Source organism: Nelumbo lutea, chromosome 4 (assembly GCF_056320005.1).
Source record: "Nelumbo lutea isolate HS-2025 chromosome 4, American lotus-T2T, whole genome shotgun sequence".
Taxonomy (NCBI): Eukaryota; Viridiplantae; Streptophyta; class Magnoliopsida; order Proteales; family Nelumbonaceae; genus Nelumbo; species Nelumbo lutea.
In genome coordinates this window covers 31,485,605-31,554,909 of record NC_142687.1, presented here as the reverse complement: position 1 = coordinate 31,554,909, position 69,305 = coordinate 31,485,605, and the positions used below count along the sequence as shown (strand labels likewise).

Genomic DNA, 69,305 nt, shown 5'->3' with positions numbered 1-69,305 from the left:
TCCTGAAGTATATGGTATCTCCTACCATGTAGGAGGAAGCAATTAAGAAAAAGTATGGAGGAATTGTGCCCAAGAAGCCACCACTTATTTCTAAGGTAGCTAATCTTATTTTGGAAGTGCTTGACACTATGCATTTTACTATGACAGGTTGAGATGTTTGCTAATTTTTGTTTAATTCTCTGTATTTTTAATTCAGGACCATGAACGTGCTTATTTTGACTCAGCTGATTGGGCACTTGGAAAGGTGCTCTTGGCTTTGTTGGTCTTTATCTCTTCATGGCTAGTGCATTTATTTCAAGAGTGAAGCATTCATATCTAAATGTAATATCCTGTATTTGAGTAAAACCTAATATCCTTCAGAACTTTTGAACTGTAACAGCAAGGAGCTCCTGTAGAGAAGCCCAAAGGACCAGTTGAGGCACTTAGGCCTAAATTGCAGGTATTGGTCTCAGGTGGTATTTTATAACTACTGAAATAGGTGCTGAAAGCTGAATAAAAATGGGCAGCCCAGTGCATGAGGTTCCTGCCAATGCGGGTCTGGGGAGGGACAGATGTATGCAACCTTACCCCTGCACGTACAGAGAGGCTGTTTCCAAGATTTGAATCCTGGTCACCAGGTGCTGAAAGCTGAATGCAGAAAAGATTTCCAAATTTAGATATGTCCAATTCAGCATTTCAGTAACTCAAAACCTACTTAATTGCTGAATGATGAAGCATCAGCTTTGGGGTGATTACTTTACCCCTAAGAGTCTTATCATATTCCAATAATACCCCTGGATTTAAATCATTCTTAAATTTGAAATCTTTTCCACATTATTCTTTCAGCACCTATATCAGCAGTTATTAAACAGCCCCTACATTTTTCTCTTAAAGATGAGATGTTTTAGTTGCTTTTGGTTGTATTTTCTCACCCTCTTTCTCATTTCCATCTTCATTTTCTTTTATTTGTTTTATGTTGTCTTCTTTTTTATTTATGAATTCATTTCATTTTGATACCATGTAACTGTGTTAAAATTGTGTTTTAGATTCATTTCATTATTCTAATATTTAACACTTGAATTTTAAATACTAAATGGTTGAACAAAAACTATTGGTTTGGGGCTTCTTTTTGAACCGTTAGAATTATGAAACTTGCTCTTTTAAGACCTTGGATAAAATAAGTTGGCTTGTTATTCCCAAAGGTCCAAAGGTTGCAACAAGGAGCTTTTAACCAAAGCTGTAAGGAAAAATATTTGGAAATTTGTTCTAATTGCTTAAGCTGTTGTAAATTAAAAATTTGATTTGGATTTAATATGGATTATGCCTCTGTTGACTAAACTTGTTTGAATTGCCAATGAAATCAGTCATTTGATTGAAATATAATTTATAAATCTTGAAGAAGAAATTCTCTCAGTGTTAGACAACTTGCTACATATTAGGCCAAGATGGTAAATGGTGATAGCAACCAATGATCAAAATTTTGCAACATATTGGCCCATATCAGCCAATACATATCGTATTGGTGACCCGCCGATACGCTACTATAAGTAGGGGTCTCAATGGACCGGTTTTGGATTGGAAAACCAAATCAATTTGGACGGATTGGATGGACCTACAAGACATATTGAATTGGACCAGTTCAGACTTAATGGTCCAAAGTATTTATTGGATTGGATTGGACCTGGTCCATCTGTAATGAATTTATATTGGTTTGGGGTGGGTTGAGCCAATATCTGGTCCATTGATAGAAGATAAGAATATATGTGTCAATGGACCAGGTTTGTTTTAGAACTAATCTAAATTAAAACAAATTTGAACAGATTGGACCAGTCCAAAATGGTCCAAAATATCCATTGGATTGGATTGGACCTGGTCCATTTGTAATGGACTCACATTGGACTGGATCAGTTTGGACCAAATCCAGTCCAATTGACACCCCTGACTATAAGCACTGTTTCAGGGTTTGATCTGTTTCAGTGGGTAGACAGGCCTTATATTGACCCCCCTGAACAGGGTTTGAAAGAAATAAAGTTTTCAACAATACAGACTGATATGCCCCATCCGGTGCATTGATGGCAACATCACTGATAATAGGGCCTCTTATTGCTCTACAGTGAACAAGGAATATTGTTGTACAAGAAGATTAAAAATAGAAATGAAAATAGATACAAGATTAGAAAAATGTAAAACTGAATGCCTAAAATGTAATATGGCCTACTAGCTCAATTTGTTAAAGAATCATCCTTATGGAAGTTTCAAGTTTGGATCTGTGGAAGATCAGTTTTTTGGTGAACTCTCCAGCCTCTTCTCCAGTCAAGAGGGTTGATTGACGAGTGCACAGACTAGGGTTGGGTTTGGTCAGGGCTTTGTTAAATTTTCAATGGGCCTGAACCCTAACCTGAGCCCAATTAAGTTCTTCAAATTGAGTAACCTGACTTGCAGCCCCACTTTTGAGAGAGAACCAGAAATACATCACAATTACAATAATACAAATTCAAAAGTGGCAAGATAATATAAAAATAATATAAATATATACACATGCATAGAACATAATACAAAACAACCATTGTAATAATATAACCACAATATAATGACTTCCTTTGATATATGTTGGATTCTATGGCAGGAAAGGTATAGATACTGATCTTGCCATCATTAGGAAGGGCTTCCATTTTGACAGAGTTCAGTGGTTGAATTTCTCTCTTATTTTCACAACTCACTTGAAATTATATTTTCCATTTTATATTATGATTTATGTACTTCTTGTAGGTGAGACATAGCAACCATTTCTTGAAACTTTTGTAGATGAGGTGCTGCACATTCTTTTTGATTGTGATATAATTTATACATATTTATATTATAGAAAAAAGTTTCTAATTGTGAAATAGAGAACTTCCCCACACAACCTAACCTATATTTGCCACATGGAGAGATGAGTGGCAAATCTGAACCATTCATCGTGTAGGGGGCCCTCTATCTTGCTTAGGTGTCCTATTTTCCAATCCATACCATATGCCAAACCTTGTATTTATGGTTTCCTCAACAAATATCAACTGTTTGAGTTATAAATTTATAATTTTTTTTTTTATGTAAGACTCTCAAAAAGAGTGGCTAGTTATTGACATGTAGCTAGTGCCAAGTTGGAGATTGTTGAGTTGTTTAGAGAAGCTTAGGAACTTCCAACTGTTTGAGTTATAAATTTATAATTATTTTTTTTTTATGTAAGACTTGCTCAAAAAGAATGGCTAGTTATTGACATGTAGCTAGTGCCAAATTGGAGATTGTTGAGTTGTTTAGAGAAGCTTAGGAACTTCCATATAGCAAATTGATTTGGGATTCAAAACAGCTCACTTTCTCCTGCTATCCTCTATTAATGGGGAAAACTTGAGCCCTAAATCCCTTGCTACATAGACCGAGTAAACATCTCTTTAGGGAAAGTTTAACATTACAATATGGAACTTTCAGTGTCTAACACTCCTTGAAGAACCATTAATAAAAGGGCGGGTTTTATGGCTGATGTTGACTGGATGATTGCATAGGTGGCAATGTAGAGGGTTCCCTACTTTCTCAAGAAACCATTCAACCTAAAAGCTCTAGCTATTAGGTGAGGTCCCTGAATAGGTTTTTATTCTCCAACACACCCTCTCATGCAAAAGCCCATTGGCCTTGAAGATTTCTATATTCTCTTACAAACCTCCTCACATGAAAGTCCATCGGACTTGAAGTGTGGACATGCACAGGCCCACCCATACCTTATGCTTAAATTTAATTAATTATAATGGGGGCGATGAGGATCGAAGACTAGACCACTTGGTCAAACAGGCTCTTATACCATATCAAGAAACCGTTCGACCTAAAAGCTTAAGCTGTTAGTTGAGGTCCCTGAATAGGTTTTTTATTCTCCAACACACCCCTCGCATGAAAGCCCATTGGGCTTGAAGAGATTTTTATTCTCTAACAGTGGACAGCTAGGATTGGCTTCATCATAGACTAGCTTCTATATTTCCTTTAGAAAAAAGGAAATTAAAAAGAAAGATCGAAAAATACATAGTGACAGAACCCTCTCAAGGATACAGGTCCTCACCAGCTTAGGCCCATGCTTCACAAGTAGGGTTGAGTAAGCTTTCCTTGAAACTGATTAGGTCTATTTACCACGTGATGTATTGTAATTTAGATCGACAGAGTTTGAAGTGCTTGCCCTTCTCAAAAACAAGATGTCATCCCTTTCTTTTATTTCATTTTTTTAGTTATATTTTAATGTGCGCTTTAAATATGTTTGTCTTTTTGCACAAAGAGAACAAAGAAAAAGCTGAAATGTTAATTACATTGAATTTTTGTGCCGGTTCTAATGTCCCTTGCTGCTTGCTGCTTTCCTTTTGGTGTAGCCCACACAACAACAAACACGGTACCGGAAATCTCCATATGCTCCTGCAGATGGTGAAGGTGTGTTTAATGACTTAAATTGCTACTCAAGGCCTTGCCTTTTCCTTTTTCACGTCACTTTCTTTATGCATTTCATATTTAGAATAATCCCACTTTGTTGTTTCATTATAGATGGAAGTAACGCTTCTGAAGATGCAAGTGCCAATGACTGAGAGACACTGCTGGTAGTCTTTTCATCTCAAGATATCAACTCTTATCCTTCTAATATCTAAAAAGGTGGCTAGTGTCAGCCCATTGCTCCCATAAATAAAAGCAAAGAAAAGCTGTTGATGTACTTGCCAAAGTAAAGAACCATAACAATGTTTCCTATGACTAGACTCTTACTGCTGGAATTTCCAGCAAGCCAATGTCTTTTCTTAGAAATGGAATATATTTTTTTCTTTATTTAGCAAAACTCTCGCATAGAACTTTTTAACATGTTAGTTGTACTGAAGCTTAAATTATTCCATGGTTGTTTTTGGAGTAAAGATATACAAAACTCTTCCAAAATTTGTTTCAGTTCTAATTGATAGATGGTTGGGACCATGAAAAGATAACCACCAGATAAAGAGTTGCTTCATTTGAACAGTTAAAAGTTTCAAGGTAGACGTCAATAGTCAATAGATTGAAGTAAAGAAACCCATAACAAGTTCATAACATCTAAAATGTAGATAGACATCAACCACACCGGTAAGGATGTTACATAATCGATAATCCACCCAAGACCCAAGTTACAAAACCATCCAAACTCTGACCTAAGAGACCTCCACCAACTAAATCTAGACCTAGTATTTATTGGGTTTTCTGTTTAGAACAAACAAAGCAAACCAACTTCCCGAAACACCTTCAAAACCCGAAGCTGATAAACTAACAGAACATCACCAGAATACATAAATATAACCTTCATTCTTCTTCATGAGCTGTTTCAGTAATGGATGCTCTTGAACTTCTCCTCCTTGGTGTATTTACCAGAGTAGCCCTTAGAGTCGTTACCAAACTTGCAGGTGCTGCTCACCTTCACCTCTTCCTTGTAGCCAACTTGCCCAGTAGACCTGTCCACGTATTCTCCCCTCGAGACGGTTTCCTTAGTTGTATCATGGCGGTAGTATCCGGTTTGCTTGTTCTCATAGCTAGACTTATGGGTCCTCTCCGCCGATTGCTCTGCCGGGGTTTTTACCATGATCACTCCGCAATATGCTGGTTCATCCATTTGTAAGCTAAGGAGATGAGAAGCAAACGACTTTAACCTACACACAGAGACTCTTTAGAGAAAGGAAAGAGGAGGGTGGAGACCGGAGAGTTTGAACGAAGGGGTGGAACCAAACACTGAAATGTAGCGAAGACCAAAGGTGGGTCATCTCCATTTTATAGGCCAGTGAAAGAGAAGTTTTTTCACGGATCAAGATTATTTACCCACCCACGTAGTACTCAGTTTGCCAAATATGGACTATTGGCAGTTGAGTAGTGAACTAGTGATGATCTACTATTAGAACTTAGAAGTACTTCGTCCGGGCTTAAGAGGATAAAGATTGCTTAACAAATTTTTTTTCTTCTGCACTAAGCCACTGGTTTCGTGTTTCAGTAACAGGCATTATACCAGCTAGAATCATAGAGCCATGCCTCAGAGACAGGCATGATGATGAGGTGAGCAGTGACTACCAAGGCTGCAGTGGTAACTCGTAAGGGGTTCGTCACGAACTAGATTAAAGATCTTTCTTATGCCGTTGATCAGGAGTTTTGCGTAGCACCCACCTATATTCATGGATTGAAATAAACCAATAGAAATAATACTAATACATTACTCGGGAATGTACGAGAAAACAAATTTATGGGCTTGATATTGCTAGTGCCTAGGGGAAGTTCCATCTAGTTATTGACTATTTTAGGATTTTTTTTTGTCGCTGATCGTTGATCAGTTGATCTTGTTTTGAATGAATGAATTTTGCCTTGGATTAAAAAAAAAAAATCCTCAATTTCTATCATCTTTCAAACTTACTTTGGCTGAATAATCACTTATTGGACTTCTCTGGTTTTCTCAAGAGATGATGGTTGCTCAAAGCTTCGTTCAGCTTCTACGTAGCCCAACAAATTGGCCGAAGCTCGTGATTCCCTGTGAGCTTCTTGTAATCATGCTCCTACGCTCCAAACTCAGATCATTTCTGGTACCCAGAACTGATGAGTGATGACCACCCAGGGACCTAAACCCAAATAAACACGGCCAATTTGAATGGTATTACTGAAACAGAGCGTGAAGTAAACCCGTGATTCTTAATTCTAATGGAAATGGATGTCCATTTTGGTTAACCTGTGGAAGTTCACTGTCACTGACTCACTCTTCAGTTGTCTATTATCTTAAACTAGAACTATAGAAGATGTCTTTTTCTATTTACCCTTGCATTCCTCTGGATCCGAGAGTGTAACAAGGGAACTGGGGAAGCCATTGCCCGTTTGTGTTGAATTTTTAGTCCCCATTCAAAGCAAAAACCACTATACTGGTAACCCACTACCCCTTCACAGCATGAAAAACAAAAAACAACCCAAAAAAGAAGGTCAACAGGCATCACAGAGAGAGAGAGATGGATTGATTGATTGATCCTTCACGGGAGTAGTTTACGTGTATATGAATGAAAGAGACAAGCGATTATTGATCCCTTCTTTTGCCATGAATAGAATGGGTGGGGGTCCCCTCTCTGAATCTTCTTCCAATACTTGCTCATGGATCAATTTTGCAGGGAATCCCGTCGCTATTATACCAGAGACGGGTGAATTTGCGACTCGATAGATTATTGATAGGGAATCATGTCACATGGCTAGTAGCAGAAGTCACGTACTATTATCTGTCATGCCTCCTCATCCCAGGGATCTGAAATGATGAACATTAGTTCGGCGACTGATACCCATCTCCATGGCAAAATGTAGTTTGCACACTGCACCGGGGAGATTTTCCCAATGTACAACTGCGATGGCTGGTTGAAATGCTGAGTTGGTAGCTGATCAGAAACTCCATCTGAACTCGCATGTTGAAATTTGGACAGGGCCGAAGAGGAGGCAAGGTTCAAAGTGTGTATCGGTCTTTCCATTTTTTAAGAAATAGGGTGAGAACTAACGAGAGGACTTCAATTGGCGTTCCCGCAATTCTAACTAAACTGGAAAAAAAAAAATATATCTGTTCTATAAGGTTTTTAAAAATGGACCGGACAGGAAATCGTTCTGGGACCAGTTCCAGGGTTGAATGGTCTGACTGTTTGGTCTAAATAAATTGCCCCATTCTGACAAAAAATAAAAAATAAAAAAAGGTCAAAAAACTGTTTGTCTAGATCAACGGTTTAACAGTTTGACCATCTGGGTCAACAATTCACTGACCAAGCCATTTTGGGGTGAACTGATTGACAGATTCCCTTTTGTCCAATTTTGAAAACACTACTTTTCACCTGCTTTCACTCTGACCATGATGTCTTGGATCTTCATTCTATTTTATAAAAGCTAGTCTCTATCTTATGATTTGCTCCAATTTTGCCAACCAAATATGATGTTTTCTTAACATAATCCTTACCCTCCAAATAGTAGCTAGTGGACTACCAACTGATGGAAGCTTAGTTAACAAGTTCTCAAGTTCGTTGTAATGAAGACTTGGGATCTAATCCCATTGTAATTAGGGTTGAGAATTTATAGGCACATTGGATCTGATGCAAACACAAGTGTACAATCCTGGCTATGTGACCAATCAAGGTTCCTTGTATGGGGTGAAAACGCCACTGTTCCTTGTATGGGGGATGGGCTATTCCCCTCTCCTCACCCCATGAAACAATCAAAGTTCAAAATATCAATACGCTGGTATAGGCATATCAGGAATCGATACAGCTTTTGGTACTTTTTTTATTTTTTATTTTCTGCAACTGATTCAAGGGAACCAATTTAGGCCTCCTCCACACCCTGAACTGGTCAGACCTTGATACACCCAATGTAAGAGCGTATCAAGAGGGGTCGTACGGGCCAATACATGTTAATACTTTAAACCTTGGAAAGAATAAATAGCAGACTAGTAGCTATGGAATTTAGAAGACTTGGGATCAAATCCATTGCAATTAAGGTTGAGAAAGTACAGGCGCATGGGATGATTGGATCTGATGTAAACAATACAAACCTGACTACGAGTGAAAACGGCAGTGTTTTATGCATGGCAGACCAGATCTGCTCCTCACACTTGGCTCCTCACATGCACATCCTATCGTCAATCAGGAACATCTCCCATAGAGAACAGTGCATGGTGGATATGCCTGTGAGGCGCCCATTTGTGAGGAGCAGATCCTGTCACCATGCATGGGGGGATAGGCTATCCCCCATCCCCACCCCACGAAGCAAAAAGTAGTAGACTAGTAGCTAAGGGGTTTAAAACACCAATAGAGAATGTGCACAATTTCTTCTTTGTGAACAGAAGCTAATACTTGTATGCTTATCTTTTAATTAGTAGTTACTGGTCAGTTCAACAAGACAAGCCACAGCCCGCTGAACACCTAAAGTGTTGAGCTAATCAGAATTCTCCAGTCAGTACTCATCAAAATTCAAACATTAGCAGACGCTCCACATCAGTCCCTCTCTTCAAATTAAGTTCCAATCCCTTCCACACCCCACTACAAGAAATTAAATTCGGGTACAAATCAGTGATCATTCTGGTTCCTAGTTTTGTGGGTGATCTTAGAACAATTTTGCCACTACGCAAGTGATACCGTGATGCTAAGGGATGAAATGAACCACCTCAATGCCTAATTGAACCGGTGGTGATCAATTTGCATAATTTTATCCGGATCTAGAATCAAGCGCCTCTCTTCCATAGAAATCATTTTAGCATTGCCATCAGATACTGAAAGCTCATAAGAAAAACAAACTTTTCCCAAAGGTCAGCAATTTTGGCATTTTCCTCTTACTGGAACAAGTTGGGTCATCAACCAAAGTATGATTAGTTAACATGTAATGCTTGAAACAACAAAACTGCCCCCATGAACACCTAAATCCCACAATCACATGACAGATAAAACATTTAATTAATACCAACCTGAACCTTCAAAACTAGTTCAGCTACGGAGAAATGCAACAGTGGAAACACGTGATCCTTCCGATCCTCCAAACATGAATGTGGGGTATGACTGAACATGACTGAGGTAGCGGAATGCAGGGGGCTCTCTGATTGCTTCTTTTTGGTCCTTTGGGGTTTCAGGGTTCTGGGAAACACCAATCCGTCTTTGGTTGAAGTTGTCCACCTCTTGCACCAATTCATCTTTTGTACTGTTACATGATGTGATCACCTGCAACCGATACCAGAATGAGGGTGATGAAAATAAAAGAAAAGAACAGTTAGCTTAGATGGGTGAATAAAGTCTGGGGGAATCAGAAACCAGACCTATGATCAAATCCTACAATCAATTTAACTAGCCAATTGTCATTCAAATACAAAACCAAGAAAAAAAGGATATTTAGGTGATCTTTTTATATTGTTTAAAGCGTCTGAAATTTATTTAGCTGAAAAAATGGTCTCTGAAATCAGTTCAAACACCACGATAATGTGATAAATCAGAATCTGCATTTAAAAGCAATTTTAAACAAGTGCTAACCAATATTCCACCAGGAGCAACCAACCGTGAGACTGAATCCCAATACATGATCCTGAAAATAAGAAAAAAAAGTAATGATAATCCCAAATTTCCTTTAGCAATTGAAATCATGGAATTAGCATTTTTTTTTCTGTTTCAGCAGGGAACAATCAATTACTTCTAAGAAAGCCTCTAAACATGTTGTTGATCAACAATCACAAATTTAACAAATAAATGATTCATCAAGTAATGCACTTCTTTACATGAAACTACCCAATTTCTGCCATGCTGATCAATGATGCAACTGATCCAAACCATCCACTAAATAGGTGACCAACCGGACTGGCTGCATTCAATTCCCCAATCCATATTAGCCCTTAACCCTATACTCTCTCTATTTTTCTTGATAGTTTACTTGGAATTTTATTGATCAATGATTCATCAAGAATTTTTAACAAATAAATGTGTCAAGCACCACTGCTGAAGTGTTTGGCAGTACAATGGTTGAGAATGGTGGAACCCTCAATTACAAAGATATGTTGGTCCACATAGAAGCTTCCTAAAACCCAAGTACCCAACCAGGAAAATCGTTTTGCATTTTTGTGTACAAGCAATTCAGCTGCCTCTATAATGCACAACAGGCACAATGAGGCCCATGATAAGACACATTCATTTGATCCACAGTGCCTGTAGCAGGGTTGAAAAGGCAGTTGAGCTAGTAATGACATCTCAGCATGCATAGGAAAGTACATGGCAAGCCAATTAAATAAATTCTCATGGGTTACTATTACCTTTTCAAAGGGCCATCAGGATGCAATCCAATGGCATCTAAAGCACCTTTATCCATAACAAGTTGGAACTGCCTCTCCAATTTTGTCTCAAGAACATCATCAACCTACAAGAATTGCATCAAATGAGATATCAAATTAGGAAGAAACCAAGAAAAGCATATACAATCAGAAACAGAGCTACAACATCAACTGTCAGTCATACTTTCTCTCAGTGACTAAATTAGCTACAGGTAAACAACTAAAAAGGATTCAAAAAATAACATAGATTTAGAACTAGCCAGAAACGTTAAGGAAAAAATATGGAGTCAGGAGCTTGAAAATGCATTGATTAGTGATCTATTGAATATAGCCAATTGATATAAAATGCCAAATATCATTGAATGATAGATTGGTGATCTACTGATTTTCGAATTTCCAAAAAATACATTGATGACAAAGGAAATAATCATGAAGACTGTTCATTATGAATGATATAAAAATTGTCCAATGACCACCTTTAGTAGAACAGCTGAAAATGTGAAGGAAAAAACATGAAGTCAAAAGCCTGAAGATACATTGACCAGTGATCTATTGAACATAACAAATTGATATCAAATGCCAAATATCTATTTAGTGATTGATTGGTGATCTTCGAATGCCAGAAAATACATTGACAATGAAGGAAATAATCATGTAGACTGCCCATTTATAATGATGGCATAAAAAATTGGTCCAATGACCACCCTTATTATTCTATATGCCTATGAGCTTGGAAAATATGTCCAAATATCTAGCAGAGAACCTGGCCATCCACTGCTTAAAGAAAAAGTCAAAAGTGCAAAATTAGACTGAGCATAAGGCGCACCAGGTGCATGCCTTTTGAAAGAGGCTGTGCCTGGGCCTAGGCAAGGTGCATGCCTTGAAATGCACCTCACCTGTGCGCCTAGGCATGCCTTCAGAATGAAATCACATCAGCATCTTCTATGTCAAAATTGAGATTTTGTTTACCTTGAAGCATGATTCGAAGTGCAAATCATTACTATTAAAAGAAGGAATGAATCTTTATAATTTGTGAATTTGCTCTGGAAAATAAATTGGCCAGATCAGACTTGAGATTATTATTTTTTCATTACACCAAGTCTTTTCTGAGACATTATAAACCACAAAAAGAATAGCTTCCATAGCTGATCTGCACCTTGATTCTGTTAGCATAAAGAAAAGAGTTTCAGGAGATACACACACATCAGTGAGTTTGTTAAGTAAAATAAATTATTCAAGTTACCAATCTAAAAATAATTTACATGAGTTTGTTGGACGATCCTATTACAAGGTAAAACACCTATTAGAGTTAGAAGTAGAGTAAAATATTGCGAAGGCATAGATTCTCCAATAGCATCTGTGCCTCCACATATCTTTGATTATGCAAACTAGATCTGGAAAACTAACTGTAACCTCATTAACGTTGTTTCATTGTCCATAACCATGCATGTATCTTTGAAATACTGCACTCCTCCTATATTGCTCCCCACCTCAGCCCATCTCCTATTCCCAGACCGGATTCAGATTTTACTTTATTGTTTGATGGAAGCTGCAGATCAGTCACCAATCACCAAACAATGACTGGCATTGGGGGTTTATTTTAGATAGGTAAGGTATAGTCTTTTGGGCCTTCAGTGGACCGGCTGCTGTTGTGGATGCTTCAGAAGCTGAAGTTAGGGTGCTCGGGTGCTCCTGGCTGGTCTGAGGATAGCCAAATTGATAAAAGTCACTTCCCTAGTTGTTGAGGAGGATTCAAGGAATGCTATTGGCTAGACAGTGCATAAAGAGAAGGGCCCTTGGAGGCTGGCTCATCTCCTGAGAGTTGCCTTCCTCTTTTTCTTGCTCTTTTAGATGGATTCCAAGGGAGCTGAATTCTAAGGCCAATCATTTAGCTAAATCAGGGGTGGTAGGGCATCTTTATATAGTGCAAATACTATGCCTTTGTAACTATTGGGTGGATTTTGGATTTTTTTTTGGGTGTGCTTCATTGTACCCCCCCCCCACACACCCCCCACCCCCCCCACCCCTTCTGCCCTGTTTTGAATGAACTAACTTACATTTTTAAATGGTTATTTAGATCCTACTCTGGATTCACATTGCTCAACAGTGAAGACCAACCCCTAAAAGTCATTTGTCTCAATGATAGAGTTGCATGTTTTAAAACTTAAAAAGGTATCAAATATATTGAATTTAATTCTTTATGCACTTAGTATACTGGATACTGGGCCCAAGAAAAAAGATGCTTAAAGCTTTACCTTTATTTCCTTCATAGTGCAACATAATATGAACAATAGAGCAGTCCTAGCCAGTACCCTCTTTAAAACAAAACATCCAACCATGAACATGTGCATATGTTCAGAATTTGTTTCTAACCTTTGATCTAAGTGTTACTTCGGTGAAAGCATATTAATCACTTATGTCTAACCTCTAATGTATAAAATGGTGCACACCAATCTCAAACTCGCAATAATTCCTCCTCATTTCTACAGCTATCTCTTTTCTTTTCTTTTCCATTTTATATTATAATTCACGTTCATTGATCAAACAAATGCACCTACCTTTGCTGATCCCAAAAAACAGCACATGCCTTCATTGTCTACTGCATCACTCATAAGATTTAGTCTCAATTTTCACAATTTGTTTTATGTCAAAGTCCTGGCTATAATAACTGCAAAAGGGAACAATACTTGTACAAGAAAAGAACACAAACAGACCAATTAGTAAGATGTTTCAACAGAAAACTTTACAACTATACTCCAGAATCCAGATTAAGGTTGCCCTATGAACAACTTAACCTATTTAAATCTTTAATAATGTATTTTATTTATTGTTAACTTGTTTCAGGATATAGATGTATTTACAACTATACTCCAGAACCCAGATTGATGTATTTACATCTATACTTGAGAATCTAGATGTACTTACCAATATGGCATCAAAACTTTTAAAATATGTAAAGTGGTATGCTTTAACAAATTGCACTATAGAAAAATCTATACATGTTAGAAATTTAATTAAATTTAGCAAGACATAAGTTTTGAGAAGTGAAATTTGGCTTCATAAAAGACAACCATTGGAGAAGAAAGAACTAATTTATAGTCTTAAAAGCGTATTCCATAGCCAATAGTGTATAAACCTGTAGAGAACAGTGATGTGGGCCCCACAGCTGTGGTTCCACTCTGTCCGTAGGGTAGTCACAGCTGTGGTTGTTATTTTTTTTAGTTCTGTTATTTGTAGTTTCAGTTTCAGTTTTATATTGTTTGTTATTTGTTAGTAGGTATGATGTAAACACCAAGGGCAGATATGTCCTTTCATGTAACTCGAGATAACCTATATATACTATCTTAAAGTGGCGGCGGCAGAATGATTGAGATTCTGTTCTTCTCCTAAAATTCTGTGTTCTATTGCTCTTCTCCCACTCTTCCCTTTACATCTTCTTCATATTCTCTTCTCATCGAACCTGAAATCTCTTAGTGATCAAGACTGAATAGCAGTCTTGATTATCTACAAAACCAAAAACCCTTTCACATCTATTTGTCAACTATAGCATGGCATAAGCATCAAACCCTGAGCTGTGAAAAAAAAAATAAAAGCTCAAAAACAGCATTGCTGGTTCTTGGACATTCAGACATACGATGAAGCCAATAAAACTGGCTAGGGGATCCAGTATAACATATTTATGGACTCAGAGATCGGCCAATATCTTAGCTGATGCATTGGATAGGAAGGGGTTAACAGAAGCCAATTGTATTGGGAGTCATCTCCCAAAGAGGTTGAATGTAACAAATAAGCAAAGCTTGAAATCAAGGGATTAGATGGCTTGGGCTAGCCTAATATTGCAAAAGGGTGTTTGGCATAATTTTAATTGTACTCCATAGCCCATTCTTCTTCTTACAAAAAATGATTCTGGTAACTAATCAAAAAGGGGAAGAAAATAAAAACATGAACTAAGAACTATGAGTCTATGACATACCAGAAAGTTGATATTACTGAATCCATCACGATCAGCAAGTCTTCGGGCAAGATCAATTGCCCCTTCACTATAGTCAGTTCCAGTCAGGTTGGAGAACCTGGATGCAGAGTACATCACAATTTGAAGGAAAATTGGAAAAAAAATGGGGAAAGTTTTTACATTTTATGAAAATAGAAAAAAAAAATCCATTGGAAAGAAAAGAATGATGAAAGTATACAAGGAGTATACAACCTTAAAGAGTCAGACTAGTTTAAACAATCTCATTAAAAAGGTTTTTGAATCTGGAGAACTTTAAGATGCAATGATGTCATTTTTCTTTCATTCTACTAATCAAAGGCCAAAGCTTCACTTCCCTGCGACTGCGATGCTTTGGTGTCATAAGATAGGTAATTAAGGATGCAACTTGGGTAGGATTGGGTCAGGAAGGGTCAACCTAGGTCTAACCTAAGACCTGGATCATCAGGCCCAGCACAATCCAAGGTCAAAGCAAAGAGTTTACCAGCCCAACCCAGTCTGAGGTAAGCCCAACATAATCTGGGCTTTATGCTCAAACTTGAGGGCCCAACCCAACGTCAAGCCTGAAGTTGCCAGCCCAGGCCCATCCTGAGGTAAACCTTAACATACTTAAGCTGGTTCTAGGGTTGGGTCAGCTAGTTGGGTTGTTTACTTGTTTTTCACGTATCATTTACTTGTAACATTTTACAACTAATAAGTCATATCCACAATCACACCATCCAAATGGTATACATTATGCAATATATGTAATATAATGACATTGTATATAACGCATGTATAAGGCTGAACTCGGTTTAACCTCAACCCAAGCCCAACATGAGGAACACAAAAGCCTGATCTCTTAGGCCCAAGGCCCAAAAAAACCCAACCCAACCCATGCAAAAGCTCAGCTTAGGTTGGGCCTGCCCAAGTTGCACTCCCAAAGATGAATGATCTTTCCAATAGAATTAAATACAGTCGCAGATAGCTTAGATAAATCGGGTGTGGGGAGGCCAGTTTTTTTTTTTTTGATAAAACAAATTTTAGAAAATTATTCAAGTTCTGAACAGTTTAAAATGCAAACCAAACCAAGTCTAAAGTGGACTTGCCCGCCCACAAAAACGCCTATAATGAAAACAGTGTCTCCACTCATTCACTAAGTCTGCAGTGCAAAACCGTTGATAAATCTTTGAACTTTCAGCTTTCCATAGAACTTCGGCTTCTCGTTTGTAGTTTGGAAGTGACCATATCCAAACATTGAAGAGGTATCAATAAATTTGAGTTTGATCTCCTCAAGGGCCAGACAAGATATCTGATTCAATAGGGATTGGCAGAGTGTAACAACCCTCTTTTTAGGGCCAACACATCATCCTTTAACCAGGATGTAGTCATCCTTCGCTACACCATAGTGAGGGAATCCACCCATAGGAGTGATGTCCCTGTCAGTCCTATCATATTCAGTCATGGCTGAGTGAGACTCCTCTCCAGTCTTGCCAATCTTGTAAATCTTCTTGTTCATTTCAGTACAGTGGTGGTATCCGTTCTGACCAGCTCGGGCAACTGTGGGGAGGCCACTTTTGTATAGTGGCAGTGGTAAAACTATGCTCATGTAATTTGTGGTTGGGATACATGTTCTTTTGGGGGCATTTGTTTTTTTGGATTTTGAGAGGGGGGAAAGTTGGTCAATCCCATTGACCAATTAAAGCCATGTTCTTTTTTCAGATTTATGTGGGGACCAGGCAAAGTTTATTTTCCATCTCCCGGGTGGGTAAATAACTTCCCCACCTGAGGGAAAGTTGCCAACACTTGGATGGGACAAAAATGCCCCTTTTAATAATGGATTTTTACGGCTAAAATGGTAATTGATTTATTTACCTGGGAAATAAAAGAACATGGGTAAATCCACTTCCCCGGGTTACCTGGTTAAGGAACTTACCAAAAAGCAGATGGAGCCTTTTTCTTTTTGGCATATCTATTCATGTACAGACCTCCTTTTGTTTAATGAAAGTTACTATAATATTGAGGGTAGTTTGGTCATTTTGTGGAATCAAGTCAGGTATTCAAAAGCAAAGGCAGCCAGATGCCATTTCTACACAATCAGGCACATGCACACAAACCCACAAAGAAATGACACATGCCTTTTCTAATATTCAAGGAAAAGAAAAAGATGAACAATATTGATTTGGCATGCAATATTATTTAGGATTATGGGAAGGTAAAAGGAGTAGGTAAATTGCAAAAAATACCCTTGCTTTGCAAGCTCTTGAAGAAGCAGACCATTGCCAGTTCCAATATCAAGTACACTCCAGCTAGACAAATATTTGCCAACCTGTTCAACTGACTCATGCTTCGCACCATCATCAGGACCCCACAACCGACCTTCAGAAATGTCAATACACAGCTTTTTGGTCCAAGATGCAACAATATCCATGACTTCAGTTCCAAACCTAAAAGGCAAAGAACAGTCAGATAAATCAACTCCCAGGAGAATATCAGTCTTACAAAATGCCAAAACAAAATTGCTCCAAACTCCAAAGAATATAACCTCAAAAGTCAAGCTGCAGACAAAGTCACAACAGCACTCAGATGGAATATAATCTCAATCAGTAAACAACTAAGGCAGATTTCTGTATGGTACAACCGTACAATATGAGCTATAGTTGGGTAATGATCTACTGAGTTTTCATACCTGACTAGTGTTTTCACCTTGTATGAGTTCCCAAATAAATATTCTTACAGAATACAGACTATCAGCCATGTCATGTTCATAGACTCACAAAGATGCCTTGGCTTGTATGGTACAGAATCTTATCAAACCAGTTGGTCAACCACAGTGGCAGGGACAGGAATTTTATTTATTTATTTATTTATTTATTATTATTATTATTATTTTTTTTTTTTTGGGGGGGGGGGGGAGGAGGGAAAGTAAACAAGAAAATGAAATAGGGAGTAGAAGAGGTAGGGCTTTGAAAGATATGGGGCGGAAAAGTTTGGGTCTATTACAGATTTTTTTAAAGAAAAAATAAACTTTTTTTTTTATTTTGGTAATTGGAGGAGCGTTAGAGAGTGATTTTAACATTTCAGTTTAAGTTTTGGGGGGCCAAGGACCCACTTTATTACCTTTTCTAACCATGCCTCCACTTGACCCCCCCCCCCAATATGCTTGGCTCCATGCTTCCACCCTCTCCTATTTATAGACAAACGAACTGCCCCATCAGCTAGTAAGCAAAACAATGTTGATGCTAAGGATTCCTTAGTTTTATGAGATCATAGAAAAAATCTGGTGGCTATGTGCTTTGGTGGCAGATTGAGCCCTCCTTCCAGATTTCAAAGATTTTAATGGAGAGGATTTTGGAGATATTTTTTTATCTTCTTTGGAAGCTACCAGTGGGGAATTAGAATCATAATTCATATGATTTTTTTTTTTTTTGGCTTGGACGTACTGATTAGGTGAAAACTCTTCACCAGCAGGCTGTAATCCTTAATCTTTTATTTTCGAAGAAACTCCTTTTGCATTTACTATTAAAAAAAAAACCTGCAACTCAACTACTAGCATCCTTCATAAAGACAATGAAAATTACTGAACTAGCCTCATTCCCAACATTATGACATGTCAAGGACTAAAAAAATGCATCATAAGAAAGAATCAGAAATATCATAGCAAATAATGGACATAAAATTAAATATGAAATCAAAACTGGTACTAGATGGTCAGAGTTTTCAAACTAATCATACTTGACAAACTACTGGCTTATTTGGGCACTAGAAATTACGACTGGATTGATGAGGTACCAAAAGAAATTACGACATAAAATTAAATATGAAATCAAAACTGGTACTAGATGGTCAGAGTTTTCAAACTAATCATACTTGACAAACTACTGGCTTATTTGGGCACTAGAAATTACGACTGGATTGATGAGGTACCAAAAGAACCTAAGATAACTACCATTAAAAAAAAGAAGCTAATGAGACAGAGCATCTTCATCGTATATGAAAAGGCAAATGTAATGCAAAAAAAAAAAAAGATGATAACATCATCTATAGTTGTTCTCTTTCTGATAAGCATATGTAATGCTTCAAAAATACAATAAGTAGATCTATCAAAAAATGTAATAAGTAGAAAGAAGAGAAGGGGGAAACCCACAAATAATGAGAAGAAAAATATGTATATTAGAAAGTGAGAGAAAAATTTCAGACATGAATAAGATACAATAAAATATAAAAATCTGTGACTATGAAAAGGAAGGGAAAACACTACAAATTGAAGATTCCCATAATGGGGCTAGGAGCAGCACTTACCAAATTTCACCGGAATGGCCATGCTCATGAAAATTTGCCAATTCATCTGCATATGTGGCATCCCAATAACTCTGCAAACCCAACATCGAAGGCTCTACTTCAGCATCTGGGTCTTCCTTGTCAGAACTGCTTCCAAGTATATTTTTTTCAAGATATTACAAATCGATTTGCATTTAGAATGTGGATATATGTAAAATTGTTCTCTTTATGCATTAAACAGCTAAAATCCATAGTATAATCAAGTTACTCTACTTCTCACTTCTCGGAGTTTTAACAATTTGCAACTCCTTTTCTCTATATTTCTCCTAATTGGTGTATCCTCTGTAGAGCTCACGGTGAGGATTGTTACCATCTATTTGTATCTTGTCCCTTTTCTGCAGACCTTTGGGCTTGGCTACTTTCGTTGTTTGGGGGTAGTTGGAGTCTATCAGCAGAAGTTCACATGCTCTTCAACCATTCTACCTTTTATTGGCCTACAAAAATAGGGAGAATTATGTGGAGATGTGCTCGTGCTGCTTTGACTTGGACTCTTTGGGAAGAAAGGAATCTCAGAATTTTTCAAGATAAGGAAATGAACAGCCAAGACTTGAAAGACTGTGTTAAACAGGGCAATACAATGGCTGAAGACCTTGGAAATCTTTCATCAATTCTCATTTAATGACATTTGGAGAAATTGGTCAGCAGTAGCAAGGTGTTCATCTTTAAAGGCCAAATCAATTACAAGCTGGTCTCCTCCACCCGAAAGCTCAATTAAGTTGAACTTTGATGGAAGCAGCATGGGTAATCCAGGATTATCCGGAGTGGGGGGTGCTTTGAGAAATGAGAAGGAAGAGATTTTGTTGCTCTACTCGGATCCTTTGGCAATTGGGAATTCCATCAGGGCAGAACTTTTAGCTGTTGTACAAGGGGTCCAATTTGCAAACCAGCTGGGGGTACAACAACTAATAATCGAGGGGGATTCCAAAGTGGTGGTGGGTTGGTTGAAAAATTATGAAGAGGCTATGTGGCGATACAAGAATGAAATGAAGAAATTTAGTTGGTTGACAAGGAATATGTTGGTCACTCTACAGTGGGTGGGGAGATCAGCAAATACCTTGTCAGATGTATTAGCTAAGCAAGGGGTAAATAGGAAAGAATTATTTTGGACTCAGTTGTGATTCTTATTTTTCTTTCCTAGTTTATTTGTAAGTTTCAAGGAGGGGCTGCAGCTCGCCCCTCTCACTGGGATGATGTATGAACTCGCTTTAATTTGCTTCTGAATCAATAAACTTATTATTATTCATCAAAACTCCTTTTGAATCAGATCCTACTTCATATACTCCATATAATCTTTTATCTTTACAACCTTCCCCAACAAAATCATCAATTATTTAAATCACAGGATGGCATTGGAATACATAATTCATCTGCAGACAGAACCTCAAATGAAAAACCTTGGCAATCTGATTTGTGCTAGCATATTTATCTTTCTTTAAATTCCAGTAAAACCTTAGAGCGAACAAAGATAAAGAATCAACAGAGAGAAGCAATAAATAGATAAATATAAGTAACTAAGAACTACTGACCTGTAATCAGATGCAGCTCGGAAGGTGCCGGTGGAGAGCGCATCAGAGGCGTCGGCGTGTCGCTGCTCGTCGTCCAGAGTGCTTCCGTACTCGCTCTTTATAGACCAAGAATCCGCAGCGATAGAGCGATCGTCGTCGGAAATGAGGTCGGATGTGCTTGGAGCTCTCGTCTGAGAAAGCTCCGAATCTTCTGGTGGCCATCGAATTCCGGCCATGGTCGAGAACCGAAAGTGAGAAGACGCAGAAACAGAGAAACCCTAGGAGATTAAAACAGAGAACCAGAAAAAAACCCTAGAAGAAGAAGAAGCAACAGAGAGTATTTGAGGAAGGAATGTCAGCTAAGCAGGGGACAATGGTGGAAAGGTCAAAAACATGCGCGGTTGTAGGATTGGGGTTGGTCATGGACTTGTCGTCTCGTCGTCTGGTTTTCTCGTTTCTTCTGAAGGGAGTTTTTTAGGGAACGGGCGCGTGTTCTCAACGCACACAAAGCATCACTGTGATGACATCTTCGTGACTTCGTCAGTTCGTTATGGGGTGCCGCTACGCTCGATTACAAAATCACGGTTAATTATGTGCGTTATGGCCACGTCAAGTAGCATTGGCGTTTCCTTTCTCTCAAAATTTGACTGTTTTGAGTGGACTGGACATATCCTATATGAACGTTAGAACTTCCATAGTGAATAACATTAATTTCATTTTAATAAAAATTATATACACACATTATATATTATATAACTACTAAGTGTGCATATGACAACTTTTTATGATTATGATAATGATGACATTAAATAATATATTTTGAAAATTTTTGTAGTTTTTTATATTTATATATCTACAAAAATTATTTTTATTTGTCACATACTTATTTTTGTTTACTATTATGAATATATGATATTAGGGATGTGCCTAAGGCTGCATTTGAAAACAATGCAAATGGAGTGTAAATCCCAATTCAGGGTAAATTTTCACTATGGTTCACTTTTGCCTGTGTTTGGCAACATTACATTTATGCATTGACAAATGACAGACCAATGCATATTTACATTGATAAGAAGATGTAAAAGTGCATTAATAAAAAAGAAGTAAATTTATATTCAAATAGGCTTGTGATAAAAAAAAAAAAGCATATGCTTTATTGGAATTCATGTTTACATCCATTACAACTAAAAGTCTATTTGGTAAAAAGTTAAATTTGTTAGTGCAAAGCCAACCCAATTTTACAATTTATATAAACCGTTTTACACTCTACATATTTGCACTCAGACCTATTTGCATCGTTTCCAAATGCAGCCTAAATGATTTCTACGATTTGTTTTTGTACTTTGTAGGTTTTCATCTTTTCTCTTTCATTTTTTTATTATTTAATTTATCTACGGTTGGCACGTTTTTCCCTAAGTCTACATTTGGTTATAGTGCAATTTTATTTGCAATAATACAAATGCATGAGAGTGCAAATGGAAAAAAATGCACATTCTACTTCGTATCTGAATTTACTTCATTTATGCTACAATCAACAAAATAAGCTAAAATTTGAAACAAAAAATAGATCAGAATTTACACTCAAATCATTTGTGCTGCCATGGTTTTGCATCAGTGCAAATTTATTGGCATTGCAACCAAACACAGCCAAAAGGTTAAATTATTGTTGTCTCGTCACCAAATAGGAAAACAACTATATTTTTTTGTTGGTTTTAAATTTGTATTTTGTTTCTTTCTTCAATAAAAATAATTATTCTTTGTCACATTTATTTTTCTTTAATATGGTTAATTAATAACGAAAGATTGGTAGTCAATACACTAAATATAGGACTTAATGAGTAGAATTGAATGATGATAAATATAGTAGTTCAAATTACATTTTGCAGTAGACCAAATTAAAAAATAATGGTATTTTAGTAAAGATAATGATTAAAAGAATGTTAATGTGTATTAATGACTTAAATACAAAACTTAATGAAAGGAATTTGAATGAGAAAAAAAGTGGTTGTTCAAATTGCATTTCTATCCTTAAAATTATATAGGGACTAAAATAAAAATTAGGGTATTTTAGTCAAATAAAAACTCCACACTATCATTCACAATTTTAGTAGTAGTATAGATTATATAAAGTTTTAATTGATAAATTTAATATTTTTATATTTATATGCATTTATTATACATGTATAAATTATTATTTTTATATGTATAAATTATACACACATTATATGCAATTATTATACATTCATTTCTTATATTTATATGTATAAATTATACACACATTATATGCAATTATTATGCATTCATTTATTATATTTATATGCATTTATTATACATGTATAAATTAAAAATAATTATTTTTTAAACTTTCTTTTATTTTTTCCACTTTAAACACAATAATAATATGGATGTAAATTGAATTCAAATCTGATCAAGTTTGGTATACCCTATTTTTTATTGAATTTGAACAAAAGCTGATGATTAAATTGGATGATGCATTTGGATTCGTTTCCCATTATAGCGTTGATCATTTAAGAAAGTAACAACTCATTGTAGCGGCACATTGAGAACATCTATCATACTTGTATGTTGAAATTCATGGGGATTGGGGAGTTCTTAATGCACGGTGGAATGTGCTTTGACATGTGAGGTTGGTGTGAGGAATGCCATGTGAAAAGTAGGTCTGGCCATACCAGGAAAAAAACAGAACTATAAATATTGGCGGGAATAATGAAAGGGTTGATTATGCCAAGTCAATCGGTTTTATTTCTTTCTCATCAAATCGGTTTTGTCGAAAGGGATAATTGAACAATTGCCGATTAGGTAGGACAAATAAGATAACATTAACATGGTTCTTACATTCCAACAATATTAATCTAGCAAGTAAAGTACTTCTACTTAATGTGTTTTTAATTTTAAATATAATTTTTCTCTAAAAATAAAAGATGTTGTAGAACCCATCGGATTAAACATAGTTATGCATGTTCAAATTTCAATGAAGTCATTCATGTTTTTCTTTTCTTCAACAAGTCAAGTTTGAATGCAAGACATTTTCCTTTAGTTCAGATAACATTTTTTTTAGAGGACAAACTCTATATATTAAGTAATGAGTTTGTTCAATTTACTAACTGAAAAATCTAGATGTGGTGTAGATTGGGTCTCCATGTGTTTGGTTGATTGCTCCATAGACATTTTTTCATTGACTATCAAAATTATCTTAAGATATCTAAGAGTTATATGAACTTATGGTTCCCTTAGCCCTAAGTAGCTAAATCATGGATGATCATTTATTCTTCACATTTGATGCATTGAGATAACTCCTTCCATTCAAGTTTTTATCAAAGGGATCCCCTATGATGAATTCATTATTCCAAGGAAAATGAGAGCATTTCTCATGGGTTAATCACTTATAGTCCAACAAATCCAAAAAGACAACAATGTGGCAAAATGAAATTATTTACTTCAAAGATCTAGCCCCAAATATCAATCATCCAAATTTTGGAATAATCTACTTTTGTTAACTAATTGGCACCTGGCAATTTCCATCCACTTAAATATCATAAAAATAGAACTTTACAAGTTTTTTAACATATTTCAATATCCTATGTGGCCCATGTTTTACATGTCTAATATTCAAATGATGAGTTTTATTGATTTATTTTTGCTCTATGGGGCTACACAATGGAGGGTAGCCCATTGTGATTGTTACACGTGACTTACCTATGAAGCCAATTGTGGTTATTACTCAAAGGATGATGGTATAAAACTTGGGGAAAATTCACAATAAGTACCTTTTACTTTAAGCCTATTAACAATCTAATACCCGAACTTTAAAATGCAACAATCTAATAATTGAACTTTCAATTGTGACAATCTAGTACCTGGCGTTAATTCACCGTTAGTCATAATGCAAAAAATACATAACTACCCACATGCGGTTTCGACACCAAAAAAGTTGAAATCGACGAGTCACACACCAGACAGTGTTCACACACTAGACTGTCGTATAAAGATCTTCTCCGTATATTTTGAAAGAAATCATCGGAACGAATCATATCTGCTTCTAGTACCCCTTGTTTTTAACTCAACCATTGCTGGAGAAGACGACCTCTTGTTGCTGGCACCAAAGGAGACAACCAAGGTATGTTTTTTCTTGCTATTTTCTATCATTTTATATGCTTTTCTACTATCATTATATTACATCAATTTCTGGTTGATTTTGATGCAAGAATTTTTAGGGTTTTGATTTTTTTGGCATTTTTTATTCCAATGCCATTAGCATTAGGTAATGACTCAAGAAAAGTCAACCAAGCATACCCGACATTACACGGTGACTTGAACAGTTAAGCTGTATTTTAAGTATTTAACATGATTTAAGGTACCATCGCTTTGTTTCTCTTGCCCCCTCATAGTCCAATTATCATTCGATCATGTTTTGGCCCATTTTGCTTCATGTCCTTCTACTATGGCTGCCATGGTGACAAAGGCAGCAATAGCAGCGGCAATGTCGATGTTGTCTTTGACAAAGCATGACTATCGGGACAAGTGTGGGAACCTCATCATCCCTTATCCGTTTGGCAAAGGAAATGATCCCAACTATTTCCGAAATGGAGATTTTTAGTTCATATAGAAAAATGAAAAACTTCGAGTAGTTGAATAGCTCAACTCTTGTGCTTCCAGAGGCGTACAAAGTCTCTAATACCAAGAACAAATTAATGACTCTCGGTTGCAGGATGCATGGCATTCTGAGTGGCTATGATGAGTCTTATGGTCAATGCGCTTCTTTTTGCTTGAACGATACAAAACTAACAAATTTATCTTGCACTGGCCTTGGATGCTACCAGACCTTAATAGCAAGGAATCTCAAATGCATTTTAAATAGAAATTGGAAGCTATTAAGACGCCAGTTGTTGGTTTTTAAGTGAATCTCTTTTTCCTCCATTTACAGAAGCTAATTTCAGAAACTGATCAGATGTTAGGGGTAAAGATTAAGCTTACCATCTTCTTCATCGTTCCTTCAACCTACGCATACTCAAATAATAATAGTCTCCTCTATCGTTCCTTCAATCCAATTTGAAGAGAAAGGGACAGAATGGGGTAAGCTTACCACCATCTTCATCAATAAATGGTTGGAGTTGATTGAAGCTTGTCACCTCACCTAGTTTGAAAGAACGGTAATTCAGTCTCCTCTCCTTTCTCGTTCCTTCAACCCAGATTGAAGAGAAAACCCAGATTGAAGAGAAAGGGAAATATGGTGAAAAGAAAGGAAAGGGTAAAATGGTCTGAAAATTATCATAAAGGTTAGTTTTGGCATTATGAAATTATTTAAACCGCACCTGATCTCACGTGATGGCCCTGATTGATGGTGAGTTAACGCCAAGTATTGGATTGCCCCAAATTGAAAGTTTGGGTACTAGGTTGTCATGTTTTAAAGTTCGGATACTAGATTGGTACTAGGCCTAAAGTATAGGGTATTTATCGGGAATTTTCCCTAAAACTTATCTTCAAGTATGATAACAACTGTAAGTGGGTTAAAGGAATAGTAATATTATAGAGAAAGTTACTAAAACAGTAGGATGTTGAGATATATTTTTCATAGATATAATCTATCATTTTACTACTAAGGTTTACTTTGAAATTTATTTTATTTGACTTTGTAAATTTTAGGGGGTTGTAGTCTTCTATTTTGTGAAACAATGGATGAACCTAAATGATTATTGTTTAAATTGGTTATTGCACTTAAAATTAATATTATCTATTTGAGTATGTTGATTTTAGGACAATTTTGACTTCAACTCTTTGAATTGCTTACTTGAAGTTTATATTATTTGAGTTTGTGGATTTTATGAGACTATAATATCTTGTTTTGTGAAAAATGGTATGAATTGGTATTTCAGCATTCAAATTTATATTCTATCATTTTTTTAATTGATTACATGATTTTATCATTTCTCTTATATTGCTTTCAGGTTGAAAGGTTAGAAAGATTCTTTGGATTGTATTTTAATATTTTTTTCAATTTTTCCATTAATGTGGACATTTCCTTTAATGGTTATTTCTTTCTTGCTTATTTATAGGATCGAATAAATCAGTAAGCATTTATTTAATTTGTTTTCCATTATAGTTAAAATGATTTAACTAGTCTTTATTTCTTTGATTTAATTTAGTTGATTTTATGGTTGTTGGTTCATTGCAAATATGTTAGGTCACTTAAATTGCATAATTCCTTTAGAAGAATCTTTTTAGTTTCTACCAATTTGTATAATTTGATTGGCCCCACAAAAGTTATGTTTTTCTTATATTTTGAAGATGAAATAAGAAACCAATAATGGAATAATAATGCATGCACGTGCTCATTAATTACTTATACAAGTTGTTATACCCATGGACATATAGATGGGTCCTAGCATTGCCAATGAAGTTGGAGATCACATTTGGTGTTCTAGATGCATTCTTGACATAAAATAGCTTTTGGTGGAGTTAGGTTTGAACCCATTTATCTTTTTTGCCTTTTTGCCTTGATATCTAATTTAATAGGACTTCATTTAGAATACTTGCATTATGTATAAGGGGTTGCTTGATTATAGCTAAAGTAGTTGAATTAATAATCTGTTTTTAGTGAATAAGTTGAGGAGGTTGTAAACTCCTTCATGGGTGAAAGATGAGGTGGCATTGGTTACTAATTCCTATACCCTCAGTTTTTTATTATTTGGTAATTTTATCCATACAAATCAATAAGTCATTTAATTCATCCATTTTAGTTCCTATGTGTGTGTGAAGGTGAAGCTATACATATTGTATTCAAAAGGCAAAGTGTCCATATACAGTAGAGTTCTATACATTCCATGCCACTATGTGATCAATCCATAACAGGTTTACAAAAAGGAAAGTAAAATTAATGAAAAGAATTAATTAGTTTGTGCTTAAATAGTCTGTTTGTTGTCAACTAGTAATTAATTGAATTGATAAATAATATTTTTTCTCTTTTTACCCCAAAATTTTATCTACATGTGAGTTTTATTTAACTTTTGCTATTTATTTTGTAGGTCATTATCTTTCACATTTATGATGATGTTTCTTATGGCCAATTTTATAGGTGCTCGCTATCAACTTTGAATTATATGAGCTCAAAAAATCCTCTTTGACCGAAGGTGTGTTTTCATAATCTCAATCCGTAGTTTATTTCTCTTGTAGTTTTCAAATATTTGGTTCTAAACATGTTTTAGGACTTTGTGTTGTTGGTGTTGGGATCCCATGGTGTGCTTTGGATGGTTTAGATGCTAGAAACCGAACAAAATGAACATTTTGATGATTGGCTTAGCACCACTTGTCAATATTTATTATGAAATGGTTAATTTATGGACACCTATTGGACAACAAGTAGTGCTATGTTTTTGTTCTACATGCATTAATAGTTAAAAGGTGTGGCAACATAATTAAGTTGGTTAAAGAGATCGCTTTCTAGAGTCAAGTATGCTTCAAACCAGTTTAGAGGTGGTTTGATAATGGATGAAATAACTGAAGCAATTTCTGTTGAAAACTAAGAAGAAAGTCTATTCTATGTTGGATTGAGGAACCAATTTCTATTAAACAAAATGCTTCAAAAAAAAAAATAGATATGAAGTTTATTTGGGCACTTCAAGACTTGCTTGCTTCTTTGACAACTTTTCCTTTATTGAATATGACTATTATTTTGAATTGCAATTGATTTTTTTAGTGGACTCCCTTCTCATTCAAGATATCTTTTTATGATTGTCTTGAATAAAAATTCACTAGCTGAGAAGTCTCTAGAATTACCAATTTCTCCCCACACACTAAAATCCAATCTAAAGAACACAAGCCTTGCATCTTTAATTAAAAGGAACTTAAAATCAATTGGTGCATACCTGGAAAAGGTTAAATCCTTAAATTTAGAGGCCCTACTAGGAGTCAAGTCATCACAAGTACTTTTAAGTGCCTTTTTAATCTTCAGATTTGTTTCACTATCAAGATTTGTAGTTTTTGGTAGAGGAGAAAAAACATGATACGACTTACAGAAGTAGAGATATTCTTCGGTTTTCTTAGGGTACTTGGTGTAATAGAGATGGAAGAAAAAGCTTATATAACGGACATCATTTGGATTTGTTCTTGCAATGAGCAATAGATCTACAGGAAAGAAGCCATCGTGCTTAACCAGCAATGGTGCAATATGCAGCTAAGATCTTTTTTGTAATTTTCCAAGTAAGAAGATAAATAGAGATGCTATTTACCTTTCTCATTCCCTTGAATAAATCTATGGAATTAGAAAATTGATCCCAGAATTTGGCATCCTTGACCTCTTAATCAAGTCAAACTAAATTTTGATGGTTACAGTTATGGAAATAAGACATTGGGTACATGCCCCTTGGATCAGTGTGTTATTTTTACATATCCATTGGACCTGGTTGTATAATGTAGGAAGAGTGGGAATGGACTTAATTTATTTGTTCATTAATAAGCTTTATGTTAAATGCTTGTTTGGTTCTTGAGAACATTGCTGCTCATCATTTTAAAAGACATGAACAAGTTTATGGTGATTTATAACCAATGTTTATCAAATCGTTGTTTACTCAGGCAATTGAACTTGGTTTTGTTGGGGTTGCAAATGGTATTTGTTTGTCTGAATTTCAGTTCAAGTCTTCATCCATCTAGGAGATACAAATTATGTTCAATTATATCGTCTAGGTGATCCAAATAATGTTCAATTATATATAATTGGATCAATAGTGTTCTATCACAGTCCAATCCGATATGAACTTATATGTATTAAAAATATTTAATCATTTAAATTTATATTTATCTACACAGATCATTCTAATGTGCATGTATTATTAGTAAATTAACTCCATGAAGGTTTGGTAGAAGTTTGAGTACCGGTTGCCATTTGATATTAGTTTAACTTAATAATGATATTTAATATTTAAATCCAATCCAATCCCTGTTCCAACCCATGTGCAGGCAGGATTCGACTCCAAGTCTCCACTATAGCCAACAAGAGACCTTACCAATCAACTAGTTGACACCTTGCAGGATGGATATGATTTGATTTAAATTTAATTAGGCTTAGATTTGATAGTTTTGACCATTTTACTAAGCTAATTTAATGTTAGAAAATATACATTGGGTCAGTTGCTCTTTACCATGTATACCAAGTTACCAACCATTCTATGCTTTTGAGGGATTAATGCTGTTGGCTATACCTACATTCCCTTACTCTAGTGAAGCATGGGGCTCCCTCGCTAAGAACCCAAGACAAAATGAAATACAAAGTTTATTGGAGCCCAAATCTATTTGAAACAAAAACTTATCCAACTACACATCAGCAATATCTCATAACATGTATATTAAATTTACAGGAGGATGTTCTCAATGTGATGTTAGATGCTCATATTTGAAGAGATTTTGCTTATAGATCTCATCTATCGTTATTGGGGGTGGATAGGAACTGAGTTTTTCATAGACTATTCAATATTGGCTTATGAAAATCCCAATATCTACATTTATTTGCTAATTGAATTGAGCTTGAACCAAATGAAACTTGACTCATGAGGCCCACGAGCTTATCGAGCTTTTATTATATATATATATATATATCATTTTTAATATATAATTAATTTTATTTATTTTTATATAGCTCATTGTCTTGCTTGAGCCAAGCCAAGCTCAAGCATACAAGCTTTTGAGTTGAGCCAGATTTAAACATATGTATCTTTTGCTGAGCCAATCTTGAATAGCCAAATATTTGGCTTGAATCCACTCTTAGTTGGTCTATTTGAAACACCAAATCCACCACACCGTCTAATTTTTTAACACCCTGTTCAATTTTTTAAACATTAGTGGGATATGAGATTAATAATGACAAAATATTATGAAATTAAATTAAGGCTATGTTTGGTTTGAAAGAAAAGGTATAGAAGGTTTATATAGCATTCCCTACCTTTCCTTTCTAACCAAATACAAGCTAATAGCAGCCCCACGAACCTATATCTTTACAATAGGGATGATCATTTATGAATTACGATCCAGCGCCTGGCCCGCAAATTCCCAGGCCTGGGCAGCCACATTTCTACCAATCTCAGCCTGGCTCAGACCCGCATCAAATCCGTACAAGATGTGGTTTGGGCTTGGGCCAAGCAAACCTTAAATCTGTCTGACCCGACCTGGTTCAGAAATTATATATATATATATATATATATTTGCAGTATCTTAACATACATGGTATAATATTTATAAATTATATCTGTATAAATGTAGTATATATGACATGTATATACGATGTTATATATTATTATATATACAATAACTTTTTAAATATGTTTTTCTAGGCTTGAGCAAAAAAACTGAAACCGAATCGACCAAAAAAACTGACAAAAACTGAATAAAAAAATTGGTTAATCAAATCGGTCGATTTAGTGTTTTTAAAAAACTGAAGGTACAGGTCCGGTTTTGATTAACCAATATAGAAAATCGGCAATTAACCGAACTAACCGGTATACATATATTTCTATATATTTGATATATTTATGTATATTATATATATATATATATATTTATATTTTATATATTATAAATTAATAAATATGCATTATATATAGTTATAATATATAATATATTATTTATTGTTTAAAATATAATATTATATATTTATAATATATATTGTAAAAATAAAAAACTGAAAAATTGACGAATCGAACCAATGGTTAACCGAACCGGTCAACCGGTTAATCGATTGGTTTCGGTTTGGTTTTGGTTACCGATTTTCCAAAAATTGGTAGTACCGGTTCGATTACAAAAAATCAAACTGTGAGCACCCTATTTTTTTTTGTAACTATAAAAAAAAATACATTTTAATTTTAATTTATATGGGCCAGCATGGATGTTCGACCTACTTGCAACCAGTCCTAGGCATATAATATTAGAGCCAAGGTGCAGACCAAGTTGGGCCTAGGAAGGCCTTAATACCAATGTTTTTAACCTTCCATTAACTCGGACAATTGAACTGTTCGAATCGTCACCTGATTGACATTACAGGTCCGGTTCTTATAAAACCTGGCGTTGCCCCAAAAACCATTGAAAAGTCCACAAAATTGTCGATTGAGCGGTTGAACCGTCGAATTGGTGACCCTATCATCGGGTTGCGGGTTGCATACTAACTGTGTATGCAAAATTTGGGAGGCCATAACTTTGCACTCCAATGTCTAGGGATATTAATGGGCCAGATTAAATGGTAAACCCGAATTAACACGACTCTATAGGGTCGAGTTAGGGCCAATATATTTGGCTTTAGAGTTGGATTAGAGTTTTGATTATTCAACCCGAGTCAAGTTATGGTTTTGGTTGACCCGCCCCACTGGGTCATGATACCCTTGCATATATACAAAGTATTCTTGTGACTTTTTGACTTCTAACTGTATAGCTTTAAAGTTTAAAGTTTATTTAAGTTTTGATTTTGATTTTTTTTTCTTTTTTTAAATGGGAAAAGTGACATCTTAGATTCTATAAAACAATTTTCTAACTTAAATTAGTGGATTTTAGGACTTCAAAATGTGTTAAAAAAATACAATTGAAATGCTACAGATCAAGTTGGGTCGGTATTAGGTTAGATCCTATAGGGTTGGATCGGATTTGGAAATTATGTATTTTAAGACAGGTTGGGTGGGGTTCAGGTTGAAGCATTATAGGGTCGGGTTAGGGTTGAGGCAAAACCGTGCCAAACTCGACATGTTAACATCCCTAGCAACGTCCGATTGAGGTGATTTGCTTTTGATTTTGGGTAACTTTTCAAGATCTATGCATCCGAAGGTGCCAAAGGTGCCTTGCCCTGCTATTTTCGTGAAAAAAATCCTTTTTGGCCTCAAATCACAAATTTTAATAATTTTATACATAAAAAATTAAAAACTGAATTAAAAATACATAAATTAAATATTAAATAATACTTGTATCATGTCTTGAATATAATTATACATTATTTATTGATAAAATATATATTTATACCTATATATTTATATACTTAAAATTTATAGATACTAATGTGAATGCATGATTTGACCCATTCAACTTGGACGATTGAACCGGTGACCCACTAACCAGAGGCAAAAACGGTTCAACCTCCGGATCAGTTTTTAAAACTCTACAAAAAACCGGCCCATGATCATTCCCACTCTACAGTGCCGATACTTGCCTAGCTTCTTTTTTTAGTCTTGCTTTTTGGCCGCACATAATCGTGCCAAAATTCTAATCCATTTATTAATTTCTCTCTCTCTCCATCCTCCCTATCCATTTATATGACTAAGAGCACATTGAACTCTGTTTTCCTCTCTCTCAGCACGATATTCATCAATCATTTCTTTCTAATTTCTTCTTCTTCTCTCTCTTCCTCTTGTATGTAAATCTTGCACATACAACGATCTAACCCTCCCACAAGTAATCGAAAAATCTCAAAGCTAAGAATAAGGCTAGACTTACAAACAAGGAAAGAAATTTGTTAGCCTCAAACCAGCTCTAACATTTGAAGAACAGCTTCTACTTAATTACCAAATAAAGGGCAACTATTTATTTCAAAAATGCACAATTTTCACCTTACAATTATAATAAAAAAAAATCATCTACCGATCTAGCTTTGAATTTCATAAAACTATGAATTCTAATTTCTAAACTCGTACATATAATATGTAGTGATTACTCACAATCATATAAAAAGAAAATGATTCTTGAAAATTATTAATTTCTCTCTCTCTCTCTCTTTCTGTTAAAATTAGGAGAGCAGCAAATAGAGAAACCGATTAAAGAAGAAGCTAGAGGTGGATATTTCATCTTGAAGAAATTGGCTCCTCCATTATGGTCTCTAACAATGGTTTCCTCGACCTACACATCGACCGCCTATGCTTAAACTCGGGGGTCGAAAATTCTTCGTCGTCATCTAATTTCAGTCTCGGCAATGGTGTTTCGCCTTCCCTCAAACCGTCAACGGCCGGCACCGGCGTGACTTGCGCATTTCCGTTGCCGGCCTCAGACACGATGCACACTGCCCCAACACTCGAAGCCCGATTGGCAGCCCTGTTCGCACTCATAAACAAGGCTCCCATGTCGGCTGCTTTGATAACGGAGTTGACTCTCTTCATTGGAAACATGATATAGACGTTACCCATTTCTAAATCTTCATCGGCGCTAAGTGCAGAGAACCTCCGTCCTATTTGCAGTGATCGGGAATTCACCAAGAAGTAATTGGGTATCTCGAACATAAGTTCCGCTGCCTTGACATGATCGTCAAGTTGCCGGATTTCGCCACTTGGTAGGATCACCTTTGCACCTCTTGACTGTCTTCCTGCTGGGTTGGCAAGCGTGCAGGAGATGTAGTTCCCCATGACACACAGAGACACAGACACAGAGACACAGAAATACAAATAGAAAAAAAAAAAAGAGGTAGTGAATGGGATATGATTGTCCGACTGAAATGGAAGAAGACGAGATTAGTGTCGAAGAAGAGTTGAAGGTAGAGGTGGTGATCGAATGTGATTTTTAAAGGAAACGATGAGTGTTTTGAAGACAGTAGTGTGCAAGGAATGAGTAGTTGCGGAAGATTCCGGCCAGTTGTAATAGGGTTGATTGACATGGTAATGGAATCCGCGTGCGAGGAGGTCAGACAGAGAAAGAGAATACAATTTCTCTGGTTTCTGCTAAATTCATTAAGAGAAACTTTGCTGTTAATGCGCGTGGGACCTACACATGCTTTGCCTGTGAGTTGTGAGACGAGACGGTGAGACGGTGAGACGAGACGACGCATGCACCAGAAACATTTGATTATTGGGTGGGTCCGGGCAAAGCCTATAAATATCTCTTACTTTTATTTATTATTTCATGAAGAGATATTTCTAATAAAAAAGACTATTGGAACGATGTGGGCACGGATTTATCCTGAGGAAGCTTATTTTCGGTTTCAGATGGATGATGTGTACACGTGGTACGGATCTAGGGGCTGTACTGGACCCAATGACCATGTCGTGGATAATGATGCGTACCATGTTTTACTCCACCAGCAACATGTCGTGGACCGGATAAATCTGAACCAAATTGGGTGGTTGGGTTTAGGTCTGGCAATTTCTATTCAATGCAGACCCATAATCTCACAGTTTATTGTGATTGATTTTAGACCGGTCTAATTTGATGTTTGGATCGTTCAATCTGTTTAAATTTATTTTAATTTATCTGTTTTATTGATACCAAAATTCTTATAATAGATCAAATATTGGCTCAGTCCAACTCAAATCAATATAAATTCATTATAAATGGACCAGGTATCTAATAAAATATATTAAAAAAACGTTATTCTGACCGAAAGGTTTACTGTTTCGACCATCAAATTAAAATCAACGATTCGTTGAATGATTCAACAGTTTTTTTTTTTTTTTTAATTCAAGCCAAGTGAAAAACGGAACCGGACATAACGACCGGTTCTCAGGTTAAATGGCGCAATAACTCGGGTCAACGGCAGTTTTAAAAGCATAGAACCCACTGAAAAATGAGTTAAATTTTGCTTGAACGAAGGACTAAACAGTGGCCCCACTACCACCAAGATGTCATTTCATGTAATTCAACGTGGGGCTTTTGATTTCGTTGTTTCAGCCCAGAACGTGGTTTGCTGAGAAATAACATTAATGGTCCATGTATGCAATAAAGTCGGACTGTTTGTTGAACGAACCAGGATAAACTAACGGGTAACATGTAACGAGTAACGGATAGACAGACAAAAGGAGAATGGGCTCAAAGGTTGAGAGCCCATTAAGGGCCATAGTCCGTAGACATGGTTTTTACTTTTTACGGATCAGCGGAAATAAAGAAAAATATATATAAGCATAAAATCTCTACCACCATAACGAGAAGACGACCAAGGCAAATTAAAGAAGATGGTAAAGGGTTGATTTGGATTATGGTGTCGGTGATGCCGTGATGATAATCATGCGCTTGTGGCTTGCCTATTCCACGTGATTTTAAGGCAAATTCTCTACTCTCTAGTAGACTTGATTTTTTTTCAAGGTTTCGGTCAACTTTTTGGATCACCTCTCAAATCCACTTAAAAGGTTTTTTACGCCTTGACTTCAATTTGGCTAATTGGCTCCTTTATGAAAGAGGGGACACCGGACACGTATTCAAATTGCTTCCACGTTTCCACCCCCAATAACATTCCTGTCATGTCTCCGTCTCCCCGGTCGGAAACTTCCACAGAACAAATTGACCTCCACTCTCTTTGACCACGAAACTAAAAGCCATTTATTGTTAGAAATAATTGAAATATATAATTTATTAAAGTACATTTAATATTAAAATTAGGGATATTATTTAAAATTTAGTATGACTTTTTTGCAATTCTCTTAGTATGTGTTTGGCATAGAAGCTGCAGTTGCAGCACTGTTTTCTGATGTATGGTTTGGAGTATCATTTTCTCAGAAAAATGGTGCCTTTTTTTATTTTGTTTGGAATCATTATTGTAAGGTAGGACGCTTTTTGGAGAAACAATAACTTTTTCTGTTTGGTACCATTGTTCCAGGAAATGTTTTCAGCATTGGTATCCATTATCCAATGCCGCATCATTGCCCTGTTGATAGCAACGAGCTGCAGCTCTAAGAAATGCCAAATTTGGCATTGCTCCAAGCCATGACTTCCTGATTTCCGAGGCATGGCTTGGAGTACCGTTTTTTATGAAAAAATGGTTCCAAACAAATGCCTGTTTCTTAGAGCACCGTTTTTTCCGATGTGGCACTGATGTGGTTCCGTCACTCCAAGAAATGGCAACAATGCCAAACAGCCTCTTATATTCATCATGGTTTTTAAAAACCTGTAGATAACCCCTATCAATAAGTTTTATTATCTAAAATTCACCTTCCATTGAAATTTCTGTTAGTTCGTCATTTGTGACCATTAATAGAAATTGTGTATGTAAGCACTTAAGTGTTTAACATGACCAAATTACCCTTGAATGCCCAATCAAGTTTGTTTGATGTTTTTTATAACAAAATTACCCCTGACCTTGGCCAAGTCTCACATCAAGGTTGTAAATTTTAGAATTGGGCCTAGGCCTGACCCAACTCACATATATTTAAAATATATATTATAAAAATATAAATAATTAGGGATAAATTTATTATATAAATATTTAATAAGGTTAACTGGTCATTTACGAGTAATTTGGTCATGTAAAATACTTAATACAAAAAGTCATGGTGAGCTTCAAATAATATCCCTTAAAATTATTAATTTGACTTACCAATCATATAACAAAAACATCTTAATTTATGAATTTTAAAATTTTATTTTTGGAGGTATTTGGACGAGACAATGGTGTCACGTTGGGGCCACATTAGTGGTTCATAAAAAACAGTTGAATATGTTATTTGGTTGATTGTTTTCTCCTGAAATGGGAAAAAAAATGTTGATGCAACAATTACGCAGATTGGGCCTATATGAGGAATCCTCAAATTCACCATTTTCCCTTTTTGCTAACTGATTTGTTTTTCTTTCTTTTTTGGATGACATGGCATTAAATGTGGAGCAATGAAAAATATTAATCAATTATAAAAATCAATGTTAAAAAATACTACCAAATAAATCTATTTATAATTCTATAATATATTATAAAGCGATTAGATCCCACATCAGCAGCCCTCTTCTCTTCTCTTTTCTCTTTTCTTCCTTACTCTTTCTGACTCTCTCTCTCTCTCCTCCCCTTCCCCTACCTAGCCTCCCAATAGACCACGTGGCAAAGTAAGTTCTCTCTCAAAGTCAAGAATCGTGTTATAATACATGGAAACGAAAGTAGCAATGTATATGTATAGGAAACTTCATATAAATATTTTCCTTCTCATTCCCTTCATAAAAATACTAGTGAATGACCCCCTATTTATTACGGGGATGTTAGCTTTTTTGTATATATATATATATATATATATAAAACAATGTATTAATAATTATTACAACAATTTATTAATAATTTAATTAACAATTGCTATTGAATAACCTAGAAAATTAAATTAATTAACAGTAGTTTCAAATAATCTATAGAATTACATGTGTACAAAACAATAATATAATTTATAATAATAAATTAGTAAAATATTTTCAATATTAGGAATTAATGATAACAACTTATTAATAATTATTACAACAATTTATTAATAATTTAACTAACAGTAGTTATCGAATAATCTGGAAACTTAATTATCTAAAAAACAATAGTTTAATTTTTAAAAAACAATTATTGAAATGATTTTCAATATGGTTAACTGAAATTAATTACAGCTAAAATGTTTTGTATAGAGCTAATAATTATTAATTATTGTAATTATCAGTTAGTTACAAATTTCTGATAATTTTCATTTTTTTTTCGGATAGTACATAAAATTCAGTATTTTTAACTGAAATCAAATACTGAGTTTTTCAAGAAATAATGATAACAACTTATTAAGGGTAATTAAGAAATTGAACTGCAAATAGGAAAGGGTTTTTAAGTAGCTAGTAATTATTAATTATCGTAATTAATTACAAATTTTAGGGAATTATCAGTTATTTTAAAAAACTAACAATAATTAATTCTATAGAACTTACAATATTATTGAAACATCTCAGTAATTTTTTGGAGCTAAATTAATTACACTGAATTCTGATAACTTACATAATTTTAGTGCAAAATCAATTATTAGCTTATTATTTAAAAAGCATAAAAAGAGAAAATGAAGCGAAAAATATAAATACATAAACTTGAAATGGGATCGAATCTCTGGTCATCGACATCGGCATGAAATGAAAAAACAAGAGATGGGTGGAGGTATCAATTTTGATTAATTTTTAATAGGGTCACACTTATGAGATAAAATTCTCTCCCATGTTTGTTTTCATTTTAACGGAAATAGGCCTTTGCGAGCAGCAGCTTCGACCATTCTATTCGTCGACTCTTCGCCGTATTGAAGAAGAAGAAGAGTCCTGAATAGGGGCATCTACTTCGCTCGAGAGAGTCTGCAACTCATAGGTTGAAGCAGCTGAAGCTTCAAGGTCACCAGGAAGCTATTATGTGTTTCATTCGGCGCCAGATCTCCTGCAAAAGAAAGCGAAGACTTCCATTTCTCCCTTGTCGGGAACTTCTTTAATTCATATCGGGCAATTGCTCTTTCTCTCTCTCACTGTAATTCCTATGTATTCCGATCGGGTATTAACTGTGAGTGTGTCTGTCTCTATCTCTAGTTTCGTTGCCATTCTGATATACCTTAGTGGGTTCTCTCTACTTTCGTTTCTCTCTCTCTCTCTCTACTCGAAGGTAAATGAGTTTTCCCAGAATCCAACTACCCGCCTAAGTAGAATGGCTAAAGATAGCAGGGCCACCAAGGAGATACTCTGAGAATATGACTCCTCTTAGACGAAATTCCAATAGCAAATTGAGAAGGTCGATGGAGCGAATTAGCGAGTTACTTGAAAAGAAACCGACAATAACTGACCTGTGACGTTATTTCATGGGGTATAGGAATTTACATATTGTCAGTTTTGGATGCATTGGTCTTCTTGTCAATGGACAAACTAATGGTGTAGTTCTAATTTTTTTTTTCTTTGTACTCACTTCAGGAGTCCTCCAAATTTCTTCTTCTATTCTTACAGCTTCTTGGACTCACGGAGTATAGCCGTGAGGAGATCTTGGGAAGAAATTGCAGATAACTTTGGCCTTCAATGTCTACATGTACTACAAAGCTTGTTAACATACTACCATTCTGGTATACCTTAGTGGGTTCTCTCTACTGTGAATTTGCAAACATAGCATGCTTAACCGGATTGAACAAGGAATGAAATTGAAAATTGAAAAAAAAATAGTTAACTGTAAAAAATAGAGCATGTATTACGAATTCAACTAACCTGATTGAGAAATGTTGAAACACTGTAGATGATGAAGATTGAGAGAAAAATTGCTTTGATGCACTTGAGAGGGAAAATGATAGTTTGGTTAGATGAAGAATGCAGACACAAGTGGGTGTGGATAACCACTTTTACATTTTCTGCATGCACTTGAGAGGGAAAATGATAGTTTGGTTAGATGAAGAATGCAGACAGAAGTGGGTGTGGATAACCACTTTTACATTTTCTGCATTTTATAGGAATGGATTGAGAATGAAAACTTTCCATTTCTCACATATTTATAAAGAATTGATAATGAATGTAGGACACCTTTTATACAATGACACATGTCGAAGGGGTTGGTTTTCTCTTTGAAAATTTGAACAACCCACTTCTCATATGCTTTTTCGAGATAATTGAGGTTGCCACGTGTTTGACTGGAGGGGGCTTTGGCCCAACCTGATTAGGTTGGTAGATTTCTGAACCAAAACCCACCAGAAATACTAGAAAACTAACCAACTCGAGTCGAGTCAGGTCGTGTTGGTCAGTTTCACCAATTTCATGAACAACCTAGCAAAGATCAATTATTGTAATTTTTGTATTGTAAAAAATGATTAAAAATAGTATATAAAATATAACTAATTTTTAATAATTTAAAATGTTAAAATATAAAACAATTATCTAATCTTATGTGCTTTAATTGTTTAGCTTTCACTTAACAAAGCTTGTGCATCACATGAGTCATTGGTAGGTGCAACTTGAGTGGGTTGGGTCGGGTTAAGGGTCAATCCAATCATAAATCTCAATACTTAAGCTCAAGCTTGATCCAATTCAAGGTTAAGTCTGAGTTTACGAACCTAGGCCTAACTCAACCTTAACTAAGCATCTCATGCTTAGGAATGACAATTTATACCCTACCCAGTGGGTATCCACCCCTATCCACCTCGATGGGGCAATTTTCTTTTTGAACTTTGGGGCAAGTCGGGTTTTGGAATTCTACAACCCGTACAAGTAGGGTACAGTATTAGGCTAAACCCGACCCCCTCAACTTGCATATTGTTAGAAAGCATATCAACTTTATGTAGTAGGGGCTGAATTTAATAATATTTTGAATTAGATGCAAAGAATAATTGATAGTTTTTGTGCTCTTTTACATCTTAATCAAATAATTGGAAACTTTGTTGCTTATTTATGTTATTTTACTTATTTATTGCTTTTGCATAACAAAAAATAATAGGAAATTAGATGCGGGTTTTAAACCCAACCTCCCCTACCATAGAATACGGAGAGGCTTTGGATTCTCAAAATTCAATCTACTAGGTGGATAGAGTTTAGAATTTATAAAACCCTCCCTGAACCTACTCTGTTGCTATACCTGCTCGGGTTAGACTTGGGCATATTGAGCTTTGTAGCTCAATTTCCAGATAGAATAGGTATATATATATATATATCATAAAATGTTGGGCAAACTTAAATTGCGTCGGATCAATACCCAAAGCCTTAACCTAAGCCCAATCTAAGTTTAGTTTAGAACTGTTTTTTTTTTTGGCTCAAGCCCATCTTAAAGTTAAAAAACTCAAGCCTAACTTGTGTAAAAGCTTTCATTAAATTGGGTCGGGCTTGAGTTGGGTACACCCAACTTGCACCCCTAGCTCCAACAAAGCCTGTGCATCGCACTAGTTCCTACTAGTATCATTAATGTTTTTTGAGAAGACATTTTAGGTGGTGGCGATGGTTCCAAACACCCATTTTGACATTTCCTTAAAAAAATAAAGCCACAACAATACATTGGCATTTTTTGGCAAAATGCAATAAAGAAAACACAATGGTTCTAAACACCGATTTTGATGTTTTCTGAAAAAAATTAAGTCACAGCAGTACATTGGCATTTTTTTTTGACAAAACAGAATGGTTCCAAACACCACAAAAAAAGTAAAAAAGAAAAAAAAAGTACATCAATGAATAGCCCATTAAATATCTTATTTCTTGTTTTACAAAGCGAAAATGAAAAACACCATCAAACATCAAATAGAAGTAAATCAAAATTTATAGTTAGCTCATTTACTTTTGCATACATTGTTTACACCAATGCCATCTCATGGTGAGCCATGCGCCCATGGATGATCATTAAATCACGTGACACCCAACAAAACGAAGATACAAGTCATACAACTCCCTAATTTCATTAAATCAACACATAATTTCGGTACCTAGTTTGTTTTGGCAATATTTTAAAAATCATATTAAAATGTGAGTAAAAATAGATATAAGTATACCTCCTCAAAAGTTAAAAGTATCGATACATTGTAGATATATTTGTATTATATGTATTATATTGACATCGATGATCAACTGAATAATAAATATTGATGATGTTGCTCGATCCGAGGTGGTGCACGAATCGAGAAAGCCAGTTAAATAATCTTTGCCAATAAGGTTGAGCCGAGGTGGAAGAATGAGGCCGCGCTTCAAGACCTGTGATCAAGTAAGAGAAATTAGAGGCCCGATGAGTTATCCTCGGGTAGGCACTCCAAGGCTCAAGTCAGTAGAAGGTGGTGGATGGTTAGGCTGAGTAATAGGGGTGCTAGTCCAAGCAGAGTAACATATGGGTGCTAGAAGTTGGAATCCCTTACCTTGAGTGGGAGATACATTTTTATAGCAAGAGATCCGTGTCCTGGTCGGATGGGTTTCTGGGGTTGTTGGGATGAGGTTAACCGCCAAGGTCTTTGGGATAGCCCTATTCCCCAGTGCAGTTGTCCTCATCCCTCCTCCTGTCCTTGGGCGTGCTTATCTGTGTGATGAGTAGCTAATGTGGCTGAGTGGATAAGATGGGGGGCTACGATAATAGCATAGTGCGGCCATGGCTGCGGAGCTGGCTGGGCCACACTGACGTGACTGGGGTGACCGAGCGATGATTGGGCAGCCATGTGTCACCTAAGGCCAGCTCAACCATGACTCGAACAATCGAGACTCTAAGAGTAAGGGTGTTTTAATAATTTCAAATATTAATATTGTCAGAGAATAAAAACCTATTCTGGGATCTCACTTAATAGTTTAAGTTTTTAAAGAGTTTTTTGAGATGATATGGGTAGTGGTTACCCCTGTGGTTGTCTATACTTCAAGCCCAATGGACTGGATTTGGCGTAAAGGGAAATGTCAGAGAATAAAATCCTATTCAAGGATTTCACCTAACATGTAGCTGAAGCTTTTAGGTTGTATGAAATGTCAAACTAAAAAGGTTAAAGGAAAGTATCAATCAATGTTTTCGAACCGTCATTGACCCGGACGGTTAGATTGTTCAGATTGGAATCAGTTCAGGCGATTGGTTCCGTTTTACTCTAAACTTGGTCTTTGGTCAAAAACTATTGAATTAGTCAATGAACCATTGACCTGGACAGTTTGCCCATTGAACCATTTGACCCGGAGAAGAGTTTGCAGTTTATTAAATAAGAGCCAGATTCGAATGAAAAGAGAAATCTCTCAAATCTCAGATCTGAGATCTATCGGAGAAAGAGAGAGTGATCAGTTGAGGGAGATCTCAGATCTGAGATCTAGAAGACTAAGATCTGGAAGAAAAGGCTAAGAGATCAATAAGAGAGATCTGGAAGAGAAGACTAAGAATCTAGATAATAGATCTAAGAAAGAGAGATTTGAGACTGAGAGAAATCTCAGATCTAACATCGCCGCCGCTATAGTTCACCGTTGCCATCATCATCGATGCTGCAGCCAACCTTCTCCTCCTCCTCCTCCTCCTCCTCCTTCTTCTTCTTCTTCTTCTTCTTCTTCTTCTTCTTCTTCTTCTCTCTCTCTTCTAAACTCTCTCAATGGCAGTCTCTCATTCTCAAACAGTGAAACCTTTTTTCTCTTCTATTTATATGCATCTTTCCCTAATATTCCAATCTAATGGGTAAGATGACATATCACCATTAAAATACCCAAACCGTCTGAATTGTTTGACCTAGATAGTCAAACCGCTGACCAGGAAACCTGTGCTAGAACAGTTCCGTTTTCGGGTCGGTTTTTAAAACCTTGGTATCAATTGTTGAAAATTCATGATACAAAAGTATCAATATCTGATCCAACGTGGCGATGAAGGTAAGAGAATGATTTAAGGCTGGACAGTTGTTGAACTAAACAGTTTGGTCTTTCTACTACTGAGCTGCCTAATTTGCAGTTTAATCTGGTCATTAGCATTGCTCGGTTCAACACCTAGACCTTCTATGACTGAGGGCTCGAGCTAAAGTTTTACCATTTAGCTTAGCTTGAGATTTCATTTCCTTTTTCATTGACTAAATACCATTTCTGAGTAGGCTAATTGTTGGTGAAGAAAGTAGAGGAACACATAGACTCAATTTCAAAGGATATTCTAATCTAGGCTATGTCGAGTTGGTCATAACTCATAAGCCACCCTTCATATACTGAGGCATGAGTTCAAATCATAGAACATTGGGTTCTTTACATTGTATGCCAACACGCCTCTTGTATTCCCTGTCATTAATCTAGGTTTAGCATGTAGCCCCTAGCACCTGTATATGACGGTTAAATCTAAATTCACATCATCAACACCAAGGAAAAAGGACTACCCGTCTTTTCGTGCGGTCTGTTGGTTATTTAGAAGTTTGATAGATTGCATTGTAGTCTTTTTCTGTTTGATTCACAAGAGATTTAGCCACCAAAAGACATTGTGCTGAAAAGATGCATGAAGCCCATTTTGGGCTATTTTTGGGAAGCTCCAAATAGTGCTTTTCATTTTTTTTTTAACTCATCTTCATGCAAAAAGACATGCGAAAAGACATGCTTTAAACAAACGATTTTCAGGCTCAGGAGTGAAACTAGGATTTTCTTTTGAGGGGGGTCAAAAGTTAGTAAATATAGGTAAGGTTAAAATGAGTATTGTAGGATTTTTTAAGGCATAAGGGGGGCCATGGCCCTCCTTTGCCACCCCCTAGCTCCGCCCCTGTTCAGGCTGTCATGATCTTGATGCAAAAGCTCACTATGTCTTTTGACTGTCAGAACTTCCGGAGGATATTTCAAAACAGACTTGCCAAACTGCCCTGACATCATTAGGAGAGCTTCGAAATTAACAAGTCTTCTGTAAGATGTAGAGATAAGCCTGTCTAATACCTATTTAATTAAGGATCTAGCCATAAGATCGGAAATACATTATACCAAAGAAACTTATAACCAATCAACCAGTATCATAAAAAGTGATAACCAATTAGGGGATATTTATCAAAATGCACAAAAAATGTTGTTTGATAAAAAAGCTTCCAATGTCATGTCTTTATGGCATCATAGGTTTACCCTTTAATCATACTTTCAATTTTGGAATTTCAGTTATTAAAAACTCACATCCTCTTTAATAAGGCGGCAATTAGTTTAAATTTATGAATATTAATATTTATGGGGTTTTATTAGGGTGCGAAGAAAAACCTCAGCCTCTCACTTCATAGGAAGAACTAAGGTTATAAAGTGGAAAGCATGCTGATTCACAGGAGGGGAGGAGGGTGAGTGAGTGGTCGGCCCATAGTTGTTTTGATATCATATCAAAGAACTTTTATGTCATATTTCCCAATATCGGATGGCTTTCAGAGTGCTTTTCCCACAACGTTCATGTTCAATCAAATGTTGATGGCATGCAAGTTGGGCCCAAGTGGCGGAGTTGTTAGGAATTTCAATGGGAGTTTTCATTTGGATTTCTACAGCTTTCATGGCATGACACCTCTTTACATGCAGAAACCATGGCTATTTTGGATGGTCCTATGTGAGCTTTAATTATTTCGCTCTATCCCCAAAGTACCTACTTCTGCCTTTTCACTTTGGATGTTTGTTAGATAAACAATGTAAATAAGGTAGAATTAAATTTATCAGTAAACGCTTTCTAAACCAAATGTCGGCAATGTTGTAGAATTATGAAGACGAAACAGAGAGTTGCAGAAAAGGGAGGGCTGAGTCATGCCACTTGGTCACTCTCCTTAAAACCGCATTTTCTCCTTATGGTGTAGTCGGGTGATTGCAAATTGATCATCAAGATAAAACAACCCACAAGCCATTGGTAGATGCGCACTCGCTTACCAAACCTCCGTGAACTACTCAGAGATGATGCTCAGGAAAGAAAATAAATAGAGAACTTGATCTTGTTGTTCTGTGACATTGGGTCGACCACCACTCTATTTATAGAGTGTTCTCAGTCACTTGAAGACACAAATGTGTCCTTTCAGAGAGAAGTGTCTCTCTAGAATAGTACAACAAGGCACTTGTCGTAGAGACAGAGACACAAAAACAAACAGGAAGAAGACAAAAATGTTTTAAATTAACTTTGAAATTTAAAAGTAAAAAATGGGTTAAACCGGTTAAAGGCAAAAAGTGATTTGGTGTAGTGCACATATACACATACACTAACCTGCACCCTTGCCTTGTCTTGACCCAGATCGATGCATGCATATGTGAAAAGCACCCCCAACCCCCCTTGCATGTAGATATATATTGCTCTCCTCCTATGGGTCTCTACACATATAGAGAGCAATCCTAGTAATATAATCAAAGTTAACTCTTTTCCCAAGCAATGTGGGACAGGAGTCTCCTACATGCAAGATGAGGGAAAGAGAGAAAATACAAAACCAAAACAAAAAGAAGGGAGAGAGGAGATTCTTGAAATTTTGAATCTCCCTCCAATAATGTTTAAGCCACCTCATTTAACTTTCAAAATTTTCAACAAAATAAGTGTGGCCCTTCAATAAAAAAAAATCTCACTAGGAACATGAACATGGTTTTCAAGATTGCTCTTTGAGAAGGGAACCAAGATGCTAATATTCTTGACAATAAAAACATTGAGTTGAGGAGGAATGTAGATTTGTTTCTAACTCTATTAATCGACAATGAAGCTCTTTGAATTCTTTCAAACATCTTTAGAATGAATTACTTAGATTAATGTAAGAGCATATGCTATGCATGAGTGCAAGTAACCATATATGATATATGGTCTTTGTTGCTACCAAATGTGGAGTTGAGGGGAATAATGTAATTTATAGAATTCGAGGCTGATGGGTCCAACCTGCTGAGAAAAAGAAAGAAGATGTCAAAGGCCCCGAGAGTTATCCTAGGGGCAAAGACTTCGATGGTCAAGTTAACAAAGGGCTACGAGGGGTCAAACTAAGTAAGAGAGAAGACTTAGAGCTTGAGTTCTAGAGAGTGTTTACCTCAGTGTGGGAGCCCCTTTTTATAGTGGGAGTTGACTAAGAGTAGTTGGGAGTAGGTGGCAGTGGTTGGCAGTGGTCGGTGATGGGTGGTCAGGATGCGTCCGGCTGACGCCACATGTCTAGATCCACAGGATGGCCAGGACGCCTCCGGCCGATGCCACATGTCAAGATCTGCTGGTTGGCCATATACCTCTACAATGCTTAAAAGGACAAGTTTTGAACGTAGTTTAGATTGACACCCCATTTGGGAGGGCTTCAACATTGATTAAGCTCTGTTGACAAAGCCACTTCCACAAAGCAATTGAAAATGGCTTCACCGAAAAGTTAACTTTACAGCTCATGGCTTTATGAATTTTTGTATAGGGCACACCTTGCAATGCCATAAGCCATTGTGTTAAAGCCTTGCCAAATTGGTGTTGAGTCTTACGAGATGCTACAATTATGTATCCATCCATGGTTTTTAAAAACGACATGGAAACAAAAATGTTCTGGCCACCGATTTCCGGTTGATGGTTTGACTGTTTGGTTCGAATGGACGGTCTGTTCTGACAACAAAAATTAAAAAAAAATTAAAATAAAAAACTGCCAAGAATTGTTGAATGGATCGACAATTCGACCTCCTGGGTCAACAGATCATTGACCGATTCAATGGTTTCTAGCCAGAGACCAAGTGTGGGGTAAAATGAAACCGGTTGCTTAGATAGTTCCCAAGTTGAATGCTCCGACCATCCAGGTCAATAGTGGTTCAAAACCCATGGTCCACACAACCCATGGCAATGATCTAGATACCCTTTAATGGGTCGGGCTTGTAGACTTGGATTTGCTTGAATTGAACTTATTTGACTCCACTAGAGTGGCGTCCGCAATTCAGAAATTGGTACCGAGCCAACTAGCTGGTTGGTAAGGTATCATATTGGTTGTAACGGATACTTAGGATCAAGTTCCATGATGGAATCCACACTTGGTATTGGTTAAAAGTTGGACCAAATCACCAACAAAGCATCCTACAACAAGTCTAGATCATCTGCCCACGAGAACTCTGCGCACGCATACCCACAATACACTACCCCTCGTGAATTGGGAACATCTCCCCTACATAATACTATGTAGAGGATGAGATCTTCTCCATGTGTGACTCTAATTAACGTAGGTAGAATTCTTATGGGCAAGAGATCCGGACTCAACCTAAATGGATGTTACCTGCTTCATCCTGTTAGGATTGATATAAGCTTGTCTCAAAGCCAATCAAAAAATTTGTATTTTTCTTTCAATTTTATATTTTCATTTTGATGAGTTAAATGGTTCATATAAACTTGTCTCAAAGCCAATCGAAAATTTTGTATTTTTCTTTCAATTTTATATTTTCATTTGATGAGTTAAGTGGTTCATATAAGCTTGTCTCAAAGCCAATCGGAAAAATTGTATTTTTCTTTCAATCTTATATTTTCATTTTTATGAGTTAAATGGTTCAACCATTCAATCCATGACCCAATTAGCACAATGATTCTATCAACTTTGATTTCAGAAGTGACTTCTAACTTTTCATTATCATGCCAGTTCAGAAGAGTTTGGACTTCCAACATTCAGACATTGAGAACATCTCTCCATGATAACATACAAGTACAATGGACGTTCCAAGTTGTAGTGTGTTGTAGGTAGCAAACCCAGGCTGACAATAGCATCAGGACAAAATTATGGTTTTTTTTTTTTAATTTCTCCCTTGTTTTGCTTAAATAAGTTTTCTTTTGAAAGGAGGATCTTAGTAAAAGAAAAGGAAAAATTTCTGATCAGTACCCTGTACTTTGGCTCAAGTGACAATTTGGTCCCCAAACTTTAAAATGCGATAATTTAATATCCAAACTTTCAAAATTGTGACAATACAGTACCTGTTGTTAACCAGTCCATTAATTAGCTGTTAAGTGACATTTGAAAAGTTAGAAATGCGCTAAGAATGCCATCTAATTCTCTTTATTAACCATTCAATCATTGACAACAAAATGAACAGTCCCAAATTCTAGATTCTTCCTGAGATTTGGGACTGTTCAGTTTTTTGTTAACGTTTGAATGGTTGATAAAGAGAACTAGATAGCATTCGAATGGTATTTTTGACTTTTCAAATGCCACTTAACTGCTAATTAACGGACTGATTAACGAGAAGTACTAGATTGTCACATTTTAAAATTTAGGGTACTATATTGTCACATTTTGAAAGTATAGGTACTGGATTGTTGCATTTTAAAGTTTGAAGACCAAATTATCACTCAAGCCAAAGTATAGGGTACTGATTGGAAAATTTCCCTAAAAAAGAAAGAGAATGATAGATGTGATCTTTGTTAAATAATAGGAAAATACAACTTTTACTTGCTTACCTTTTTAAAACCAAGTAGAAACAAAATGAACCTACCAAGCAGAACGTCCCCTAAATGAGTTGTTAGTGATTCACCAACAGCTTAGACCACTTTAGACAAGTTATCCAGCTACTCATGGGAAATCTTGATAAACAAGACAGAAAAATGACTCATTCTGGACATGGAATTATCGGAGCAATGGAAAGGCTTGGATCTGGTACAAGTGGATAAGTTGGAGTTTTGATATTGGGATGCTTATCCATAGCATCATTTGATTCATTTCCAAGGATTTGCTGAATTCGATAATTGTTTTACCCATGGTTTTTAAAAACGAACCGGTGATTGAACCAGTTAGGGGTCCGGTTACCGGTTTGAATGGCCTGACCATTCGACCCGAACGGCCAGCCAGTTCTAACAAAAGAATTTAAAAAATTAGAAAACGGTCAAAACCGTTCAAATGGTTCAAATGGTTAACCGGCCAGTTCAATGGTTTGCTAACCAAAATCAACGATTTTGGAGGAAAATTGAACCAGTTAGGAGACCAGTTCCCGGTTTTTCTGGTCCGACCGTCCGACTTTGAAAACAATGGTTTTACCGATTGGACCAATAATTTTTCTCTTTGCCATTGAGGAATTCACATCGACACCCTAATCTATTAGAAACATCTCCCCATGACAAGTATGGAAGTTGAAGCAATTGAATGATTTTGGGCTCTATGCACTTTATGATTGGTGTGGAGCAAAATGATTGGTCTCATGGGCATGAAATATTGATGGGTGCATAAAATCCATAAAATTTAGGGAAAGCTACTCTGCAGCTCACCGCAGAATTCTGAATTACAGCCCCCCATAGTCTATTAGTAGCCCCCCTATAATACTGCAACCTGCCCATGGATTTGACATCAATCCACAGTCAGGATTCACCCCCCCTGTACAGTGGGGTTAAAGAATTAAGAGCTGGGCTCATCAGTCATTCTCCCTAAAATTTACTCTATTTTTTTTGTTATTGTATTTGATTATTATCTTTTAGATGCTGTTTCAGGGTTAGGGAATATTGAAGGGTTCTAATGATTCCGGAGAACCCCACATAAATTTATCTAAATGGTGCATCTTAAGATTCAAAAATTGCAATATATTGAACCTTGCTAGCAAGGCTTTGGGTTATTCTTTATAGGCTGATCTCTTGCAGCAGAGCTATCATCGTCATCAAAGCCTTATCTTCAATTACATGGAATGAGAAATTGACTACATGAATTTTGTTTCACCATTCTTTTCTATTTAGTACCATATTAATTGTTACATGTGAATGGACATGAAAGGCAAAAACTCTAAGAATGATGGAGTCTAACTACACATATATCTTTTATACAACTATACTACATAAATTAGATATTTGCCTTGGTTTTGGTGCAGATAATAAAATTTAAATTTGATTAATTAATATCTTTATCCTCTATGTGCACACGTACATAACATGTGCCCTTACACTACACTAACGTATCTTAAATTTATGGAGAGATGTTTCCAAAGTATGGTGGATGCCCATGCTCACAAAGTACATGTTGCTAGGAATTCTGCTTTAAGGACTTCACATTTAAGTCATGAATTAACACGTCGTTCGGCGCAGTCTTTCGGCTGTTTACAAGTTGGGAATACCGAAAATCGGTCTATTCCCGTTTGGCGTGCGGAATATTTAGTCGTCAAAAACGCAATGCTGAAAAGACACGAGAAGCCCATTTTGGGCTGATTTCGGGAAGTTCAAAGGAAGCTTCTCGCATCTTTCACGTTTTAATCTCGTGCGGAAAAACCCAAAACAACGCATGGAAAGACGTGCATCTGCCAAATGGTCTTTGGGCTGCCTAGATCTTATATCAAAAGCTCAATATGTCTATTGACTGTCAGAGCTACGAGAAGATCTTCTCAAAAAGACTTGCCAAATGGGCCCTAATTCTATTAAACATCTTCACTGTTACTTTCTCAAAAAGAATGTAGCATGGTAGTGTTGAACTTTTCTTTTTCAAATTAATAAACTTTATATGATTTTTAAATGATTATTTTATTAATATTATATGTTAATATACTTAGGCCATGTTTGGGAATGCTTAAAAGTAAGTGATTATTTGGGCTGGGACTACACCATTAAACATTTATTAGTGTTGGGGAAATAAGCCCAAAATAAGTGCTTATTTTTATGCCTAAATTTCTAGCTTTTTTGCAGTGCTTATACAATAAGTACTTATTCAAAAATTTCTTCGAGAATGTCCTTAGTAAATTTTTAGAATACCAATTATACCCTTTCAATGTTGTTACTTTTAGCAACAACATTGTTAATTTTATGAAAGCACTTTTATGAAAATACTTTTATAAAAGTACTTTTACATGAAATCTCTTATATGAAACTACTTTTGTAAGAGCATTTTTATGAAAGTACTTTTATAAAATCACTTTTATGAAAGTACATTTATAAAAGCAATTTTATAAAAATACTTTTACGAAAGCACTTCTACCAAAGTACTTTTATGAAAGCACTTTTAGGAAAACAATTCTATCAAAGTACTTTTATTCATTCACTTTTGATTGGATATTTTGAAATTTTGAAAGAAAATGAAGGACAAAAGAGTCATAAGTGCTTATTGGAGAAAAAGACCTCCAAACGTCCAATATAAAATAAGTCCTTATTTTTTAAATTAAGCATTTGAAAAGTTGGGCGCCAAATATAAATAAGTGCTTTTTCAAATAAGCACTTGTTTTTAAACACTTATTCAATAAATACTTATTTTTAACAAAAACACTCCCAAACATGACCTTATATTTATATTATTACTTGTTTTAGTTAATTCTAATTAAATGCAACTATTAAAACAACAAAAAATAATTAATAAATTAGATGGATGAACCAAAAAATGGAAAAACCCTTGTTCACAACCACCCATTTTTGCCATGTTTAGCTTATAGTGGGGCCTACGTCCTCTATGATTGTTGTACTTGTGCAATAAAGAATGTACAAAGTACCCCTCAAAATTTTCAGGCCTGTCTTTAATGTTGCTATAACATAATATGAAGGACATCCCATTTCCAATACTTCCAAGGGTTGGTCGATGTCCCTAACAACGGAATTGTATACAAAAGAGAGGATTCACTCCACCATTGTAGATTTAATGCTTAATATGGGAATATGAAATTCTATCACCGCAAAATTCTCATCTGCTCAGAATAAATGTAAAACACCGAAACTTCCTACAGGAAGAGGAAGTTGATAAACTTAACTAGACATCTAAATAGGGGCGGAATATCAAACCATTGTCAATTCTATAACATATATACTAAGGCTATATTTGGTTTGGTAGAAAATAAAAGAGCAATAGAAAGTTGTTTTCTTTCAAACCAAACACAGCTTAAGAGATATCCCAGGAAGAAAGAAAGCCTTACTAATTAGTTGGGCTGGAAGCCTGCCTGGAACTTGAAAACTAAAACAAGATGGCAGAAGGAATTAGGCCCACAACCGTCATCAGTATGGCCTGTATGGCAACTTGGGAAGATCAGTCAGTCCTGACTCTTGTGTAGAAATTGTTGATATAAAAAATAAAAATAATATCTGCAAATGGGCTCCCAAATCAGACCCCACTCCATTTAGTTAACAAGCCTATCTATGATTCTACACAAGCCCTAACCCAAATTTTTTTATGGGCTTAGTGGCTTAGATATGCCAACCCCAACCCATTTGGCTTACATTTGATGAAGTTCTTCAGTGCTCGCCTAGAATCAGAATCTACCCAACAACAAATGAAATCACACCAAAAATCTTCACAAATAACAGAAAAATCAAAATTGAGGAGACCATCATCTGAACCTTGTACTCTATCTTCTCCAATCATAGCGTACACGGAGTTTCATCTATGGTATCCAATGATGGCTTCCACGATCTCTGGGTCGAGTATCTCTCGATAGGCTCCAGACTTCTGTCCAGCGAGTCCATTGTCTTGAATTCTGACGGGAACAGGCAGAAATCAGGGAATATCTTCCCGATGTTGTTAGAAGACCCACGTTTTGTTGCTCTGGAAGCTCTGCATGAAAGAGAATCCATTTCCTCATCTGTCAGCACAGAATAGAGCATCTCGATAGGAAGAAGAAAATAGAGGTGCCGCTGCTCGAGCTCTACGTCGGCCCCTAGTCCAGGAACTCGGTGACCCACCTTGAGATCGCTTGATTCACAGACAAATTGGCAAGGATTCTCTAGCATGAGCTCAGCTGCTTTAATTGGCCTTGTGTAAACTTCCATTCTCCCATCGCAGAACAAAACCTTCACTGCTCCATTAGAAGCATTCGTAGGAGCACAAGATGTGGTGTTTCCCATATCAGATATATATATATATATATATATATATAGAGAGAGAGAGAGAGAGAGAGAGAGAGAGAGAGAGAGATAGAGAGAGAGAGAGAGAGAGAGTAGTGGATTGGAAACTTATCCCATGTTAGGGAGCTCAGTTGCAGGCTGTAGAAGAATGGTGAATGTGTTTATTTTGACAAGGGTCTAAGCTTATATACATATCTTTGTGTGGAGGAGAGAGAGAGAGATCTTTTTCAATAAAGGGGTGGACCCTTGGAGGGTTGCAGTATTTTAGTTAGGGGAGCACATGGGGGGGCATGGAGCAAGGGTCTAGCCAATGCGGTAGAGCCAAGCTAAGCACACGACAAAACCTATGGCAGGACATGGGAACAGGAGATTTTCTACAAGAAATATTCTTCTTTCTGGTTCGCCTAACACTGATTAGGTTTTATAATAAGAAGAAAGAAAGAAGAGAACAAACACAAATGGGTCCTACCTATACTATTCCTTCTAGATGCCTTAGAATATGAGTTTCTCCTTGCTATCACTGATGAACTGTCATATCTTCTCTCTGCTAGGTGTGTAGTCACATTCATATATTAGCTTGCAAGATGTTCCATTGCACTTGTAGCTTAATATCATATCAACTCTGCTCATAGTCCGGACAACCATCCCATATAAAAACTATACCACCAGAATATTACCATATAAGTGAATGAATCATTCAATTCACTGCTTGCCAAAATCTACCTACATTTGAGTGGAAATAATAAGAAATGATTTAAGGGTTCATAATTATATATGGCATGAAATAGAACGAAATGGCAAATGGAAATAGGATTCATGTAATCGACCTAGATAATCAAACAAATAGAGGCTATCCATGCCAAATAGATAAGGTGATCATAATCTGATCTGATGGATGAAATCAAGTAAATTATGTTCAGCCAATGGATCATAGAACACAGGATGCTTTCTCAGTGCATGCAACAATGCATAATTGCTGGAGAATATATATATATATATATAATATTGGAGAGTATTGCTATACAAAGTGGTTGTAACTTCCAGGGGGCCATTTTATTACTTTCTTATGAAGAATATTTGTTAGCCCAGTTCAATTATTAGCATCTCAAATTTATTATATAAAGATCTCAAGATTTTGGGTCAGGGTTTGGATTGAGTATCCCAAGTAAGTTTTTTACTGAAAGAGGAAATTAAGAGGTTATTGGGACACAAAGTACAGGAACGAGCACAAAGTTTGATAGGATTGGAGATCATTCTTCTTGATTCTTCTTAGTTCTTACGCATCAAATATCACTCATTAGTACTGTCATGATAAGAAGCAGATGCAACAGTTGATCCAATTTTAGTAGCAAAGCAAATCACTTTGAAATGTCAGGTTTTTGAGTTGAGTATATGGATGTAGACATGCTTTCCTGAATCAGCTATTAGGGCAAAAACTGCTTTCATGATTGTAATGTTGAGAAAGAAACTTGGGTGTGAAGAATTTGCAGCTGGAGTATGGTGAATTGGTGATTGGTAGGTTCGCCATTCATTGAATTAAGCTTTTTCCTTGATAGGCTTGACACTCTCATGAACTTGTCATGTACAAGATGATGGATATTGATCTAACTAATTAATTAAATTCTATATAAAAGCTGAGTCTTAAAATATAGGACCAAATTAGAGACATGTGAGTCTCTAGATTCGCTCCACATTGTGAATTGATTTGCAGAGAATCAAGTTTGTAGTTTTTGGTAGTAGGTATCATGAACCTGGTTTTCTTAATAGTCCAAAAGTCCAATTGATGATAATAGTTTAGACATATGGAGGACATAGGGGGAGTTGGTGCTGGTGCTGTTCAGATGATCACATGCATGTGATTTGATACTGATACATCATATTACTCTAAGAGAACATCTATACTGCAATTTTCACATTATTTTTTCTTTTGGCCGAGTTTGGAATGAGTATAAATATAAATATGTAGGGTGAAAAACCTTGTATTATGTATGTATTTATATTGTACGCATTTGTATTTATACTCCTTCCAATTGGCTCAGTTTGGAAGGAGTACAAACACAAATATGTAGAGTGTAAAATTATATATTTTGTATGTATTTATATTATACATATTTGTGTTTCTACTCCTTCCAAACTGAACCTTTGGATTTGCTAAGGGGTATAAATTTTGATGAAGAGTTTTTTTTAATAGTTGCATTAAATACAGTGATTTAATGATTTGTTACAAGTTGAAGAGACTGAAAGAACTAGAAGTAGATTGAAAAGGACTGAAAAGCACCTATTATTAATGATTTTGAAGAGACTAGAAGAGCTAGAGGTAGATTGAAAGGGACTTAAAACACCTAACGATGGATGTGGCACTGAAACAATGGAGAAACATAGTCCCGTGCTAGAAACAAAGTGAGCTAGGTAACCGATCAAGAGTGAATACACCAATATTTCGTACACATGAGGCCCATGTGAGACCCACACCTTATATGTAGGGAACATTGGTGTGCTCAATCTTGATGGGTTGTCTAGCCCACTTTGTTTCTAGTTCATAGGTCCTGATGAAATAGGATTCGTTTAGGATAAGGCTTAGTTGATGATGATGAATTTAGGATCATAGATTTATCAAGCAAAAATAATAATGATAATAAAAAATTGGTATTGATACATGATCCTCCACCAATAAAAAAAGAAAAAAAAACTTCAATTTACAAGTCTTTAATTCAAAACAACAATTAGGAAAGAAAAGGAAGATTCACACAAGAAGAGGACCTATTAAAAGTTCAAAAATTCTTGTCCTCCTACTTGGTTAAGTATTGGATGGTTATCTGTCAGACAAGCCATATCACCAAACTAGAATTATTTTTATAATCCTAGTAATCCAAAGCATTGTTGTCAGACCCAGACATGCATGCAATGGGAAAGCTCATTGGGACCTTTTACTGCTGGTTCAACCAGCAATTTAACTGTTCAGCCCACAGAAATCATAAAAGAGGGGACCCAGCAGAAAGCTCTCTGGATCACTGGTTTGACTGTTGATCTTATCCATGTCTGACAACACGACCCAAATAGTCATGGACAATTCATACAACCATGTCGATATAGGATGCGAGTTCAGATCTGCTGATCACAAAATGTCGGTCATATCCTGGGTCATAATTCGTACTAGAAAACATTTCTTCATGAATTATGATATAAAGTATAAAAAATGTTCCCAATGTGTAGTTGTAAGATTTCATAACCAGCGTTTGTTGATAATAGATCTAAAACACTTGGGATCTCCTGCTCGCACCAATCATGAAGGAACATGTATGTATAGAACACCGGTATGTTTACTTGTAATTAGTTATATGTAGCTAACCTACCTATGTACACATGGCCGTGCCGGCAGCAATTCGGGCTCTTCTTAAAGCTCCAAGAGTTTTAGCACCCAAAAATAACAATTTTAATTCACCATTTACTCTTGACACCCCACCTAGGTTTTGATCCGATTATACCAGATATGGATTGGATTTGGATTTTGAAATCTGTAACCGATTAATTATTGAACCAGATATGGATTTAACCATGTCCAATTCAATCACCATCACCATTACATTAACCCATGTATCCAAACTCAACCATTCACCATCACCATTACATTAACCCATGTCCCAACTTTATGGGGCTCTGCTATCTGGTCTGCTATTCCAGCCTGTTCAGTAAACCAATAAGAATCATCACATGATGCGAAATTAAGCGAGAACAGTGTGCCGTAGTACTTGACAAAAATATCAGAAATCAAACTCAAGACCTAATGTTCCAATGGAAAACACATGAACAATTAAAATCTGCTACTACTGTTTGTGAGGGCCCAAAAATCAGCAAAAGCTTATTTTGGGGTTTGTATAAATGCACCTATTTTTAATTGTTGGATTCTAAAAATGATCTAAATTCCAGTAGTTTGGCTGAGTCTGAATTATAGCCTGTTTGGCTAAGGGTCAATTTGGTTTAAACTCGAATAGCTTTTATATGCCATGAATATATGGCATAGGAGCCATTATTTAGTGTAATGGTAAAATTTTGAATAATAAGGGCGGTCACTTTTGTGTGCCATAAAATGCCTTAATCCAATTTACCTTTACTAAGACCCTAGATAGCTCAGGCCAATGGTCATTTTTAATTAATATTGGCATAATATGATTAGATATATGTATTATATTGTTATAATATTTTTTATTAGTTCACAAGCCCTACCTGAGTAGAGGTGTAAAGTGGGCCGTGCTGCGGGCTGAGCTGACCCGTGGACCAAGCTTTGGCCCAAGTCAGGTTATGCACCGGTCCAAAGCTATTTTTGCCTATTTATTTAAAAAAATTGAAAAAAAACTTAAAATTTTAATTTTATATGAATTTTGATGTATACAATTGCTTATATATACAATAATTAAATAAATTAGTATAATAAAATTGAAAACAATTGTTTATTTTATTAATATATTATATACTATATATTATTATATAATATATAAATATATACAATATATATATATAAATAGTATATATGGGGTGTGTTGGGCCATGTCAGGCCGGGCTGCGGGTGGTACGACCTGCTTGGTTGTGTCATGCTATGCCGGTCTATCGACTTCAAACCCCAGGCCCAACATGACATGGACCATTGTGCCGGGCATGGCATAGCTCGTGGCCTGTCGTGCCGTACTGTGCCGGGCCGGTCCAAAGTTGGGCCAGGTCGTGCCGAGCCACGAGCGGCACGACCCGATTTACACCTCTATAGCTGAGTTGGGCAAAGCTAGGCTTATCTTAGCCAAGGGTGTCAATGGGCTGGTTTTCAGTTGGATCCCATCCAAATCAAAATCAATTTGGATGGTATTAATTGGATTGGATTGGACTTGATCCATTTGTAATGGACTCATATTGGACTGGATCAGATTGGACCAAATCCAGTCCAGTTGACACCCCTAATATCAACTTAGCTTGTCTATACCCTTGGTCATAAAAGAACAAGCAATAGCATTATAAGTTGATTATGATTAGACTTGCTCATGGACCGAATAACCTAACAGGCCGACCTGGCCCGGCTCGATCTAAGTTGGGCTAGGATAGGATTTTAGGCCTGTAGGATCGGGCTTGGGCTGGACCTTTTTTTGAGTAATAGTAATATCTTTCATTATTTTTTTTTCAAGTAATAGTGATATCTTTCATTATTTTTTTAGGTTTTAGGTCTTTTAATATAAATAAAATAGTTTTTAATTGAATAAAAAAAGAAAACAAATATTTTTTTTCCAAGTTTTTAGCTAGGCTTGGGCTTAAACCCGGGCTTTATATGAGGGCCAGGCTTAGGCTTAAGACCTAGGCCCAATGGTTAGAACATGCTCAGCCTTGGGCCTGAGCATATTCTGATAATGTAAAGGCAAAGCCCAACCCGACTAGACAATAAAAGAGAAAAAGAAAGTTGAAGAAAAGTAAGAATTTTAGAAATTAGTGGAAAGTCAGAATAAAATATCTGTGGATCATTAATTATATTAGTACTTATAGAGGTGCATAACACATATATTAGTACTTTTCTAGATGGATAATCATAAAATAAATGCTACATACTGTGGCCCATTGTTTGTGGTCCTTATTATGCACATGGGCTGATGGGCAACCAAGGTTTTTTTTTTTTTTTTTTTTTTTTTTTTTTTTTTTTTATGGTCGATGGGCTTGATGGCTATTGATAGATCCATCAAATTTGTTATTTATCCACCCCACCCATAAATGAGAAGGTCTCCATCAAACATGTGCAATTTACTATTTCTTGCAGTTCCATACAAGGGAGAGGGTAAAAGCTACTTTCAAACAAATCTATTGTAGCACCTTACTCATTGTGATAAATAGATGGGTATTTCGTCACTTTGAGGATTGATGAGAGGGGATATAATGAATTGAAAAGTGATAAATCATATTACATTTTTTGTCTTTACATAGGGCAGTTCATGGGATTGATTAAACTGACCAACCTGACCCAATTCGACCCAAATTGATTGGTTTTTAAGCATTACCAGTTGATTTTGATTCGTAAAATAGGATAACCTGAGAGATCAATTCAGTTTTGGTTTGATTATATATAAACCGGCCAAAACCGAACCGACCCACCATATTAATAATAATAAACTTCAACTATGTTTAGCTAATGATCATTGCCTAAAATAGCTATTGCCTTTTAATGCAATGGTGAAATGGAATGTCCTTCACATCTTCCTATAGCTTGTAGCTCATAAGTCTCTCTCTCTCTCTCTGTCATGCCACATGTTCCAATTCCATATTTTCAATATCCCATTAATCAATTATAGTACTATGACAATGGACTTTCATACTTATTCCTAGTTTCCAAAATAGAGTAACGTAACATTTGATGCTCTAATCTAGAGACTAGAGTCTACTCCTCTCCAAGACTCCAATGTGAACAAAGAATAAAAAAAAAACCAACTTAAAAGAAGAAAAAGAACTTTCTATGGAGAAGATCATCTCTCAACATCCAAGTGCCTTCCTTTTTGGGAGAGCAATCTCTGATAACATCCTTGTAGCCCATGAAATTATCCACTATATGCAACATCCCAAGTCCAAAAAATGTTCCATTGTAGTTAAGCTGGATATGAATAATGCCTTTGACAAAGTAGAGTGGACCTTTTTGGAAAAGGCAATGAGAAAGCTGGGGTTTGGAGAAAAATGAATAGGGTGGATCATGAAATGTGTCACAACTGTGTCCTATAGGATTTTTATAAAGGGTTCCACTTTCAGGAGGATCCATCCAGAATGAGGTCTTAGACAAGGGGACCCGATTTCACCCTATCTATTTTTAATTTGTTCAAATGTGTTCTTTGCTATTCTCTATAATTTGGTGCAGAATAAGATGATGTTTGGCATAAAAATCTGTAGGCAAGCTCCGATGATTTCCCACTTTTTTTTTCTTTTATTTCTTTTTTTTTTTTTCAAATGATAGCTTCATTTTCTCCTCAACAAATTTTAATGAAGTGGGTTCCCTCCTTTAGGCTATCTTAGCCTATGAGCAAGCTTTCAAACAAAAGATTAACTATGACAAATAAGAGGTACTTTTCAGTAAAACTTACACCCAAGACTACAAAGAGCTCTGTCTAAAGTCCTCCACATTAAAAAAAGTAGATAGACCTTCCATCTATCTAGGAACTCAACCTCTAATACTTAGAAAGAAGTGTCATCTTTTTTATTTTCTATTTGAAAGGGTGGCCTCTAAAGTCATAGGTTAGAGAGAATCCTTACTCTCCCAAACTAGAAAGGAGATCCTTCTAAAGTCAGTAATCTCTGCTATCACTATTTATTGCATGTCTTGCTTCCTCCTACAAAAAAAAAATTGCTCTAACCTCCAAAAACTGTAGAGAAATTTTTGGTGGGGGAGTTCTCAGGGTAAGAGGAATTTGAATTGGATAGCTTGGAACTAAATTGTTAGAAGCAAAGAAGATGGTGGTCTAGGGGTAAGGGATCCTTATTTATTTAATCTAGCCATCATAGAAAAGTTTGCTTGGAGGCTCTGTGAAGACTTTCAGAGTTTATGGGCTACAATTTTAAAAACTAAATATTACCCCAATAGTCACTTTCTTCATGCTAAGCAAAGGTCAAAGATTCTCCTTTTAGGATGTTGTTGGAAGGTCAATGTTGGTTCAAATCTTAATGTTTGGTCTCGTTTGGTTTTATCCATGGACTCCGAATCTTGACAACTTTAAACCAATGAAACCTAGTAGTAAAGTCTCAAAATCTTATAGTCATCTCCTTGATTGACTTTGAGGGAAGATGTTGAAATATGGAGAGTTTAGGATCTTCCCGATGCAATTGTTAGATTGATTAAAAACATCAGACTAGCCTCAATGTCTAGGAAGACAATTTTATTTGGGCTCCAACTCCTATAGGCAAGGTTACTGTAAAATCGGCCTATCATTTGGCTGTCAAACTCCTCTCTCAATCCCCAAATTCTCTAAACTATGAAACCCTTCCAAAGGAATATTGGAAGAGAACCTAGAAAAAAGAAAAGTTGTAAATTCTATCGAGTGTCAAAAGATGTGGTGTTGCGAGAGATACCCCCATTCATGCCTTAATTTTGTGCAACAAGCCTAGATGTGTTTGGTTTGGTTTGGGTCTAGGTTTAAGGGCTGATTCAGTGGATTAGAATGAGGATTTTAGTAGGTTCTTGAAATCCATAACGAATGGGAAGCCGGTCTCTAAAATTGCAGCTAAATTGGCTATTTGTTTGTGAATTATTTTAAGGATAGAAACTCTTTTTAGTTTGAAAACACTGACACAAATCCTTATGTGGTTATTAACAATGTGAACAGGTCAATAGCAAAGACAATTTCAGCCATCGTCTCCGAGATTGGGAAGTTGTTCTAGATCACTAGTAGCTTCAAGTTCCCTGTCTTTTTGGCTACCTCTAATTCAAGGTGTTTTGAAAATTAACGTGGATGGAGGTTTTGCGGCTTCGTGCAAAGCATCTTTGGTTTCTTGGCTTGAGACAGTGATAGTGTCGTGTGATGGGCTAGAGGCGGCCGGTGTAGTGCTTCTTCTAAAGTTCTAGAGGAAGCCTTAGCTCTTTTATGAAGCCATGAAAGTAACCTTTCAAAATTGTGTCTCATATATGATTTTTGAGCTCGATAATCTTCATATGGTTAACTGCCTCAATACAAAATGTCATCAAGATATTGTGTTCATAATTGAGGATATTTTCAGCCACTACACAGGCCGTTTAGTGAAGTTCATTCGGGTCCCTCGAGAAGAAAATGCCCACGGGCTTGCAGTTTTTTGTCTTAGTTCTACTTTTTTGTTTTTGGACTTGCTCCTGCTTAACTTTGTGAAATTTTTGTAGTTTGGTTTTTGTTTTTTTCTTTGTTCTCTTCTTCCTTGTGTATGTTGTCTTGTTATTTGTTTGGTGTTTCTTCCTGTGTTAATCAATGAATATTCTTCACTAAAACAATCTCCTTTGTCTTCTAATCTATTTCAATATTGCGCTCAAGGTATCTTTTCATTTTCCAAGAGAAACCATACTTGTAGAACTATTCTAGATCTTTTAATCGTACAAGTACAAAACCTCTAAATTCAAGGCTGGGTTGCAAGCATTCAAGAGTTTGTGCTTGAATAAGTTTAAAAGAAAACTTGTTAAACAAGAGAACCCTCCTTATGTATCTATTCTTGATTAGATGCATCGTAAAGGATGAAAGAGCTCTCATTTTATGTTATTATTGTTGTCTTTTCTCAAAAAGCAAAAAGCATTTTTTAGATATATTCGAGTTCTCTTTTTCCGTGACGGAAGATACCTATGGCTCACTACTCGACCGAAACATATTCATCACATTTGGATCGATTTTCAAGAAAGTTCGTTTGGTTTTAGGTGATGTAATCCTCAACCCAAGTAGGTCGGTTTGATTGGGTATATTGTATCTAACCCAACCGAACAACCTATGTACAACCCTAACTTTACAACAGAAAGGGTAAAATTCAAAAGTAGGGATATTTAAAGAAAAAAGTGCAAAAATTCAAGGCCTATTCCTAATTTTTTAGACTAGTATGTTATGGATATAGATTTGTCATTTGGATCAAGCTAAGTGCTTTTTCAGGTTCCCCCACAAACTCCCTCATTTGATGATAAATAAAATGTAGTTTTTAATGCCTTAAAGTTAAAAAGGCAATTTTCATTAATAAATGCCAAGGGCCAAAATATTGATACACCTGATACCCAAATTTGGGTATTGGTGAATAGGGGTGTCAAGGGACTGAGTTTGGGTTGGACACTATTCGAATTAAAACCAATTTGAACTGGTTGAGTGGTCCAATAAAACATATTGAATTGGATTCGTCCAAACTTAATGGTCCAAAGTACTTATTGGATTGGACTAAACGTGGTTCATCTATAATAGATTCATATTGGATTGAGTCAGGTTGAAACAATATCCAATCCATTGATAGAAGTTAAGAGAAGGGATGCGAATAGACCAAGTTTGGATAGGATGCAATCAATATTAAAACCAATTTAAACAGTTTGGATGATCCAATAAGATCTTGAATTGGACCGGTCCAGTCCAAAATATTTATCGATTAGATTGAACCTACTCCATCTATAATGGACTCACATTGGACTAAGTCCGATTGGACCAATATCCAATCCATTAACAACCCTATTGGTGCATAATGATATGATTGATATTTTATATTTTTTATTGTTTTATTTTATAATGATTAGAAGTATGCCTTCTATCATCCCAAGATTTTCAATGCTTTGTAATGATTAGCTTGTGTACACCCTTATCCATAAAAGAACAAGTAACAACATCATAAATTGATTATGATAGAGTTTTTCAGTTTCTTATGATGCAATAAATTAGGATGCTTTTCTTTGAAACATAGGCTTAAGCTAAAAGAATAAAAGAGAAACTTTATAGTTTGACAGACAATAGAAGAGAAAAAGAAAGTTAAGGAAAAGTAAAAAAGGTGATGTGTATATACATGATATACATTTGTCTTTACCCTTTACTTACGGAGGTGCATAGAACATATATATTAGTACTTCTCTAGGTGGATAAGCATAAAATATATGTGCATCACTAATTATGGCCTCATTTGTTTGCTGGTATCACATAGTGGTAAATGACCACGATCCCCTCATTCTCATGCCATTACACTAGGTTCCATGGAAAACAATTTTTTTTTTGGGGGAAAGTTGTTTGCCCACTTGTCAAAAATGCTAATCCCCTCTCACCTCACTCTTTACCCTCCCAGGGGTAGGTAAGTTGCTTGCCCACCTATCGTAAATGTTAATCCCCTCCCACCTCTCTCTTTACCCAGGTAAGTGAAAACACACAAGAACACTGGCACAATACTTTCTCGAGCTGGTAAACTCACTTACCCAAGAGAAAACAAATGGGGCCTAAGAATGTAGAAGAGGGAATTGGTTCTAAGCCCACCTACATCTTAATTGGAATATATAAACAATCATTTGATGTAGAGCTATATATTACGGTTCGTTGTTTGTGGTCCATTAATATGTACATGGGCTGATGGGCAACCAAGGGTTTTCTTATGGTTGATGGGCTTGATAGCTATTGATAATGCCACCGAATTTACTATTCATCCATCCCACCCCTAAATATGTAAAGGAGAAGGTCTCCATCAAACATGCGTAGTTTACTATTTCTTGTAGTTCCGTACAAGGGAGAGGGAAAAATTGCTTTCAAATAAATCTATTGTATAAATAGATGGGTATTTCGTCCCTGTGAAGACTGATGAGAGGGAATAGGATGAGTTGAAAAGTGATAAATCAAATTACATTTTATGTTTTTATATAGGGTTATTCATAGGATTGATCAAACCCACCTAACTGACCAACCTGAACCAACTTGGTCTAAGTTGGTTGGTTTTTAAGCATTGCTGGTCAGTTTCGATTCCTAAAATAGGATAACCAAAGAGATTGAGTCAGTTTGGTTTGATTATATGTAAACCGATCAAAAGTCAACTGATCCGCCATATAGTTTGGTTTGATTAATCATCCACCTAAAATATCTATTGCCTTTTTAATGCAATGGAAGAAATGGATGTCCTTCATGTCCTTCTATAGCTCATAGATCGTAAGTCGTCTCTCTCTCTCATGCCACATGTTCCAATTCCATATTTCCAACATCTCATTAATCAATTATAGTATTTTGACAATCGACTTTTCTACTTTTTCGTGATTTCCAAAATATAACATCAGTCTATTCCTCTCCAATACTCCTACGTGAATAAGGAATAAAAAACATAAGTTAAAAGAAGAAAAAGAACTCTATATTTTCTATTCGCTTTTGTCTTCTAGTTTATTTCAATATTTCTCTTTACCTATCTTTTCATCCTCTCAGAGAAACCATACTTGTACAGCTATTCTAGATGTTTTAATTATACAAGTACAAAACCTAAAGTTCAAGGCTGGGCTGCAAGCATTCAACAGTTCGTGCTTGGTTGGAAGTCTCTCTAATTTCTATCTAAATATTTATGTGTTTTTTGGTTTTCTTATTACTTTTGCTCCCTTTAATCTCTCATGTTTATTGGTTTGAATAAGTTTAAAAGAAAACTTGTTAAACCAGAGGACTCTCATTATGTTTCTATTCTAGATTAATTAGGTGCATTGTCAAGGATGAAAGTGTTATGGACACACCACCTGGCAGTGCACTGCGGCGCAGTCATAGGCAGTAGCACGCACCGCCAGACAGCGCTGCATGCATCGCCTGGCGACGCGTAGCACGCACAACAACACATACCGCCCGGCAGTGTGCGGCACGCACCGCACGACAGCAACACACACCTCATGGAAGCAACACTGCGAGATGAGCGCATCACCCCACAACAGCAATAGGGCGGAGCCCACATGACAACTCATCAAGGTGGGCCCACACTTATCTTACCACGTCAGCTCTGCTCGCCAACTCACCGCCAGTTTCACCATTCCTTATCCCTTATCCCTTATCCTTATCTTATCTTATATTCTTAAGTAAAGAACTGTGTTTCCATTAGGAGTAGGTAATTAGGGGTTGAGTTCAAGTTGGAGTTTGAGTTTAATTAGGAATTCCCTTCTATAATCTCCTATTTAAGGAGCCACGAATTGAAATAAAGGCATTCAATTTTCTAGTCAAGAAAAGAGTGAGGAGAGTTCGGGTGGTCTCTTGGACAAATCACCCATTAGGAGAGTTCGGGTGATCTCTTGGACAAATCACCCACACGATTGCCACAATAGGGCAAGGGAAGACAGGAGTCTCTTCCGGTGGATCGACCCGTGACGAGATCCTACGTGCGGGCCCATAACATTTTGGTATCACAGCCTACCGTCATGGGGGAACAAGTGCTGCTGTCTTCCAAGGTCCACGAACTGGAACACAAACTTGCAGAGACTAGCATGGAGATACGTGAGGTCAAGGATGATGTCCAGGAGCTTCGGCACTTGCTATAGACATTCTTAGCCAATAGGGAAAGAAACTCAAAAGGAACCGCCACCAACAACAACTGCAGACCGGACTGGGCAGAAACGCCTGGCGAACATCAGACAACCACCCCAACTGTCGCTATTATCCCCAAATACAATCGGCTAGAATTTCTGTCCTACAACGGTGCTAGAGACCCACTAGGATGGTTGCACCACTGCGAACAGTTCTTCCGCAACCAACGCACTGATGACAGGGACAAGGTCAGCCTGGCCGTGTTCCACTTGACCGAAGAAGTGCAGCTCTGGTTCTACCGAGTGGAGCAGGAGGAACCGGGTCTTAGTTGGGATCAGTTCAAGTCGTACTGCCTCCTTCGGTTCGGACCCCCATTGACAAGCAACCCCTTAGGGGAACTAATTAACCTCAAGCAGACCGGGACCATAGCAGAGTATCAGAGGCAGTTCCAGACCCTTCTTGCCAAGGCCTCTTCAGTACGCCTAGACCAGCAGGTGGATATGTTCACAGCTGGTCTAGCCGAATCCCTGAGAGTTGATGTAGAGATGCAGAGCTCGCCTAACCTGGTCACGACAATGAATTTAGCTCGAACCTTCGAGCACAAATTGTAGATTAGCCAAGGGCCGTTCAGCATGGAATGCCCAGCAACGACTTGGACACCCGAAGCCTACTGGAGGAGGGTCTTCGTTGACAGCCAACAGAGAACCACTCAAAATGGCTCCATATCCAGCAGCCAGCACAGAACGCCACAGACGAGCACCAATTCCATATCAGCATCCGGTGTGGGGAGCAGCGGCGGTACACCCCCTATTAAGCACTTGTCCAGGGTTGAGATGGCAGAACATAGGGCGAGGGGGCAATGTCTTAATTGCGATGAACTCTACTCAGCAGGGCACAGGTGCAAGAGACTTTTCTGCCTCCTGGTGAAAAAAGAGGAAGATGAGGATGAACCCCCTCTATGGGAACCCGATCCAGAAGGGCAAAGCCATCCAGGATTCCTTTGAGGGTGTTTTTGACACCCAATTCGAGCTTAAGGACAAGCTCGTAGTCCGAGAGGGGTGTGATGTTATGGACACACCACCCGACAGCACATTGCGGCGCAGTCATAGGCAGCAGCGCGCACAGCGGGCCGCCCAGTAGCACGCACCGCCCGACAGTGCCGCACAGCAGCCCGGCAGTGCGCAACACGTACCGCCCGACAGCACGCAGCACGCATCGAACGGAAACAACACGCACCGCACGACAGCAACACGCACCGGACGATAGCAGCACGCACCTCATGGCAGCAGCTTTGCGAGGCGCGCATCGCCCGACAACAGCAGTAGGGTGGGGCCCACATGATAGCTCATCAGGGTGGGCCCACACTTATCTTACCACGTTAGTTCTACTCGCCAACTCACCGCCAGTTTCACCATTCCTTATCCCTTATCCCTTATCCTTATCTTATCTTATCTTCTTAAGTAAAGATTTGTGTTTCCATTAGGAGTAGGTAATTAGGAGTTTGAGTTCAAGTTGGAGTTTGAGTTTAATTAGGAATTCCCTTCTGTAATCTCCTATTTAAGGAGCCACGAATTGAAATAAAGGCATTCAGTTTTCCAGTCAAGAAAAGAGTGAGGAGAGTTTGGGTGGTCTCTTGGACAAATCACCCATTAGGAGAGTTCGGGTGATTTCTTGGACAAATCACCCACGCAATGGCAAGGGCAAGGGAAGACAGGAGTCTCTTCTGGTGGGCCGACCCGTGCTGAGATCCTACGCGCGGGCCCATAACAGAAAGAGCTCTCCTTTTATGTTATTATTGTTGTCTTTGCCCAACAAGCAAAAGTATTTCTAAGATATATCTGATTTTTCTTTTGCAATAGGGAAGATGCCTATGCTTGACCACCTTACCAAAATCGATTCCTCATGTTTTGATCCATTTTCAAGAAAATTCGGTTGGTTTCAAGTGATGTAATCCCCAACCCAAGCAGGTCGGTTTGGTTGGGTACATTATATGTGATGGAGGGAGATTTGGCCCGACCCCTTGGCCACGCGACACGTGGAAAGCAACCGAGAGTGACCTAGCAGAAGCGCCAACTCGACACAGCAGCGGGCCCACAACCCGAGCTCCAAGAAAAGGAGTCCCGAGCTCCCCCAAAATGGAACCCATGACCCGAGCTCTCCCTTGGAGGTCCAGAGCCTTACAAGGAGCGCAAAAGGCAAAAACCCGAGCTGACCCACCCCGGGGCAGTTTGGGCCACACTTCTATTCGAACTCAAGACTTCACCTCGCACACCACTTCGGCTCCAAGTGGCCTGACTGGACAACCGTACCTGACGCCCAGGAAGCTCGTACATGGAGGTGGCGCGCCTGACTGATTAGGGGTCCGACACATGACAGCCGCCCTATAACGGCCACCTGCCACTGCCATCTCAGATGTGGCAGAGACGACCCTGACAAGGAAGGCAGTGGCAGTTATGACACCCGAACTGGCGTCTAGCAGAGATGATGACACCCGATCTGGTGGAGGTGATGATGCCCGATCTGGCAGAGGTATGGGAGTGAGTGTACCAGGGTGATTATAAAAGGCCCCCTTCCCCCAAAAAGGGAGGTATGTGATTCTTGTGCTTTCTGGTCTTGAAGTCCCTCATTCCCCTTGCCTTCTCAAGAGCACTAACTTGAGCTTCAGAGTGGTCCAACTGGGTTCCTCCCCGGAAGTCTCCAATTTTTTCCTTGTTTTAGGCACCCTCAACTCCGTCAGAGACGAGGTAACCGGCAGCTAGGACCGACCGGATTGCGCACATCATTTGGCGTCGTTTGTGGGAAGACTTCAAAAAGCCTCTCCTGACCTTTAACTCACTCTCTCTCTCTCTCTCTCAAAGAAACCTTAGCTTCCATAGCTTCCTCCAGTAGCAATAGGCACAACGCCGACTTGAATGCTGTAGGGGAACACCCTCAGTCCACCACTGTATTGACATGTAGCTCT

At 36.8% G+C, this 69,305-nt stretch overlaps 3 protein-coding genes and 1 long non-coding RNA gene across 10 annotated transcripts in view; 1 reads left to right on the top strand and 3 right to left on the bottom strand.

The window, feature by feature from the left end:
- LOC148854995 (uncharacterized) overlaps positions 1-4,816 on the top strand; it is a 7,656-nt gene extending 2,840 nt beyond the window's left edge. For 3 of the 5 annotated variants that reach the window (XM_088982487.1, XM_088982486.1, XM_088982488.1), the window contains exons 3-7: positions 33-95; positions 197-244; positions 380-439; positions 4,365-4,422; positions 4,534-4,816. In XM_088982487.1, the coding sequence (XP_088838613.1) occupies positions 33-95; positions 197-244; positions 380-439; positions 4,365-4,422; positions 4,534-4,574 (270 nt within the window). In that variant the 3' untranslated portion in view covers positions 4,575-4,816. The remainder of the gene's footprint in view (positions 1-32; positions 96-196; positions 245-379; positions 440-4,364; positions 4,423-4,533) is intronic. The other 2 variants (XM_088982489.1, XM_088982490.1) reach the window with 1 other exon arrangement.
- A 210-nt stretch (positions 4,817-5,026) lies between these two features.
- LOC148854994 (uncharacterized) lies at positions 5,027-6,726 on the bottom strand. Its single transcript, XR_016112331.1, has 2 exons — positions 6,398-6,726; positions 5,027-6,153 (listed from the first exon to the last, which is right to left on the bottom strand). It is a non-coding gene; the product is annotated as an uncharacterized LOC148854994 (long non-coding RNA).
- Positions 6,727-8,818: 2,092 nt separating this feature from the next.
- Positions 8,819-21,173, bottom strand: LOC148854993 (uncharacterized). 3 transcript variants are annotated; one of them, XM_088985507.1, is made up of 8 exons: positions 20,633-21,173; positions 19,068-19,193; positions 17,012-17,212; positions 14,772-14,868; positions 10,781-10,884; positions 10,011-10,062; positions 9,455-9,704; positions 8,819-9,262 (listed from the first exon to the last, which is right to left on the bottom strand). In XM_088985507.1, the coding sequence occupies exons 1-7, from the start codon at positions 20,845-20,847 to the stop codon at positions 9,474-9,476; spliced, it is 1,026 nt and encodes a 341-aa protein (XP_088841633.1). In that variant the 5' UTR covers positions 20,848-21,173; the 3' UTR covers positions 8,819-9,262; positions 9,455-9,473. The 3 variants fall into 3 exon arrangements, with proteins under 3 accessions (XP_088841633.1, XP_088841632.1, XP_088841631.1); XM_088985506.1 differs by lacking the exon at positions 8,819-9,262 and adding an exon at positions 9,288-9,325; XM_088985505.1 differs by lacking the exon at positions 8,819-9,262 and having other exon boundaries at positions 9,288-9,704.
- A 31,439-nt stretch (positions 21,174-52,612) lies between these two features.
- On the bottom strand, positions 52,613-53,476 carry LOC148854992 (DUF4228 domain protein). The gene has a single exon (XM_088982184.1). It carries the CDS (start codon positions 53,394-53,396, stop codon positions 52,914-52,916), a length of 483 nt encoding a protein of 160 aa, XP_088838310.1. The 5' UTR covers positions 53,397-53,476; the 3' UTR covers positions 52,613-52,913.
- Between the last annotated feature and the right edge of the window lie 15,829 nt (positions 53,477-69,305).

Bases quoted from the DNA above. Each gene is read 5' to 3' on its own strand.
- LOC148854993 (XM_088985507.1), bottom strand. From the start codon at position 20,847: ATGGCCGGAATTCGATGGCCACCAGAAGATTCGGAGCTTTCTCAGACG. The intron at 19,194-20,632 runs GTCAGTAGTTCT...ACTTGGAAGCAG, and splicing joins CGAGCTGCATCTGATTACAG to TTCTGACAAGGAAGACCCAG. The intron at 17,213-19,067 runs GTAAGTGCTGCT...TTTGCCTTTTAG, and splicing joins GGCCATTCCGGTGAAATTTG to GTTTGGAACTGAAGTCATGG.
- LOC148854992 (XM_088982184.1), bottom strand. From the start codon at position 53,396: ATGGGAAACACCACATCTTGTGCTCCTACGAATGCTTCTAATGGAGCA.